This window comes from Dendropsophus ebraccatus, chromosome 11 (genome assembly GCF_027789765.1).
Source record: "Dendropsophus ebraccatus isolate aDenEbr1 chromosome 11, aDenEbr1.pat, whole genome shotgun sequence".
In the NCBI taxonomy this organism is placed as follows: domain Eukaryota; kingdom Metazoa; phylum Chordata; class Amphibia; order Anura; family Hylidae; genus Dendropsophus; species Dendropsophus ebraccatus.
In genome coordinates, this window is record NC_091464.1 from 21,853,285 (window position 1) to 21,925,373 (window position 72,089).

Consider the following 72,089-nt stretch of genomic DNA (forward strand, 5'->3'; position numbering starts at 1 on the left):
TGTGAGTCCCAAAGTAACTTTGACTTTGCTAGTTGAAATGTTTACAAACACTTCACCTCTAAAAAAAACTTCAACTTTTATTTAGTGAAGCCCAAAATTAAGTGCAAAAGGATATGTGAACACATAGCAAAAATGTCCACAACCTAAAAATCTTTTTCATAGTGATAAGTGTTCAAGTGGCAAGGACATATTCAGTACTTCTAAAGGCTCTATTCCATGGGACGGTCAAAGAAATATCTATAAATCTGTTGCCTATCAATGTACCATAGAAGTAAACTCGGTGACCTTTATAGACAATACTGTCAAGAAACAAAGTATATTACAGAGCTGAGAGCTAAAATATATACCGAAACCCAAAACACTGATAAGATTTAATTTAATTTGATTTTATTCCCATTTAAAAATGGGACGGTTTGACATTTTAAAAACTTTTTTATTTCGAAACAAAACAACTTCATTACGATCTCCTTTCCGAGAACTAATGTTGTTATCTTTTTATTCTTTCCCCTCCCTTCTTTCATCAGCTTTACACATATCTGTCTCAATTTGTACACGGTCTGCTATCAGACGTTGTACCGTAATGGATGACTGCTCTCCTAACTGAAGTATAAATGTCACTAAATCGGACCTAATTAAAACATGGTGCCAACACCACCATTTACAGTCGAGGGAAGAAGGAGAGGGAGAAAAAAAAAAACTATTTTAATATGATACTGGGTAACATGTTTTAGCACTGTACCACAGAGGAAGGATCGTAAAGAAGGATCTGGAGTTAATTGATTCAGTGATTTCACAGTCGAAGGAGCAAAACTCACTCTGAAAGCAGATAGAAGATAATGAGGTCTCACTGGTTGATAAGATAATCCCTAGAGCTCAGACTGTGAAGTAGTATCTAATGATAACACGGAAGAAGTAAAAATAAAGAAAGGTTAAAAAATATAAAATAAATTATTGTAGCAGGTAAACGGTGCTACCTTCATCTGAAGGATCATGATTAGAAATGAAGAGCATCAGAGCAAGTAGATGATACTAAGAGAAAGCTAATGAGGAGCAATCCCTGTCGACATTGCTCCACAGATTATATTTTGAAATAGTGCCACAATAATTCTCACCTTGGCAGGGAACTGAGAAGAGGCTTTCTGGATGGAGAACCATGACCTCAGCAACATCTATCTGTGGCTCTCTGGTTATTCTTCTCTGTCATCCTCATCTCTTTAGTTAACATGTAATTGTGTGTTTTGCCATGCATTGCAAGTCGGATTACTTGTCGAGCTAACACTGTCTTAATAAATCTTTAGTTTATTATAGTAGATCTTGGGAATTCTACATTGACTGCATAATATATTACAAAAAAAAAAAAGAATAATTGCTCCTGCTCTCATACTGTTAACTGTTTCATTTCTCAGCTAAGTACTGAGATACACTTACTGTATTTAGTCATAAATAAATAGTTAAAAGAGTTTTCCCACTAGGATAAATAGTTCTAAACTGAGGCATAATGGGAAATTAAATGTTCTTCAAATGTAGAAGCATTTTTGAATATTAACTGTTTGAGAGATATAAACTTAGGGTCCTATTACATGGAGCGATAATCGGCCTAATCAGCATGATTCTGCCAATTATCGCTCTGTGTACTAGAGACAATGATCAGCTGATAAAACGATCATTGGCTGATCGTTTCTTTAGGTCCAGACCAAAAATTATCTGCCACTAACCGTGCATCACTTTGTGTAATAGCGATGCGCGGAATACGGCTGACGATTGAACAAACAATTTATACATTATCTGTCCACATTCCCGATGTTATCCTGCACTCTGAATGCACCCCAGCACCGCGGCTGCAACTTTAGAGTGGCCTGTCCAAGTTGACAGGCTGCTCAGCCAATCACTGGCTGCAGCAGTCCCGGCCAGTGATTGGCTGAGCAGCCTGTCAGCTCGGACAGGCCACTCTAAAGCTGGAGCTGCGGGATCGGGAAGCATGAAGGGTGCAGGAGAAGACAGGGAGAGTGGAGAGGAAATTTATTAACTGTTTGAACAAGAGCTGCACAGACATCGGTAATGATGTCTGTGCAGCCTTGTTGAATCATTATTGGGCTGTTTAATAATCTAGTAGATCGGCGCTCCTTTACAATATTGATTTGCCCTTTATCGGCCCATGTGGTAGTACCCTTACTGGGCGAGATTTATCAAACAGTGTAAAATATAATATAAAGTATATACTGTACGTATATCATACACGGCGCTGTACTAAGTTGGCAATAGTATGCTGCTTGTGATGCACAGTGGGGATACCCGTAGTTCCCCGTGTGGTAGATAATAAGATAAATAAAAAGATTTGCATCTAGCGCATCTACAATAAAACTCATGAGGTAATCATAACTCACTTGATATCTTTTCCGTCTGTTTATTCCTGGTGGTAAGGTGATTGTAGTCCTTCCAATTTGGGATTCCAACGGGGTGAGTATAGTCCACGCTGGGAGTGTGCCCCGGCCGGTGGCGTGTCCTCAACCAGCTAGTTAGTGTTCCGGTATGGGTTTACTGTGACGTCACAGAGTTTGTTACGGAGCAAGGTGAGGACCAAAAACTTTCTCCTAAAAATATAAATTGGTGTAAACTGCCCATAGCAACCAATTACAGCGCAGCTTTCAGCTCTGTTTAAATTAAAGATAAGCTGTGATTGGTTGCTGTGGATATTTTACACCCTTTAACAAATTTGGCCATTGATTCTACATGTGCTAGCTTTTTTAAAAAAACTGGTGCCCTTGGTGCATCCACCTCATATAATCTGGGGTAAATTATAGAATCGGGGTAAAACATGATTTGTCCTCAAAGTATTTGCAGTTTCTGTTATTCACACAAGCAATCGGAATTGTGAGAAAACTTGTCACACAGTTCCCAGAGGTAAACAGGAAAGAGATCAATGGGGAAGGAGGGGGGTATTTTCTAAAATTTTTGCCAAGTAGATTTAGTGGCAAATACCCCTTAAATGGGAATAAGTCATCAAGGTTAGACTGTCCTATCTAAACACAGCACAACTTATTTACAGAGACTGTAATTCTAACAATGTATTACTTACAAAGTTTATGCACCTGATGGTCTGAAACTAGCTGAAATCTCAGAGGATGAATGCACTGCCGCTCTCCTGAGCCTCTTACTACTGATTGACAGCTGTCTTCCTATACACCGCAGCTCATGAATATCCAGGATTACCAGCTACATGCACATCAACAAGCAGGCTGATAAGCTGAGCAGCTCAGTGTCCAGAATAAAACTAACCAACTGCAAGTTATGACCATAGATTCTCTTTAAGTATAAACATTAGAGATGAGCGAAGCTGGGCGACAGTTTAACTTATGCCAAATATAGATAGAAATAGAACGAAAGAAAGAAAGAAAGATAGATAGATAGATAGATAGATAGATAGATAGATAGAGAGCAACAAGAGTCCGCAACACACCAGCAAGTAGTGAAGAGTGGTTTATTCCATCAATAAGGTGCAGGATACAACGTTTCAATTCATTCCAGAATCATTTTCAAGCTTGAAAATGATTCTGGAGTGAATTGATGGAATAAACCACTCTTCACTACTTGCTGGTGTGCTGCGGACTCTTGTTGCTCTGTATTTTGGGATTCTCTGCCAAAGGACTTTCTCTGCTTAGCACCCTCTACTTTAGCCTTGGATGTGCGGCTGCTACCTTGCATAGATAGATAGATAGATAGATAGATAGATAGATAGATAGATACTGTATACAATGTTTGGACGCCTCTTGTCAAAATTACAGTTTTTGTGAACAGTTAAAAAAGTTGATGGCAAAAAGTTAAAGATGAAACATAAATTTTTAACGTTTTAAGTGCTCAGATAACTTCAGATAACTAATAGCATGTTTGTGTTAAGGCTGGTTCACAATCATCATTAGGAGATGCCAGTTGATGTAAATTCCAAATCTTTATACAGTATATTCCATGACTCCTCTAAAAATGTCCCAAAACCAGAAACTATGGGTTCATCTAAGCAGCTGCCTATTTTTTTTTGTATTAAGAGTCCGAGGAGCGTGCTCTCATCCAAGTGCACAAAAAGGTGCAGACGTGCCACACAAAAAAAGCAACAAAGATGCGGTCTATCGCAAGCCCACTCAAAAAAGAGATGGGCCCCCAACCACATTCCCTCCCAGTCAGGGCCAGAAGGGTCTTGCAAGGGTTCGGGATGAATATCTCCTCACTGCCGAAGCAGAGAGAGGACCAATGCTGCTCTCAGCAACCACCGGAGCGGCAGCCCAGGTGTTGGCTCATAAGTAGCCATACCGTCGGTTTTGCTATCTCCCGAGGGAGAGCCAGGGTTGCAGGGGGGCAAAGAGCCTGATGGCCACACATGCCTCCCCTAGATCTCCAGGGGGACATCCAAAAGGGTGACCCCAACCTTAAAATGTATGACCATGACCATGTAAAAGAGCCTGGACATCTGGTCAGATGTATAAAAATTACCCATAGCTCCCAACAGCCGAAGACCGGAAAGCTAGAGGCGAGTGTTCTTAAGGAGGTGAAAGTGAAGCACCGTGCAAAGTGCTTGCACTGAGTGGGCTCCCACCCCAGAAAGTTACGGCACCCTGGGGTCACCACTCCCAGGGCACTTCTAGTGCCTCTGCTCTCAATCTCCTTTAGCCCCTGGCAGAGATCTGGAGAGTTGTGGCATCTTGCACTGACTTACTGCGCCGGCCACCTGCTCAAACCTTATTCCCTCTGGTTGTCTGTTCCTTAAGAACAGATACTACACTTGATTTTGACACTTGAAGGAAGACTCCAGCGAACACAAAAAATATAGTGCAGGCAGGAGGGTTCAGGAACATCATAAAGAATGTATACTTACCTTTCTCCATTACCCACAAAGTTGCATCACAGATCATGAACCCCTGCCAGCCTCCTGAAGCTCCTGTTCCTGCAATGGCTGAAAGGAGTGGCTGCTCAGTTTACAGGCTCATTTCGAGCTCATATTACAAAAAGATTATGGACTACTGCATATTAATCACACACAGAGTGTGGGAGAACCTCATTGAATGTCTGCCTCTTTTTAACCCCTAGACAACCCTGGACGTACCGGTACGTCCTGAGCTATGAAGCAGCAATCAGCAGCCAGCACGTCACCATTAATGACACGCTGCAGCGATCGTGCTGCAGCGTGACATTAACTCCTTAACCCTTTAAGGACGTGGCCCATTTTCGTTTTTACGTTTTCGGTTTTTCCTCCTTGTGTTTAAAAGGTCATAGCACTTGCATTTTTCCACCTAGAAACCCACATGACCCCTTATTTTTTGAGTCACTAATTGTACTTTGCAATTACATGCTGAATTTTTGCATAAAGTACACTGCAAAACCAGAAAAAAATTCAAAGTGTGGTGAAATTGAAAAAAAAAAACGCATTTCTTTTATTTGGGGGAAATGTGTTTTTACGCCATTCACCCTGGGGTAAAACTGACTTGTTATGCATGTTCCTCAAGTTGTTACGATTAAAACGATATATAACATGTATAACTTATATTGTATCTGATGGCCTGTAAAAAATTCAAACCGTTTTTAACCAATATACGTTCCTTAAAATTGCTCCATTCCCAGGCTTATAGCGCTTTTATCCTTTGGTCTATGGGGCTGTGCGAGGTGTCATTTTTTGCGCCATGATGTGTTCTTTCTATCGGTACCTTGATTGCCCATATACGTCTTTTTGATCGCTTTTTATTAAATTTTTTCTGGATTTGATGCGACCAAAAATGCGCAATTTTGCACTTTGGGATTTTTTTTGCGCTGACGCCGTTTACCGTACGAGATCAAGAATGTGATTAATTAATAGTTCGGGCGATTACGCACGCGGCGATACCAAACATGTTTATTTATTTATTTATTTATTTGTTTACTTTTATTTAAAACCTGGGAAAAGGGGGGTGATTCAGACTTTTATTAGGGGAGGGGGCTTTTTACTATTAACAACACTTAAATTTTTTTTTTTTACACATATAAAGTCCCCTGGGGGACTTCTAGTATATACACTGTGATCTCTCATTGAGATCTCTGCAGCATAGATATGCTGCAGAGATCCATGAGATCGGCACTCGTTTGCTTTCGGCTGCTGCAGCCGAAAACGAACGCGTGCCGAGCCGAGGACGGCGCTATCTTGGACGCGTCCCCGTCCGGCATCAGTAACGGAGATCGCTCCTCCGGGACAAGGTCCCGGAGGAGCGATCTCCCCCACTAGACCCCAGGGAAACGTTGCCTCCGGTAATCGGAGGCAGCTGTCAACTTTGACAGCTGCCTCCGATTAGCTAATTAGCGGGCACGGCGATCAGACCGTGCCCGCTAATAGCAGCGGTCCCGGGCTACTCGCGGCACCCGGGATCGCGGCACTTTGAAGTGCAAGTGCGGACATATGACGTACCGGTACGTCATATGTCCTTAAGAGGTTAAACGCCGTGTTTAAGTGTAAGTGACAGGGGATGTCTCCTGTCACTTACCGATCGTGTCCCCCGCAGTGTGACTGCAGGGGTCCCGATCGGTAAAATGGACCGCCGGAGGTCTTTCACCTGCCTCCGTGCGGTCCGATTGGCGCTCTGGTCACTGAGCCTGCACAGGCAGGCTCAATGAGCAGAGCGCCGATAACTGATCAATGCTATGCCTATGGCATAGCAGTGATCATTGTGTAAAATAAAAGTAATCAATGTACAAGTCCCTTAAAGGGACTTAAAATGTATATAAAAAAAGTTAAAAACACCAACACACTACCCCAAAGCTCCTCCCCCAATAAAAGTGTAAATCACCCCCATTTCCCATTATATAAATAAAACATATAAAAATAAATAAATAAACATATAATATAACGTAGCGTGCGTAATTGTCCGATCTATCAAAATATAGCAAGTGTCATTGCGAATGGTGAACGGCGTACACAAAAAGACGGAAAAAAGTGTGCGGATTACATTATATACAAAAAAAAAAAGAATAAAAAGTGATCAATACGTCCGATCTTCACAAATAAGGTATTAATAAAAATTAGAGATCATGGCTGAAAAAATGACACCCCATAAAGCCCCGTAGGTGAAAAAATAAAACTGTTAGAAGCGTCACAATAGGCCCATTTTATTAATATTTTAATTGCCAAAAAAAAAGGGTTTCATTAAAAAAAATATATATAACATTAGAGAATCTGTGTAACCTGCACATTGTTGTGTTCAGACTGACCTATAGAATAATAGTGTCATGTCGCTGTTACCATATAGTGCATTACGTAGACACAGGAACCCCCCAAACGTTACCATATTGCATTCCTTTTCATCAATTTATATCTTCATAAATAATAATTTTGGGGTTCCATCATACATGTTATGGTAAAATGAAAGACGCCATTACAAAGTACAACTATTCATGTAACAAATAAGCCATTACATGGCCTTGTAGATAGAAAACTGAGAGTGCTGGAGCTCTTAGAAGGGGAGGAGGGAAAAACGAAAGCGCAAAGATCAAAATTTGCGCGGTCCACTGGGTCATTTGGGCCTGGTCCTCAAAGGGTTAAAGGTAGGGTACTTTACATTTAATGGAGTTATGCCACTTTGCTCTGTAAACCTCAAACATAGTAGCGTTTCCGGTGTGCATGTCTGCTGAGTGTTGTAATCTCCTGTTGGCACCGTTTCTATGTTTGACCTGGTCCTGATGTTGCTCATGTTTCTAAGGCCTTATTGACGCATCAGTATATTTTTGTGGACCATATTTTGAGTCTCAATTTTCTGTCCACAGTCCACAAGAAATCTTGCATAGTGCATCCATAGAATCAACCACATGATCCATATTTTTTGCACATCTTTAAAGGTGAAAAGTAATAGTAAAAAAAGAAATGGTCAAAATTAGAGATGAGCGAATCGCTTATCTAAACAAAGAAAATCGCTTTGTTTGATCTGCGCTCCGCTCATCAAGCTGACAGGCTTTCAGTGCTGTTCTGCTCCCTGCTGCTCCAGCCGGGGTGCCAGGGAAAAGCTAAATCCCATCAGGGGAGACTGGGCGAAGTTTCCCAGGATTGGATCCAGCTTTTCCCCCACACCCAGGGTGGAGCATCAGGGAGTGGAGCAGCACTGAAAGGCCGGCAACTCATTGAGCAGAGCGCAGACAAATAAAGTGCTTTGCTTCGTTTAGATGAGTGATTCCCTTATCTCTAATCAAAACGATGACACTAGGTAGAACTGCAGATCCACGTTTTTTTGTGAATGTTAACCCCTTAAGGACAGAGTCTGAAATGACCTGAAGGACCGGGCCAATTGTCACTTTAGCATTTTCGTTTTTTCCACCTCACATTCTAAGACCCATAACTCTCTTATTTTTCCATCAACAGGGCCATGTGAGGGCTTGTTTTTTTCAGGAACAGGTGTACTTTGTAATGGCATTTTTCAATCTGCCAATAAATGAATGATGGAATTCCCAAAATATCATTTATGGGGTGAATTTGGGTCACAAAATATGATTCTGCAAATGTTACAGGGTTTCCATGTTCACGTAATGCACTTACAGTAAAACTGAAATTTTTTCTTTATTCTATAGGCCAGTCTGAACACAGCGATATGCATGTTTACTAGGTTTGTTAACATTTTACTATTTTTATTAGCAATAAAACTTTTTTTTTTGCAAATAGGTATATTTAAAATGGCCCTATTGTGACTCTTATAGCGTTTTTATTTATTCACCTACGGGGCCGTATTGGGCATCAATTTTTTGCACCATGATCTCTAGTTTTTATTAATACCATATTTGTGTAGATAAGATGTATTAATCAATTTTTATTCATTTTACTTTAAAATGTAATAAAATAATCAATCCTGGCGTTCTTTTTTACCGCTTTTTGTTTACGCAGTTCACCGTGGGGGAACAATATTGATTTATTTTATTAGATCGGACGATTATGCGCACTACGGCATATGTTTATTTATTTACTAAATATGTTTATTTATTCATTTATTTTATGTTTTATTTATAAAATTGGAAAGGGGGTGATTTAAACTTTTATTGGAGGATGGGCTATGGTGTGTTTTTTTTTTAAACTTTTTTATCCCCCCCTTTTATGTACTCTTAGGGGAATTTAACATTTTTATATTGGATTTCTTACACTGATCATTGCTATGCCATAGCATAGCATTGATCAGTGTAATCTGCGATCATTGCATAGAGCCTGTCTGTGCAAACTCTATACAGTGATCACAGATCTGACTGCTGGGAGGAAGGTAAGAGACCTCCGGCAGTCAGATACAACAATCGGAACCCCCTGCGGTCACGCTGCGGGGGTCCCGATTGGTCAGTGACAGGAGCACAGCTCCTGCCTTTGATGTAAGTGCCACTGCAGGGGTTAATGGCGGGCAGCTGCACGATCGTGGCAGCCCATCATTAACAGTGAGAACCAGGCTGCACATAGCAGCCGGTCCCCACATGCTTTAAAGTGAGCTCAGCTCCTTAGCTCACTTCAAAGCACCAGCGGACTACATGCCGCACGGGTCCTAAAGTGACAAAATTCCATGACGTTCCTGTACAGCATGGGTCCTTAAGAGGTTAAGGAGGTAACACATCTGCAACGTCTATAAAGAATATGGATCCCATAGATATCTAGTGGTGTGTCTGTGTTGCAATTAGCCACACTAGGATATGTCCTTTTTTGTGACCCAAAAAATTTGCAGATGTGTGAATAGGCACAAAAAAAAACAATGTGAAATAAATGCGTCCATCTATGGACAAATTTTGAGGACATGTGAATTAGGCCTAAGTATAAGTGCCTTGACAAATAGGGAGAAACCTGATTGTACGTGCATTGTCTTGTTACCTAAAATTATGCGAAAAATGCTTTTACTGGTACCAGCCTCCAACTTTAATACCAGATAGTCTGTTGATTTACTTGCCTGGTTCCAATATTTTTCTCGAGTTAAGCTCATGATAGGATGTACAGAAATAGAGTAAGATTGTTATCAGCAATACTGTTATTTCTTAAGTACACACAAGACTGCTTACTCTGAAAATTCACCTAGAATGATAGGTCTGCTTTAAAGTCTCTTTTCAACACATTTCCTTCATGGTGATGAAGTCTTATAGTATTTGGAAAAAATTCTGGCACTATCTGAATGCAAGAACCCTCTAAATGATAGTGAGAGATCCTCACAAAAGTGCTGCTATTAAAAATGGAGTGGTGCTATCAATTTGGGAGCTGAAAGCAGAAAGCCTTGCAAAGTAGATTTTAATAATATTGTGCAGATGTCCACGTTCTCTCTATATTACATCTTGAAGTTGATAATAAGATCACCTGAAAACATTTTAGCTATTATCTTTCTTCTTTCTACGGGAAAACATTGCATAAATGTATCAGCTTTTCAGTGATAAATTATAAAGCGGGTGAGGAGTTTTGGAATTGCAGGCCATAGAAGAAATATTTCTCATTGTAATGGTACTTTCATCTTATCTAAAAGTGCACTGGAAGTATTATTTTCCATTTGAGCTGCTATAGATGGATATTGTTATGTGTTAAATAGTCCCACTAATCATTAGGGATCCTGGCTCGCTCTTCATAACCTTCCTTTATGCTACAGTGATTCCATAAACTTATTTTATTTTATAATTGCATGTATTAGCAGTAGTTTATACAAAGTAATCAACAGTTTCTTTCAAGACTTTCAAATTCCTTTGTAGATTTAAAAAAAAAATGATCTGTCTTTGGGTTATTCTGGAGATTAAGCATGGTGCTTAGAATATACTGTAAGGCTATGTTCACACTACATAAAACTATGGCCGTAGTTCTCGCCGCAGAACTACGGCCGTAGTTTTGAGGGGTGGAACATAGCCTTATTTTCAATAGGATCCCGGCCGGAGCGTATACACATCGTATGCGCTCCGGCCGGGATACCATGCTTGCATGGATGGGCTCCGTGTATATGGGATTTATGTAGAGGCAGTGCACCTCTACCTAGATCCTTACAGCTCCGGTGCTGTGGGAGCATTCGTAAGCCCGTCGAAAAAAAATGTTGGACTTAATAAATGTCTCCCCATGTGTTTAAAAGGCCATAGCTATTTCATTTGTTCTTCTACAGATCCATATGAGGTCTAATTCTTTGTGACACCAAATGTAAAATGTACTTCGCATTTCCAAATGATTTTTCCATAAAATATGCTGGAAAGATAGAAAAAAAAATATTTGCAGAGTGCAATTGAAAAAAAAAAAAATCGAAAAAATGGGGGAAGTTCTTTGTCACATTTATCACATTTGTCATGTGGTAAAACTGAGATTTTGTCTATAATTCGCAAGTCAATATGAATGCAATGATACCCAATTTATGCAACTTTTATTTGTTTCCTACTTTTAAAAAATGTTGAAAGGGGACTGATGTGGAGGGGTGATAAATGAAGTATCATCCTTAAGCACTGGTGCTGTTATCCTTAAGCTCAAGTCCCCCAGTCCCAGACGCTTCTGGGTCCTAGTGGGGACGTGTTTGGCCCACTCAATCAGTCAGTAGCCAAGGCAGGACCCTGCTGTGGCCGCTGATAGGTGAGCGGGCCTCGCACGTCATGTCCCAGGTCCCCATGTGCACAGAATCAGACCAGGGGAGCGATGCTGCGGGATATCGGCAATAGTGCTGAAGTAGGGGAAGTGAGAGCAAGTTACTTCTATCCTCCCCAGCACTCTGCCAAAAATCATCCCAGCCCGGAGTTCTCTATTCTGCCTAGCACCTACAGTTATACCTTCAAAGAAGCCAGAGGTTTCCAGATCTAATAACTTAAATGCCATACTAAATATTTAAAATGACAAGATAAAAAGTTCTGCGCTTTTTATGATCTCAAGGAGGTCTACATCACACCCTGTATGCCTAACTATATGTACAGTATTTTTAAAGCCCATTACAAATCCCATGTGGTCGTCACAATCAGAGAGAGAAGTATTTGGCTCATCTTTCTGCCATTATTTTAGAAAATATGTAATAAATAAGTGATCTGGGTCGATGTTACCCAGGATGCAGAGCATCCTTCCCCACCTTGGGTATTAGTTTGATTTCATTTGATTTGTGTTCATTATTTTTGACATAACCTGTTCAGCAATGGCAAAATCTGCTTTTATGACATCCTAGTAAAGCCCTCCTGTGGATCTGGCAGGTCTAGGAGCCTTTGCATTTCCCAGTTTGTTAGTTATCAATATTTCCTCTGTAATGATTTCAGGATTTAGGAGCTCCGATTGTCCTGATGTGGCCGTAGACTACCCCACTCTAGTTTCCCAAATGTTAATAATATCTAATTGGTGTAGAACTCTCTTCCCCGGAGGCTGGATGCTCTGGGACTGCCAGGAAAGATAGATAGATAGATAGATAGATACAGCCTTGTTTTCCAGGAAAAAGACGGGCAACTAAACTAATAAGGGGAATAGAGCATCTTAGTTATGAGGAGAGATTAAAATAATTAAATTTGTTTTGTCTGGAGAAGAGACGTTCAAGGGGAGATATGATTAATTTATATAAATATACAAATGGGCACTACAAGAAATATGGGGAAAAGATAGTTCCAGGTAAAGCCTCCTCAAAGCACAAGGGGGCCTCCACCTGGAGAAAAAAAGGTTCAATCTCTGGAGGCGACAAACCTTCTTTATCATGAGAACAGTGAATCTGTTGAATAGTCTACCCCAGGATCTGGTCACAGCAAAAACAGTAGAGGGCTTCAAACAGGCTTAGACAAGTTCTTAGATCAAAATAACATTGATGCATATGTATAGAACCCACCCATCATCCCTCCCCCTTCCCTGTATCCATCCCCTCCTTGTACTGTATAACCCCTTCCCGCCATCAATCCCCTTCTTGGTTGAACTTGATGGACATGTGTCTTGTTTCAACTGTACTATTTAACTTTGAAGCTATGTAACTTTCTAGGACAGCATGCAACTTCTGCAGCCACGTGGAATCAAGAGTCAGAATGTTCGGGTTCAGATATCGCCGAATTTAAACATTTTGAAGGATCCACTCAACACTAAACTTAATTTGTTCCTGAAATGAAATTTTGACCAATAAAAAGCTTCCTTTCTAGACAACCTGTCTATCCTTCTTACAAGCCCACTTATTAGAGGTTGTTGGATTAAACAAAACAGATGTATTTATCTCTCTGAAGGTCTTATAGACTTAAGACAAAATTCGTTAAAACCCATTGGCTTAGGTGTAAGATGTATGAGGGCCTCCTAAATAAGCATTTTCTGAAATACTCCCCTTCAGTCCCTACATTGGGAATTACATAGAGTATCAGTCTCTCTGTTTTTTTTTTTCCTTTTAAGAAAATATGGGAGCATATCCCAACAAAAGAATAAAATATATTATTGTGAGCAGAATTACATGTAATATATCTTCTATTAGTATTTCCAGAGGTCTATAGATTTCATTAAAAAAACCATTTTAGATCTTGTTTGCAGTCATTGTGTTTTAATAGCACTTTTAACCCATATCACATGGACATGAATTACAATAAACAAAATGACAGAGACATGAAACATATGTTCAATGAATTTAATTAGAAAGCTCAGAAAGCCTGGAACAAGCACTGGGAACTGCATGAGGCATTTGGACAGATTCCTGACTGCTTCACTATTCATCAAAAATTTGGGAAATAATTACCTTTCGAAATCCAGTGCAGTTTCCATTGGCAATCACCAACGAAAATTACGATATAATGAACCCTATGCTACTTGTGTGGTTTTATCTGTCAATTAGAATAAGAATTTCACATCTAAATTCTAAATGAAAGGACTTATTTACCAGAGAATTCATTTGAAAGAACCCCAGAAAAGGTCAGCGCTATTTCATTTTGAGTCTAAGATTTTCAAAAACGTCTCTTTAGGAATCCTTCTATTTTTCTTTAGGTAAAAAAAAAGAGAGAGAGAAAAAAAATCTTATTAGTATAAAAAATCAGTTGCTCTGTCAGCGATGTAGATCCAACTAAATGAATAAAAGACACTGATAAAATTAAGCAGTTAGCTTACCAATGATAATGTAAAAAATGTGTCACTCACTCCAGTCTCTGGTTCATACTGTGTGCTACGAACACCATGCTGTGCTGAAATTCCTCAACTTGGGCAACAACAGAGCAATTTTCTAGTAAAGTAGATCGCTTATTTGTGATGTAGCTTAGATCCTTGAAGTGTAAAATACAGACAACTCCCTGAGATGTCTTTTTAGAATACACGGAAATGGTATTTTAACGCAAGTAAATTATAAGATTACTTAAGGAATTTGACAACCTTAAAATAAGTCAGGCGGTCGAGAAAGATAATTGTATGCTGGGCTATATAGCTAGAGGTATAACCAGCAGGAAAAGGGAGTTTGTGATCCTGCTGTATAGAGCTTTTGTAAGACCACATCTGGAATACTGTGTCCAGTTCTGGAGACCTCACCTAGAAAAAGATATTGATAAAATACAACGTGTCCAAAGACGAGCTACAGAAACGTTGGATGGTCTGAAATATTAAACATAGACCAACATTAACAAAGACATAAATGGGTATTCCGAGAAATTTTACTTTTCCACTATCCACAGGATAGGGAAAAAGTAAGAGATCACGGGGGGTCAAACCCCTGAACTCCCTGGCAATCTCCGGCCCAGACAGCTCTGTTTTGCACAGAGCCACAGGTTGGCAATTGACCCGCGGCTTTATTCATTCCTATGGAGCAACGGAAAGAGCCGAGTACACCGGAAGATCGATGTACTCGTTTCTTTCCATCGCTCCTTAGGAATGGATGGAGCCACAGGTTCAGAGGTTCCTACTTTTCCTCTATCCTGTGGATAGGGGAAAAGTAAATTTTTCCCGGAATACCCCATTAAGGCTCTAAATCTGTATAGGGTTTAGGAAAGAAGGGACAGGGGGACATGATCAAAAACTTTAAATATGCTAAAGGACTTGGGGGGGCACAAGAACAAGGAGACACAATCTGAGGTTAGTTGGTGGAATGATTAGAAACAACACAAGAAAATATTACTTTACTGAAAGAGTAGTAGAGGTTTGGAACAACCTTCCAGCAGACCTGGTAAGTAAATAGACATATCTATCTTAAGATAATAGGAAAGGAAATACCAAAAAAGCAGGCTAGATGGACCAAGTGGTCGTTTGCTGCCGACAATCTTCTTTGTTTCTATGATCTGTTCCTCGTTTAGATGTTAATGGTAGTCTAATGGTGCGTTTACACAGACAGATTTATCTGACAGATCTTAAAAGCCAAAGACAGGAATGGACTATAAACATGGAACAAGGTCAGAAATCTCTCCTTTTCAAATCCATTCCTGGCTTTGGCTTCAAAAATCTGTCAGATAAATCTTTCTGTGTAAACGCACCATAACACGTAAATGTTTTAATATACCCTTTTTGTAATTTAAAGTTATTCATTAAATGGAATCAACTTGAAAAAGTCAGACTGATGTGGCAGAAAGGAAAAATACAAGGTAAAAAAAAGAGAGCTGAAAAAGGAGAACATTTTAGCTTTCGAAATACAGTGGTACCTTGGTTTAAGAGTAACTTGGTTTAAGAGTGTTTTGGTTTAAGAGCTCCCTGTGCTGGGTGGGGGCACGAGTAGGGGAGGGGCATGGTCTGCATAGCGGGGTCTACAGCACTGTACTCTGACCCAGGACCTTTCCCTCACCTTCCAAATCATAGCAGATCCACTTCAGGCTGGGGCTTACATCAGAGGACAGGACTGTGGAGGTAATCTCTCCATAGCTGTAACCCCTCTCTCCCCGGACAGAGAGTGCTGCATGTATGTGCCCACATCTGCCCTGCTCATGCCTTCATGCTCCCTGCAGTCTCTGTCAGCCCTTGTGTTTCCCATCCTCTCCATTACTGTATAGTAACTTATAATATCACATATTCTGCTGTTTCTGAATGTTTGTTTCATCTGTTTTACATGTTATTCAGAATAATAAATCATTATTTTTGGGGTGTGGAACCAATTGTCTGCGTTTCTATGATTTCTTATGGGAAAATTTGCTTTGGTTTAAGAGTGGATTTGGATTACAAGCACGGTCCCGGGACCAATTATGCTCATAATCCAAGGCACCACTGTATATTGTGTGAGATGTAAGTTCTTGGAAAGAATCAATGTGCAGTGCTCCAATACTTGGCGTTCCTCTCCTGTATCTACATTTATTTAATCAGCTGTTTGGTCTGCTCAGCACTGTGGGAGCCACAGCCAATAGACACTCTGAATAGGGTCATAACTTACTAAGCTCTTTCCTAATGTTGTGGCTGGGATTTTCGTTTTCCTTAATTTCCTGAAATTGCAACAAAATTCCAAAAATTGTTTATTCTAGAGCTGCTATATATTTCAAATGATTATTCATTACAAGACATGACTATGTGAATGGGGGCTATAGTCCTGCTCCCAAAACCTTTTATTTACCTAAAACACCAAAACACCAAATTTACTATCAATAAATGGAAGGCTTTGAAAACTACTGACGCTGAGGATGAACATAAGAAAACTACTATGAGAAACCACTGCAGATGCTGACTGACTGGACAGGCCTACTTTTTAAAATTTGATTCAGCAGGGTTCGCCAAAAGTTACGTTTTGTTTGAACTGAGTTAAGTTTTGTTTGAACGAACTACAATAAAACAGCTAAACGATTGTTATAGTGTTTAGCTACAGTATTTTAGTGCTGTTTAGTGCTGTCCAGCAAGTTTGATTACTACCACTTACCTGTCCGCAATCTCCCAATGTCCCCCCACTGATCGCAGATATCTCCACTTCCTCCGGACTGAGATGAGAGTGACAGCCTGCTCAGCCAATCACTGGTCATGGTGCTACCCTGTCTCAGTCAGTAATTGGCTGAGTGAGCTGGAGGCAGCTGTGATTAACAGAGGACACTGGGTACTCATAGGAAGACACTGGGGTAGCGCAGATGAGTGAGCCTACCCTTTTTTTCTGTTTGTATTAAATTGTGCAGTTGCCATCCTGGATTGGGTTAATTGATTTTCAATCACCCCTTTCTGGGCATAAAGTAAAAAAAAAAAAAAAAAAAATGAAACGAATCTGAACCCAATTACTCCCCCCCCCCCCCCCCCAAAAAAAAAACTGATACATTCAGTAGATCAGGTGAAGTCCTTCAAGTCTTTTCCAAAATTCTGCTCGTGCCATCTTTTGGGTGAAATCTTTAATTCCTCTGTATCGGTGTCAGTGAGACGAGGCCTAGAGCCAGTAGTGGATTACAACAGGGGCGTTCCGGGCGGCAGCCCCGGGCCCTGAGCTCCTGGGGGGCCCATGACCACCCAAAAAGACTTATACTTTCAGTGGTGTACTGTCTCCTGGCTACACTTCCGCCAAGATTTGCAAAAAATCACAGTTTTTTTAATGTCAATTTTGCACAAATCAGGACATCATGACAATATCTATACTGTACTATGAACGCCAGGCTAGTGCCGCCATAGTTACAGTGGGGAAGGGGGGCCCAGGCTTGGTGAACAGCCCGGGGCCTATGGTAAAGTTAATACGCCCCTGCCTAGAGCATTTATGTCCTAAGCTTACGTCACCTCTGTGGTGGTATTCTCAGCCCCACTTGGATTCTCCTACTGCCCCCGCACTGGATCTCTGGTTTCCAAGACTAGTTTCTTCCATTGCGCATGTGTAGTGATCCTAGACTGCACATGCACAGTGATGCAGCCGAGCCTCACATTCCATGGTAGGTAATGCATCATTGCGCCTGCCCTATCCTTATTATATTTTATCAATACCTGATTAGTGGGCAGCTCAGTTCTATTCAGTGATGTACTTGCACAGCATAGAATCATATGTAGGAAAAAGTTGCCATGAGAGTCTGAACTGGATAAATACCATGAACATGAACAACCATAGCCAGCTAAGGTGTCACCTGTTACACTAGATTTGTTAATTTCTTGATGATCAGTATTTTATAAATGTGTCCAGTCTATATTTTCATGACACTCTGCAGACCACGTGTGTTGTCCTTGACCCCTATAACTATCACTGTATTTAGTCTCATAATGGTAATATTATTTGCATTCATAAAGTTTTTTTTTATTAGTATCATTATTGTCCTGTTAGTAAAGAGTTTATAATACCCAGCACTCATACTTTTTCTACATTATTGAAAAAAGTCTTGATTTCCTACCTCACATTGTTTTTCCAGCTGTATATTTTGATGCTGCATGTTTTATCTTTCATTATAAGTTTAAAGCAGGGCTGACTCTAGGTCTTTTGCTGCCTGAGGTGAAACCTTAAATGCCCCCGAAGTGCCAACAACAGCCCATCACCCTTGCTTCTCCAAGAACAAAACATTCTGACATATACAAGAGTCAATGCACTATGACTACTCCAGGTGATCTTATCCATGGTCATACTACCATTACACCTTGAGCTCCATATAAAGGGGTAGTGATCACTTGTAGTGTAGTGATGTCTGAAGTATATAACAATACAGAGTGCAGAGTGTTTACAGTCCTTACTTCCTTACATTCTACATCTGTGCCCAGCTATCATTTGCAGGTCATGGGGTCAATGAAGTCAGTGGTGTGTAGCAGACAGTATCATTTATGGCCACTCCAAAAATCTGCCGCCCTTCAGAGCTGCAAAACTCATTCCGCCTCATGACAGAAATGGCCCTGGTTCGAAACACAAAACCAAGCAAAAGGAAATCCAAAAATATGCTGCATCAAACATGCCACAAACACGGTACTGTACATGTGAATGTATCCAAAATATGATTGCATCCAACTCTGAACCTTAATGTGAAGTTGTAGTTTACATCATACAATGAAGTACACAGTTCATTTAAAGTTCAAAATAGAGCAGCCTAGAATTTAAATATTGGTAAAAGCTTAACAACTAGCTGTATGATATTGATTGCCTGACACATAGTCATAGAATGGAAAATGACAAAGAAAGAGGACTTCCAGAGTTTATTAGTCCATATAAGTTCACAAAAGTTCAAGTTTAACTTTTGCACAGTCGTGTCAAAATTTTAGATTTGTGAAACCCATTCTGATCATTAGTTATAGCCAGGTAGCATGATTCCCACCCCCTAAAAGGGGCTTAATTATATTCCATAGAGTTTACCACCTGTGACCAGTCAGAACAAGTGCCAAACTGAGGATTGAAGCGTGCTTCACCTGTGAGGTAAGGGGCAGAAGGGCACAGGAAAGATGAGTGCACTGGCACCCACCCCACTGTCCCTGCCTACTTACCACAACTGGTCTAGGCGGCAGTGGGCACCTGGGTGACGGTCCCTAACCTGATAGCATGTAATACAGAATGCAGACAAGACAGATAAAACACAATAGTTGCGGGGTGAACAAGCCGATTCAGTAACAAACGTTCAGTGCAGTGCAAAATCAGTAGTGAGAAAAAGCATCAAAAAGGGCAGACAAGGGAATTTATTTATGGAGACTGGGGTCTCATTTCTAGATTGTGATTGGGGCTGATACTCCAGCTCCAAACAGCATCAGAGAAGACGCCGCTGCTCCCCTAGCAACCGGCCAAGTCAGTAATCAGGGATGGCGTTGACGCGTTCCCTGCACCTGGCCGAGTCGGTTGCCATGGACACAATCTGAGTCAAAAGGAGGCTGGCCGCATACTCTGGCAGTGCCGGGAGCTGGGCGTGACTGCCGGCTCCTGACATCACCTAGCTATAACTAACCATCAGAGTGGGTCTCTGCATTAGGAATCTGACCCTTTTAATGTTCTGGCTTAGTGCCCGGTGAATATGCAAGCCGGTTTACTTCATCAGGCTTCTCCTGTTTTGCAAGTGCTTGGTTTACTGGTTTTCTTCCGTGCATATTCGGATTTAGATTAATGGACTGTATACCCAGTAAACCTTTTTACCTGATTGTGTCCATATGTGACCTCCTGGCTTTGTCTACTCAAATGTTAACCCAATAATACCGTGCCTACTGATTTTAGCATGTAAGGGACCTCCTGGCTTCTTTCCTATTCACGATCCTTTGTTATTCTGTTTAATGTTTTTGTCCTGCACCCAGGTAGATAACTACCATGTTACTCCCTCCTATATCTGTCATAGTTAGCGGCCGGCTGTCCTGTTCCAATTCTCCATATCAGTGCTTTGCAGATGAACCTGGGCTACCGGCAGTCAATTCTGCTCAGATTTTTCTGTTTAGTCAGTGCAGCTTGTTGTGAGATGTCTGATTAGTCACAAGTGAGAAAGATCTCGTCAGGGACAGAGAGGAGAGAAGGCTGGTGTCAGGACTGTGCCTTGTTGCTCCTCGGTTCAGGTTCTGTGGCCGAGAAGGCGCTGAGTTTTATGTTTCTGTGCAGTTTTCTGAACCCTGTCTGAACACAGGTGTACAGTATATTAGGTTTGTTCAGCCCCACCCATCTTGCTTGCTATGCCTTGGCAGCTTTAGGGTTAGCCTGCTGCTGTGCAGGTAAGCTGTGTGGAGGATCGGGGGCCAGTCCATTCAGCTGCTGGACTGAGTCCCTAATCCTCAATAAATAGTATTCAGCTCCAGCAATCCTTGCTGGTTATTGTAGTTCTATACTCCTGTTCAGCTTTGTATTGATTCTCTTTCTGTGTTTGACCCTTAGCTTTCTCTGCTTTTACTATATTTGTTTGCTGCTTGCCCTGAACCTTGTGCCATGTATCTGGACATTTCTATTGCCTGACGCTTTGTACTTCGCTGCCCGCTGTTGCCGACCCGGACTGTGGACTTTGATTACATTGTGTATGTTTGTCTGTCCTGTTATGTGTTATCCACCTGTTTCAGTGCAGGGACCGGCACCGTGGTTGCCCGCAGTATTCTAGGGCTGTCTTGTGGCAAGTAGGCAGGGACAGTGGGTGGGTTTAGCTTAGGGCTCACTGTTCTTGTTGTGTCTGTCTATCTTGCCAGTGTCCCGATGCTAACAGGTAGATTGTGGGCGGTTTTCTGTGGGAGCAGTGAAGCCATTTTCCAGTATACCAAGTAACTAGGTGACTGTTATTTATTACAACTAGTCACTGGGTGCTGGGTGTGAATTATAGGAAGTCATAGTGAACACAGTGTCCATCTTAATACTTCACTGGGTGCTCATTGATATTACGCCGCTCATCCACCAACATCCATTACTGACCATGGCGGAAATTGAATGACTGGCTGATGGACATTTTTTTTTTAAATAACATTTTCCAATTTTGACACTGTCACAGCAATATATGTTTAAAAAAAATGCTACTCTGTAATAACCCCACAATTGTAGCTACTAAAGTTTCCCTGTTTTAGTAAAAATTTGTTTGTATGAGATTCACAAATATTTGCAAATTCGCGCAACGAATTTCCAAGTGATTCACTCATCTCTCATAAAGATCAAATAGTGAAATCCCAATAACAGAGGGTTTTTGGAAACAACATGAGGGTTTTTGACAACAACAAAATAACAGTGTTAGCATCAGCCCACTATAATCTACAAAAGTATATTACAAACATGTATTATTTATTTATTTTTGGGTCCCAAAGGTGTTAATAGAACCTAAAGAGGACTACAGAAAGGATTGATTGTAGTGACAATTTTTACATCCATAATAGATGATTAAAGTATATTACAACTATTATTTCCATAATTATTGACCACAACTGTTGTATAGCTAATGTATAACTCTTTTCTCATATATTATCTTATAGATAGAAAAGAGCCCTCGCACATACATTATGCAGTAAAAAACTAAATTTAAAAGTGAAAATTGTGTGCAAAATGTGTGCACAGCAACCATCACAATTTTTACAGTAACATTTATGCATTGCTTAGTTTTTATATGTCTTCCTTGGGCTTCTTTTATTCTTGGTACGATGCAAGAAGTAGCATATACTTAGTGATATATTACGCACTGAAAATGGTAATTTGGTTTTGAATGTTGGTATCTTGTGTAACTGCTAATAAAATGTGTATTCCAAAGAGTGTGGATCAGATACCAGATTTTCTTACCCACTGGTCCTAATTAGACTGAATAAGATATGCCTGACTAGTGCAGTAACTGTTAACATTTGGGCTAGTTCTCCCCTTAGATAATACGACGTAAGTGAGGGAATCCAAGAGAAAAATCATGCAAGGCAAAATTATTCTGTGCATGAGAAGCAGACATGGATAAGCTATATTTAAGCCATATAGATTTACTCAAAACAAAGTAATACTGTTTATACAATGTAACTAGTAAATAGTTTAGTCCAAAATGAAAAAGTCACCCGTATTTCTTCCTTTAGTGGTTTCCAAACATTGCCATTATTTCTTAGATTTATATTATTCAAGCTTTGGGTCTTGTCTCTGAAGTGACAGGCCGATCAGTCAATCACTGGCCAAGTAGGTACAGTGCTGCAGCCAGTGAATGTCAATGCAGAGGCACATTTATGAGTGCTGGAGGTTGCTGCAGTGAGCAGGGAACCCTATGAACAAGTCAAAAGGACACTGGCGAACCCGGAGTGGTAAACACACATCTCTATTATTTTCTTTACCCTTGCATCAGGCATCAACTAGCCATCACCATTACATGTAGCGATGTGTGGCTGGTGGCCAATGATTTAAAATCTTGCTGAACGACAACGATCAGTCGATCCTCATCTGATCTTTGTCTTTATTACACAGAAAAATATCTGCCCTGTGTAAAAGGGCCCCAAGGCTGGGGTGGGAAATTTTTCTTATCCCTGGTAAAAGGCATTACCGAGGTGTTCACCAAAGTTGGTTAAAAGTCAGGATGGACTTATAAAATATATAAAATGACTGCATACAAATGTACAGAACCCAAGTGGGCAAGAAAGTCAATTAGTTGAGGTCACGACCAGGAGGGAATGGATCAATGAAATTAGTAGACAAGGGGAAAACCACAATACAGTCCGGAATCAGAAAACCAAGAGAACACCGATAAACCAAATCAGCAGACAAGGAGTTAACCAAAAACAGTTCAGTTTCAGTAAGGCTGGGTTCATACTACGTTTTTGCAATTTGTTTTTTTTTATCTGTTTTTGCAAAAAAACAATGGAAAAAATTAATGCAATTAGGTGCATCCGTTTTGACCCATTCTTCCATTGACTTCCATTATAAAAAAAGGATCAAAACGCATCCATTGTTTTAACGTCCAAAAAAACAGTACTTGACCTTATTTTTGTGCACGTAAAAAAAAAAAAAAAAAAAAAAAGGATGAGTTTTGATCCTTTTTTTTTCTAATGGAAGTCAATGGAATTTTATTTATTTATTTATTTTAAACGGATAAAAAATAGAATTTGCAAAAACGTGATGTAAACCCAGCTTAAGCCAGAAGCCTATCCAATACTAAATGGCAGGGGATCTTATGTAGTTACACAGCCGCTCTGTGCTCCGTAGGTATACTAGAAAGCTCCTCAACAACATATTTATTGGGCAGGTAAAGCCCTGGATGGAGTTTTGGAATGAACTTGCCACCCAGGCTGTGTGGTCATTTCTAAATCTTGGACCAAAATTCCAGTTAAATAAACCATTCAGCCCACTAATACTGTACATACACACCGTCTACTTTTTTTCTCCTGGATTCTTACATTCGGTTGACAAATGTCCTGTTTAGATGTAGAGGGTGATTAGATGCGTGAATTCTCCTACTCCATAAATGCTCAAGAGTTTCTGCCTCAAACCCTGCTGAGGATCAGTGGAAGGCTGTACAGGTAGAAAGATGCAGTAAGGTTATATTAATACAAAGTAAAATCAGGGTAAAGACAGCTAGAAAAGATGTAGGGCAACATGAAGGTAAAGGTTGTTTATTAGCACAGGTTATAGAAGATCTGGTAGTGGCTTGGATGATGAATCTCAGCTATGCAATGTGGGTAGTATATTCTGCCATTCAAATAATAATGAATGTCTGGTGATCAAGAAAAGAGGATCTGGACTTCAGTCTGGGGTGTCACTAGTAACAAATGGGGGGATAAAAAGAAAGAGGGGAGTGCTAGCATTTGGGTAGTGGTCGAACAGAAGGAGGTTGAAGAAAATTAAATGGGGGGGGGGGTTTGATTAGTACGGTTGGTGGGTAAATCAAATGTAGTAAGACTTCTTAGGCTGCGTTTACACAGAGAGATTTATCTGACAGATTTTTGAAGCCAAGCCCAGGAACAGACTATAAACGGAGAACAGGTCATAAAGAGATTTCTCCAAATTTCAAATCCATTCCTGGCTTCAAAAATCTGTCAGATATATCTGTCTGGGTAAAGGCACCTTTAGCCAAGGTTGATGTAATATCTGTCCAATTCCTCCAAGTGGTAAGAAAAAAATATGATCTCAAGTTGGATGTCAGCCCTGAGTTCCTCCATTGTAGGAAATGGAGGATTTTTTCTTTAAACTAGTCTGAATGAAGCAGTGGGCATGGGGGTGGGGGTCATCCTAGCAATGACCCACTGGCCAGAAGCTTTTTTTTTAGAGTTCCGATGGTATAGACTATAATGGATGAAGACAGAATTGAGTGTTTGTTACCAACTACAATCTCTGTGCATATTTTAATCAAATCATCACTTTTTCCCTAAATTCTTGGCCAGACAGACATTTCTACTCTATATGGCATGGTACTTTGTGACCGATCATATCTCTAACAAACATATATGAAGATAATGATATCTCCATTTCATTTAAATAAAAATGGGTTGGAAAAAAAAGAAAAAAAAAGTGTTTACTTTTTCCCTTAAACACGACCACTCTTGATCGTGAGCAATGTCCAGTATTGGAGCTCAGATGCATTTATATAAATTTCATTGATCTGTAATACCAGACACAGCCCATAGACAAGAGTAGAGTTGTTGGTTTTTTTTCCCCCTTTAAGTATATGTGTGTTCCCCCATTTTCTTATCTCATACAACTCTTTAAGTCCGCAGTTTAAATTCAAACTCTGAAGTTTCCATGGTCCAGAAGTAAGTCTTGATTATATTGCTTAGTTATTATGCCCCAAATGTGCTAGACCAAGTCTGCCAAGATGATCCATTAATGTAGTGTAATACAATCTTTTCCAAAGGTTAGGTGTTCTTAAGATAAATTGCAATTCGACTTTTTATTTTTGATTCTGCTTGTTCAAGACAATAGCAATAATGATTGCCTTTCCTCTATTATTGCTTCTTAGGTCATTAGAAAGAACCACCAATCATACCTTAGCTGAAACACGCACCAATTCATCTTAAACATTAGCTTCATTCATCCGGTTCCCACCAGTCACTCTCCTAATCAATTCACTCTAGTTAGTTCCCATAGGAACAACCCAATTTAAATGGCATACTCCTGTAGAACCATAGTAAAAGCCACGAACAAACAAAGGTCATGTAGTGAAAAGAACAAAAAAAATCATACCAAGTGCCTACTAATATTACAAACTGTCTTTGATTTCTATATATATTTAGTTTTTGTCAACATTAATTACTCAGTTCAGAACATTCCCATAAAACTGAAAAATGTATCTGACTGTGCAACCTTTACACATTTAGTTCACAGCTTGTAAAGGGAAAGGTTTAATAGTGGATTTCACTTAATCCTTCATTTTTAACGGTTAGGGACATAATGTTTCCAGAGACCGGTGTATGTAAAATATTCACAGTTTCGTTCTGTGGCTAACTAGTTCTCGGTAGAATTTTTTTAAAGAGTTTAAGAGTGAATGAACTTTACTTACTTAAAGAATTTAATGTTCACTTACAGCAATTGTAAAATGTACTCTACCCTAAAGAAAATGTTGAGCCTGCCCTTCATATCATATCTCCCCAAAACATTGGTGTAACGACTGAAGTGGATCTGCTGTACCGCCACTAGCAATGTCGTAAGCTACGCCAGGGAGTAGAGTCTAATGGGCAGCTGGTCTTCACCAGTGCCCACCGCAAGGTGGGATGGACTTGTTCTAGCAGGCAACCCCCAGGTCGATATCCCTGGCTTGGCTTGCTAGAGATGATGGCCGAGGTGGAGCTAGAGACACGTAGGCAGGTGGGAACACAGAAAGACTCACGGCTGGAACCACAGGCAGCAGGGATGCTTTATTTATAGAGCAGGTGATTGGTGAACTTAACCACTTAGGTATGCACTATCCCTTTAAATCTGTGACAGCCAGCGTAAGCGCCCTGGTATAGCTTAGTCCATTGCTTGTCATGGCTCAGAGGATCCATGTCTTCAACCGTTACAAAAATTCAATTCCATTATTTAAAGTATCCCTGTCATTTGAAAAAAAAAGTTAAGGTTGGAATCTGTGTGTTCAGACCTATACAGATCAATTGAATAAGCTAGGAGAAATGTGCGTCGGGGTGTTTCTCTCCCCATTTCACTAAGCTCCCAGTCTCACTGTAGGAAACAGGCTTGATAAACCTTCTATAGAATCTGTCTCCTGCAGTGAGATAGAGAGCACAGCTAGACAGGGGGGTACACACTCAGTGAATTCAGTTTTGTCAATAACGTCTAACATATTGAATCAGCTGTTAATTGTACTGTGTAATTAAAAACTACATGTCTTTTTAATGCAGTACTGTGCTGTGTAAGAGTGACCATACTCATGTTAAAAAATAGTCACTACACAGCTGCCAGCTTAAAACGTATCAAGAAGAAAGAAGATCTCATTGTTGGAAGGCATTAGTCAAGTGGATGGAACAAAAAAAACTAAAAAAACTAAAAAAAAAAAAAAAAATATATATATATATATATATATATATATATATATATATATATATATATATATATAGCATTAGATATACCATGAAACACAGTGAAGACTGGTGTCAAGAAGTGGATAAAATTTGACATAAGAGTTGCTATCTTCAATGGGACATCGCTAAAAAGAAAAGGAAAAAATTGTTTGGGAGGCTGCCAAGGAGTGTACAGCAAAAATAAATCAATAGACAAAAAGCATAAAATAAATAAATTAGCTGCAGGAAGCAAGTTCTGGTTGTGTACTGCATGTGACAACAAGCTCCCATGTTCTTCTTTTGTCTGGGCTGTAAAGTAGGGGGCAAGAAAAGTACTTGAGCCTGGCTATGCTCTGCCAAAACCTACATCAAGTCTGTTAAATTACAGTATGTAAGAAAAGTGTTATGGTCTAATGAGATCAAGATTAAACTTTTTGGTCATAATTTCAAAAGGTATGTTACGAGCCAAGCCAATACTACACATTGCCAAAAGAACACCATACCCACTGTGCAATATGGGGGAGACAGCATTGTGCCTTGGGGCTGTTTTTTGCAGCTGAAAATGCAGCAAAAATGCTGAAGATTAGAGATAAGCGAGGAAGGCAAAAATTTGTTTCATGATCTTCGCAAATTTAGAGTAAAATTTTTGAATATTTGTAAACCAAATCTTAATGAATTTCAATAAAACTGCTAAACTGAAGTAGCCATAATACTTAGACTATGACAGAAGGACACATTTTTTAACGTATGTTAATGTATTTAAAAAAAAGTCAATCAGCCAATCATTTAATCTAATGAAACCCAACTTGTATAACACAGTAGGTGTGGAGTGCGAGCATTGATTATGTAGGGCGCATGCTTCATTCACTGATCCCAGTAAATTGGTATAACTCAATAGGCATTTACAGTGCCCAGTAAGTAAATAATATGGACTGTGAGGGAAATTTATCAAACATGGTGCAAAGTGAAACTGGCTCAGTTACCACTAGCAACCAATCAGATTCCAACTTTCATTTTCTAAAGAGTCTGTGAGGAATGAAAGGTGGAATCTGATTGGTTGCTAGGAGCAACTGAGCCAGTTTCACTTTACACCATGTTTGATGAATCTCCCCCTATGCCTTTACAGGCACGAGTTACTTGATAAACTGGTAGCTAAAACAAAAAAAAAATCACCCACAATCAGCCCTCCTATCCTCTTTGTCCTTAAATCGCTCTGTTAAGGCCCTATTCCACGGAACGATTATCAGCCGATATCGGCCACTCTGGACGATAATCGTCCCGTGAAATAGAGTGCAACGATCAGCCAATGTCGTAATGTCGGCTGATCGTTGCAGTCGCTTGTTTTTCAACATGATGAAAAACAAGTGACTGATATAGCAGCAATCTGCTGCCGTCGCTCTGTTGAATAGGAGCGTCGGCAGCAGACGCTGCTATATCCTATGGGCTGCCCGGACAATCAGCGATCACCCGGGCAGCCCTCCCGCCCCTCCCGCACTCACCTGCTCTCTGCTGCGTTGAATAGCGGCGTCAGCGAGCAGGGAACAAGGAGCAAACGAGCGCTAACAGCACTCGTTAGCTCCTCTATGACGACCTGTGGAATAGGGCCATTAGTCTCCCCCTGCCCTGCTCTGCTGCTCTAACTGCCTGGTGCCATCCTGCTCTCTTATCCACACACAGCCGACTGGCCACTTTCGTTAATGAACTGCCTTATATAGAGGGCAAGGGGTAGGTGCTGACATTACAGAGAAGCCTGCAGCTGATTGAACGGGCACTAGGAATTATGGTTAATCTCTTTCTCCCACTCCACAATGCTCCAGACAGCATTTGCGGCCATCATTTTGTTTTTTGGCTAATTTTCTTAACAAATTGGTGGGAATTAACTTCGCAGAATGAAGCAAATTGACGGCCCGATTCGCAGGAAATTTTGATTTGCCTGATTCACTTCGCTCATCTCTACTGAAGAGGGAAAGAAATTTCTCCTTTTATCACAAGAAACACTCAAAGCATATCTCTGCATCAAAAAAATATCCTTGGCTAAGGAAAAATCAAGGTTGGCTCAGCCATAGTCTACACACAAATCTGATTCCTTTCTTAAGTATTAGTTTAAGTGTAGCATTATTTTGGTTCATTATATTTTTTCAATTGATTATAGTTTCTTTTTTTTTTTTATGTGTGTATGTTGTTTTTGACATAACAAAAACCTGGCATTTTAGCAGGGGGGTATAAACTTTTTCCAGAATCAATCAATCTATCTATCTATCTATCTATCTGTCTTTATTTATTATTATTATTATTATTATGATTTTTTTTTTTATGCACTGGAAGAAAAGACAAACCAAAACTGTAGAATGTCTTAATTACATAACCAAAAGGACCAGGGCTTTCTTACAGACAGTAATATGATGCAGGAAAGGAGACTTCCATTTCAGGTCTTATTTACCTGTGAGTTACTTGACTGTGCTGGGAACAAACTGCTATTTTCTCCACAGTGCTTATTCATGCGTAGTGTATTTTGGTCTTGGCATCTGGAGAAGGTATTGCATTATCACAGCCGATGCAGAGGATTTCTCAGCAGCCTATCCCAGCATGATCAGTAGTCATTCTTATCAGGAACGATGAACACAACAGCCAGGCCAGTATTATTTTACAGCTGAAAAAACTGCAGCTAATATTTAATTAGCACAAAGTTTCTGTGAGAAAATGGAGTATTCCCTTTTGTCTCTGAGATAGCTTTCTGTTTTCTTGAAAGTGCAAACACCAGCAGCAAGTGATGATGGCTACGATAAGGTGAAGGGATGACTTTTTCATCGTGTTAACAAATACCATCAAACATCATAAACTTCTTGTACATTTGCTGGATTATATTACCTGCTGTAAATTATTTTCCTATTAAATCAGTTTCTATACAACTCATATTATGGCTGATGAATCGTCTTTCTCTAGACTTAGAGAATACTATCTTTTTTTTCTGCCACATTTGTAAAATATTCTTTGTTTTTTATGGGTATATTATGACCACATTTTACAATCCATAATGTGATCACAACATCTAGACCCCTCAAAGTACTATGTAATCAAGCAGATCACCCAAAATACAATGTATTACTAACAATTTGCATTACCTACAAGTATATCTGTGTCTTAAAGAGTTTATTTTGTTATGCAAGAAAATATATGTTGATTCATCCCCTTCCTGAAGACTAACAATTCATTCCCTACATGTAATTATATTTTTTGTCTTCTTCCAGTTATGAGTTGCTGCTTTCTACTTACCCTCCCCCCTTCCAAAAAGGCTAATGTAAACAAGTCCCTGACATGTTGTTTCTGCAAATTTGTCGCTCCTTTGCAATGCTGAGAGGGTTAAAGGAGAAGTCCATCCTCCAAGGGGAGGTTAACTAACCTATCCCCATGCCTCTTCAGCCCTGGGATCTCCGGCAGTGCACATTTCACAACCCAGCTGATGGACTGGCCACTCAGCCAGTCAGTGACTGGGGTGGGAAGCTGCTCCAGTCACTGATTGGCTAAGCGTGCTGTCCATCAGCTGGCAAAGGCATTTTCTCCTAAGTCGTGACATCATTAAAACTGGGGGGAAAGTGCCTTCTAGCAGGAAGAGGTAAGTTAGAATCAAGTTGCTAATGAACTCACTGTGATAAATCCTCCCACATTACAAAGTTGCAACAAAGTTTCAGATAGGAACTTTTTTACATAAGCCATCTCAGAAGGGAAGGGGAAGGAGGGGGTCGAGAGCAGAGACGGACTTAACAAGTTAGATACAGTTTTCTATGTCTTAAGTAGAAATGTAAAAAGCAACAGGCTCAAAACTGAGAGAAGGAAAGAGAAAAGATAATGAGATTTATGGAATGAATTGTTGGTGACCAGTGTCTTCTCTTAAACTTTGTCCACCAACTGCAGCTGAGCTCTGGTACCATGTGCTGGGTGGATATCGCATGCCACACAACACATATTTCTTGCTGTAAGTTCCTGGTAAAGTTTGCAGATGTGGCTTTGGTAGGTCTCAAGTTACACCAAGATTTATCAACTCTTGGAGGTTGTCTGCTCCCAGAATACAAAATGGTAACATAACTTTACATTGTAGCATTGTACTGCATATATTTCATATGCACATTTTTCCACTTCCCTAAAGAGACAGAATTGTTGGGAGCACAGACTTACATTTAGCCTGTTCTTCACTCTACTTGGCTAGTTATAGCTAGTAGAGATCAGCACTTATGTAAGGCTTGGACTTCCTCATTTCATAGACTAAGGTTAAGTTAACACAGATAAGTTAAGCTAAACACGGACGTTATTTTGCAGTATAAAAACAGCTGTATTTTTACAGTCACAGAAAGGCCGGTCTCAGAAGAGATTATCCCAACCAGCACTGCAGTACCGGCCAGATGATCTTTGGCGCCGCTGAGTTCTGATGCAGACGCATCCGTGCGCTCCCACATCAGAATTCCCCACTGCACACTATGAAGCGTGATCTTGGTATCCAGACACCTATTAATCAGAATTTATCAACCATGTTACAAGTTTTAGAACCTTTTACAACCCAATATAAGGGATTCCAGGGCATGGATAGAAAGACAGGGCGAGACAGACAAAGTAAACCCTATTGTTAGACCTGCCAAAACTGTCCCTGCCTATTTGTAAGCCTTACCCTAGGTGGTCAGCGACAACTGGACGATGTTCCCTTTACTAGGCAAGTGAAACACAGAACAAGACAAGATAATACAGTAAGGATAAAGGGAATTCTCACTGGATGTCAGACTCCTGTTCCAGTTGTGATTGGACCTGCCCTCTGACATCCAGACCACACAGAACACAGACTAGCAGGGATGGGTGGCAAAGGCAACTCTCCATCACTACTCAGCCTAAACCATCTGCAGTGCAGCTAGGGCTACCAGAAGAAACAAGACGGGTGTGGTGGAGAACCTGTCAATCATCACACAGCAAGGACTAGAATCAGAGTTCAGACTCTAACAATAAAAACATATAATTCAGACACGGAATCATGGCCCAAAGCATACTTTATAGGCAGATGACGATGGTGCTGAGGCCTGAGTTAATCTTCTCATATTGACTGTGCATATAAAACTTGACAAATTAAGTCTGCTCATCTGTAATCTATATCATAAAAATCAAAGTCTGTCTGTCTGTCTGTCCAAAATAGACTTCCAAACGCCTTAACCTTTTGACCCCAAATTTGGCACACAGATACATTGGGTGCCCGGGAAGGTTTTAGCGAAGGTCCCGTCCTCGCCAGATGTACAGGAGGGGAGGGGGAAGAGCGGCACCCCATAGAGATGAATGGGAAAATCTCCTCACTGCAAACACAGGTGATATAATTAGCTGCATGTCTCCAGAAGACACGGCATTTGGAGCCATAGTAACCAATAGGATTACTGCTTTCATTTTCACAGGGAGCAATGGTTGCTAGGGCAGCTGCCTCACAACATCCACAGTAATAACTGGTAGACCCCTACTCCATCTATACAGTACATGTATATACAGGACCCCCTACTGCATCTATACAGTACATGTATATACAGGACCCCCTACTGCATCTATACAGTACATGTATATACAGGACCCCCTACTCCATCTATACAGTACATGTATATACAGGACCCCCTACTGCATCTATACAGTACATGTATATACAGGACCCCCTACTCCAACTATACAGTACATGTATATACAGGACCCCCTACTCTATCTATACAGTACATGTATATACAGGACCCCCTACTCCATCTATACAGTACATGTATATACAGGACCCCCTACTACATCTATACAGTACATGTATATACAGGACCCCCTACTCCATCTATACAGTACATGTATATACAGGACCCCCTACTCCATCTATACAGTACATGTATATACAGGACCCCTACTCCATCCATACAGTACATGTATATACAGGGCCCCCTACTCCATCTATACAGTACATATATATACAGGACCCCCTACTCCATCCATACAGTACATGTATATACAGGGCCCCCTACTCCATCTATACAGTACATGTATATACAGGACCCCCTACTCTATCTATACAGTACATGTATATACAGGACCCCCTACTCCATCTATACAGTACATGTATATACAGGACCCCCTACTCCATCTATACAGTACAAGTATATACAGGGCCCCCTACTCCATCCATACAGTACATGTATATACAGGACCCCCTACTCCATCTATACAGTACATGTATATACAGGACCCCCTACTCCATCTATACAGTACATGTATATACAGGGCACTACAGGTATACCAAACTGTGACTGGGTAACACTGCCACGCAAGACCTGACCAATACCGCCATACTGTGACTGGATAACACTGCCATACCACACCTGACCAATACCGACATACTGTGACTGGATAACACTGCCATACCAGACCTGACCAATACCGCCATACTGTGACTGGATAACACTGCCATACCAGACCTGATCAATACTGCCATATACTGTGACTGGATAACACTGCCATACCAGACCTGATCAATACTGCCATATACTGTGACTGGATAACACTGCCACACCAGACCTGACCAATATCGCCATACTGTGCTGGATAACACTGCCATACCAGACCTGACCAATACCGCCATACTGTGACTGGATAACACTGCCATACCAGACCTGACCAATACCACCAAACTGTGACTGGGTAACACTGCCATACCAGACCTGACCAATACCGCCATACTGTGACTGGAGAACACCGCCACACCAGAGCTGACCAATACCGCCATACTGTGACTGGATAACACTGCCATACCAGACATGACCAATACTGACACACTGTGACTGAATAACACTGCCATACCAGACCTGACCAATACCGCCATACTGTGACTGGATAACACCGCCATACCAGACATGACCAATACCGACACACTGTGACTGAATAACACTGCCATACCAGACCTGACCAATACCGCCATACTGTGACTGGATAACACCGCTATACAAGATCTGACCAAAGATTTTCTGGCAAGTCTGAACGGGAGGGTACTGCCCCTCTGCAAGGTGCTACCCTACGCACCAGACCATGGGTGCCTAATGGTAAATACGACCCTGCAGGTATACAGGACACTACAGGTATACAGGACCCCAAAACTATACACTACAGGTAAACAGGACCCCAAAACTATACACTACAGGTATACAGGACCTCCACCAACTATATACTACAGGTATACAGGACCCCAAACTTTACACTACAGGTAAACAGGACCCCAAAACTATACACTACAGGTATACAGGACCTCCACCAACTATATACTTCAGGTATACAGGACCTCCACCAACTATTTACTACAGGTATACAGGATCCCAAACTATACACTACAGGTATACAGGACCCCAAAACTATACACTACAGGTATACAGGAACTCCACCAACTATATACTACAGGTATATAGGACCCCAAACTATACACTACAGGTATACAGGACCTCAAAACTATACACTACAGGTATACAGGACCTACACCAACTCTATACTACAGGTATACAGCACCTTCACCAACTCTTTACTACAGGTATACAGGACCCCCGAACTATATACTACAAGTATACAGGACCTCCACCAATTATACACTACAGGTATCCAGGACCCTCAAACTATAAACTACAGGCATACAAGACCTCCACCAACTATACATTACAGGTATACAGGACCAACTATATACTACAGGTATACAGGACCCCCGAACTATACAGTACAGGTATACAGGACCTTCACCAACGGTACACTGCAGGTATGCAGGACCTCCCTCAACTATACACTACAGGTATACAGCCCCCCCAACTAAACACTACAGGTATACAGGACCCCCCCAACTATACACTATAGGTATACAGCCCCCCCCAACTATGCACTACAGATATGCGAGACCTAAAAACTATACATTGTGGGTGTACAGAACCCCTCCAACTATGCAGGTGTACACTAATTCCACTGATTAACTCAGATGAAACAATACCTTTAGCTTAGCCTCCTGGGCACCTTAGAACAAATCTAATTAACACACTGACACTTTATACCCGGGCAGCGCCGGGTACATTTTCCAGTTGTATATAATATACTGTAAGTACAGAGGTTTTTTTATTATTATTTTTATAATTAGCACAATTGTATAGGTAGAAACACACATTACATTACTCAAAATGTAACATATGTATGTACTTTTTAACAAAGCAGTTAACTAGGTGATACATAGTAATATTAACCCCTGTAATTATCACTCAAGAATGGATGTCAAAACACAATTTGTTGTGAGAAGTATAATTACATAATAGAATAAATATTTTGTGATTTCAGTTTCTATGGTTGGTGATTTCTCTACATATGCTCTGCCAATCATTTTTATTGTTCATTGTATTAAACCTTGTACATGTTAGTGCATTATAAGGCTTGAAATTATGGTAATATGCCCATTATACTTAAATACTTGAAAATGATAAGATATTGTACAACTGTTTTTGCTTTTGTGTGACACACCCGCTTGCTTCTTAGGTTCCAGCAATGCAGGAGTTACACTGAACTCTGCTAGACTTGATTGCTGCAGCTGAGCAAGGCTTTTGATTGACTTTTTCCTCTGCCTGTCCTGGGGATCCGGACTGGGCTCTTGATCCTCATAAAAGAAAGCTGAGCCAGTCTCTCATTGCTGGCTATTAAGGTTCATATCCTGATCCCGGCTCCCTCTGTCTATTCCTGCGATCCCCGTACCTAATTCATTTACTTGATTTACCTGTTATTTGACGATCTGCCTGACCTCTGACTATGCAATAGTTTACAGATTTTTTACTGTGTTGCCCATTTGGTTTTGACTTGTGGCTTGTTGACTCTCCTTTTTGTTTATTTGTCTGTCTCGTTCTGTGTTACACTAACACCAGAGCAGAGACCGCCTTTGTGGTTGTCCACGGCTGCCTAAGGCTGTTTAAGACAAGTAGGTAGGGACAGTGGGTGGTTTCAGGCCTAGGCCTCGTGTATTATCCCTACCTCCCTGTCCTCACAGCTATGTTCGGACTTCTTCCGGTTCATTCTCTTGATCAGTCGTGGTCTGAAAACTCAGACCACAACTGATCAAAACTTTTGATATGAGTACAAAAATGCTCGAATGTTTGGTTCTTGGGTACTCAGTGCTATTTGGAAGAGGGAAGGGTGTCTGGTGCACCTGAAAACCTCAGAAAATGAGAGAAACACCACTGAAATGGAAAGGGAACAGCAGGGGGAGTGTGCATGGATGCATCTAAGACTACCAGGCTGCTGTATTAAGAGGACTTTTGGATAAGAGGGGGCAATATTGTAGGCCAGCCTATGCTGCAGGACTATGTAAGAGCTGTGCCCAGAACAAATCAGAATTTTAGTGCCAGAGGCCATAAAGCTATTGTTACAACACCTACTAGAATTAGTCCTGTAACACCTCCTGGAATTAGTCCTGTAACACCTCCTGGAATTAGTCCTGTAACACCTCCTGGCATTACCCTTACAACACCTCCTAACATTACATGTACAATACCTCCTGGAATTACTCCTGCAACATCTCCTGGCATTAGTCCTTTAACACCCTCTGGTATTAACATTATAACACTTCCTAACATTGCTCCTACTACACCTCCTGGTACAACTCCTGAACACCACCTGGTATTACTCCTGCACCACCTCTTGGTGTTACTCATGCAAAAAATACTGGTATTACTTCTACAACACCTTCTGTTATATACTGAAGACATGGCACATACTATATGTTGTAATACCTTTTATACTGACGTATATCCGCCATTATGGCTGTGGCATAGCATGGTGTGCCAGCCCCTTCCCCACATTTTTAAGGGCTAACTAAAGCCACCAAACATGTGGGTAGAACACCATTTTTACTGAAGCGCCACGTGGTACTCAGTTGAGTATGGAGTACTTTCAAGTACCCTGATGTCGAGCAAATAATGAGCTCAAACAAATATGGTGCTCATCTCTAGTAATGAAGTTTAATTTGTTTTTTAATAGTAGAGGCGATTTTAGGAAATGTTGTAATTGGGTTTATTAGGCAAATATGTCATTATCTGCATTCAAAAAGACTTTCCCTAGGTCACCCCCCCCCCTCCTCTCCCATTCACTGCTCATTAACAGGAAATCTCGACTCTTTTACATCAGTCGAGCCCTGTGTAACCTATGGAGAGGGGAGGGGGGAAGAGGGAGATTAGTCGCCAGCAGAGAACAAAGGATTACACAGCGGGACCTGTGTGAAAACCGGTTTTCAGAGGTCAGAAAGGTCAGTGCTGACTTCAGAGGAGATAGCCGGTGGTGTAGCTGTAAATTAACTCTTTGTTGTCCTGTTTTGGTGCCTCATCTCCCTCAACACCTCCCCTCTCCATAAGAGAACCATGAAGACCGGGGGAGAGCTGTTGGCTAATAAACCCAATTACAAAGTTTCTTAAAATCGCCTGTACTATTGATTTCTGCAAAAAATAAATAAATAAATAAACGACAGTGGCACTTTAAGTAAGTTATCTAGTTAATTAGTCCACTGGAATACCTTTTTTTTGTTTGTTTGTTTGTTTGTTTTTTGTTTTCTTTTGTCAATAGAAATCTCTGAAGTTATATTTTTGAGGGCATATGTTCAGCAGAAAGGTTCAAACTCTGCTACTCAACACGTTGAAAAACTAGGTGAAATGCTATGATAGAATCCTTTTTCACCATGGTTCCTTTATACGGCAAATATCTGCTAATGTTAAAGTTACATCAACTAAGGCTGGGATCACACTATGTTTTTTTTTGATCTGTTAAAAAAAAACAAAAAAACAAACCAATGAAAAAAATTGGATGCATTTGTGCGCATCTGTTTTGAACTGTTTTTCTATTGACTCAAAACTCATCTTTTTTTATTATTATTATAATACACAAAAATGTAATCAACCACATTTATTTTCCAGATTTTTAGTAAAACTTACCATTGTGTGTCCTTGAGGTATTTTCATAATCACCTGGCATAATTCATTTACCTTTAAAGCAGCATAAAGTAGCAGAGGGAATACATATCATCTGGAAACTACAGTATGCTCCATAGTAGGTTGAATGACAACAGTTGCTTATGTGTTGTTCCTCATTATCTACATCTCACTTCATAATTAGCCACTTTATACAACAGACGTAACCCAAAGCGTCAGGCGCATATGAGCTGTCATTTTCTTATCCTACATCTGTAAGAAAGCTCGAAGAGCCATTCCCAATGGTTCTACTGTTGTGGGTGCCTGTGAAAGCTGTTTCTACACTGCTTAAACTGAAATTCAAACAGCTGCTTATTTCTTAACTGAGGCGACATAAATCTGCCACGTTCTGTTACTTAATAAACATAAGTATTGCTTCCCCAGAAAAAAAAAAAAATGTAAATATTCTAAACAAATAAATCAACCCTATGATGAACTACTAAAGACCGGTTTTAGAAATGTGACTTACTATAAATTGGTGTTGGTCTATTATGAATGGTTGAAAAGTTTCATATAACCTTTTCTGTAATTATAAATAAGAAGTCAGAACTGTTGCCAGAAACAAATTTTCTTAGTGTTTTTTTTTTGTTAGTAAAAAAAATATTCAAGACTACAACCTCCACATACTATGCTACCATGGCCGCTTTTGCCAAGAGGCAGAATGAGGATTCCGCCTCAGGAACCCTGAGAGGGCGACATCTTCAGCCCTGATATTTTAGTATGTCAGTCTGACATACCTAAAATGACAGAGCCCGGCTGACCGTGAACCGTAACGGTGCGCGTCTGCAGCGAGGTGGACGCCTCCTTACGCATTCTCCTCTATCCTCTCTCCCTGACTGCTGCTGTGGGAGACATGTGGAAGGGCATAACAGGGATAGAGGAGAGAACATAAAGAGGCATCCCCCCATTGCAGGCACGCACCATAACAGAGCTTGTGGTTGACCTAGCAGGTGCAGTGTAGCTTCCTGGGTCTGTTTTCCTGGCTCCTCCTCCAACTCTCAATATATTTGTGCTCTGGCGGGCATATCCATTTGTGGCAGAGAGGTGAGAATATGTCTCCCCCCCCCCCCATAAGGGGGCAACTCTATTTACTGGGGGAAAATGGGGACAAATATATCAACTGGAGGCAGCCCTGGCTACACTAACTAGGGGCAAGAAGACCTTATGGGGGTAACTTCACTTTGGGGGGTGTATACCTACTGGGGGCAACTATATCTCTTATAGGCAACTACTGGGAGAAGTTCTAGCTATTAGGGGCAACTATATCTACTGTTTATTAGCTCTACCTACTGGGGTCAGCACTACACTTCCTGGGATATAACTCTTTACTAACTAAGAGGGGGGGGGGTTCCACTTACCAGGGACACCTCCGTACTAAGAGTGGCTTTATTACTATTTAGGACACTATGAGTGGAGAAAAGGAGAGGATGGTGTAGGAAAAGTACAGAACTTAACCTCTTAAGGACATAGGACGTACCGGTACGTCCTATGTCCTCACTTGCACTTCAAAGCGGGGCCGCGCGGCGGCCCCGCTTTGAAGTGCCGCGATCCCGGGTGCCGCGTGTAGCCCGGGACCGCCGCTATTAGCGGGCACGGTCTGATCGCCGTGCCCGCTAATTAGCTAATCGGAGGCAGCTGTCAAAGTTGACAGCTGCCTCCGATTACCGGAGGCAACGTTTCCCTGGTGTCTAGTGGGGGAGATCGCTCCTCCGGGACCTTGTCCCGGAGGAGCGATCTCCGTTACTGATGCCGGCCGGGGACGCGTCCAAGATGGCGCCGTCCTCGGCTCGGCACTCGTTTACTTCCGGCTGCAGCAGCCGAAAGCAAACGAGTGCCGATCTCATGGATCTCTGCAGCATATCTATGCTGCAGAGATCTCAATGAGAGATCCAAGTGTATATACTAGAAGTCCCCTAGGGGGGCTTCTAGTATATGTGTAAAAAAAAAAAAAAAAGTGTTGTTAATAGTAAAAAGCCCCCGCCCCTAATAAAAGTCTGAATCACCCCCCTTTTCCCAGGTTTTAAATAAAAGTAAACAAATAAATAAATAAATAAACATGTTTGCTATCGCCGCGTGCGTAATCGCCCGAACTATTAATTAATCACATTCCTGATCTCGTACGGTAAACGGCGTCAGCGCAAAAAAAATCCCAAAGTGCAAAATTGCGCATTTTTGGTCGCATCAAATCCAGAAAAAATGTAATAAAAAGCGATCAAAAAGACGTATATGGGCAATCAAGGTACCGATAGAAAGATCACATCATGGCGCAAAAAATGACACCTCGCACAGCCCCATAGACCAAAGGATAAAAGCGCTATAAGCCTGGGAATGGAGCGATTTTAAGGAACGTATATTGGTTAACAACGGTTTGAATTTTTTACAGGCCATCCGATACAATATAAGTTATAAATGTTATATATCGTTTTAATCGTAACGACTTGAGGAACATGCATAACAAGTCAGTTTTACCCCAGGGTGAATGGCGTAAAAACACATTTCCCCCAAATAAAAGAAATGCGTTTTTTTTTTCAATTTCACCACACTTTGAATTTTTTTCTGGTTTCGCAGTGTACTTTATGCAAAAATTCAGCCTGTAATTGCAAAGTACAATTAGTGACGCAAAAAATAAGGGGTCATGTGGGTTTCTAGGTGGAAAAATGCAAGTGCTATGACCTTTGATGCACAAGGAGGAAAAACCGAAAACGTAAAAACGAAAATGGGCCATGTCCTTAAAGGGTTAAAATGTTTGTCCAACAGATCCTGTGGACATAAGTCGTGTTTGGAAGAAATCATCATGGCGGCCTGGGCAAAAGAATAAAGAATATGATGCGACACTCACCAATAGAAGCAACTTTTTCCAAAAAAATTAAGTGCTAAAGCAAAATAAAACGATCAGCCATGAGGCCACAGCCATTTTGCAGGCAAATAACCTGCTTTCTCTGGTCTCTGCCATACAGAATTCCAATTGTCATTTAAATCACTGACACTGGTGGGCGTGACACCTCTGGGCAACAGACAATGTAACATATAACTTGAAAGTAAGCAAAGCTTGGAAATAAAGTGTTAAATAAATACATAATAGCAAGCAACAAACAGTTCATGAATAAAGTTAATTGAAAAAACTGACCAAAGTCCACAAGGACCTCGCTTTCATAGTAATTGATTTCATTTACTAATTTACTTATTAGTAGTAGTGGCTGCCAATAAAAAAAAGTATATAAATAGTTCTCTGCTGGGTCGGCTGTAATGGGTTAATTAACTTATCAGCAACAGTAAAGCCTGCATCCCTCCTGCCCACGTTGCCCCAGCACATTCCCCCTTTCTTCTCCAGGTCCCTGTTCACCAACAGCCGGCTCAGCCACTGGCTAAGTGAGCTGTCAGTGAGCTGGGATCCGGAGACTCGAGCGGAAGTGCACCAGGGGAGTGTGGGCAGGTAATCATTGGCTGTTAAATTATTTTAATGCTGCGGCAGTGAAATGAATCTCCCAGTGGAATGAATCTGCTGCGAAATTAAGGGCCATAGACCATAATGGCATTGCAGCAAAAATTTGCAGCAGATTTGACTCTGTACATGTGAATTCACCCTTTAGAGATTTTCAAGTGTCTCTAAAATTACAGGTAATTTTATAAGTTGTTCAAATGAACACAAAAAGGAAATATTTACCAGAAATATAACTATCTTGGTGTCAACCAATTTGTGGTCACTCCTCTTTAAGAGGTTTTTACTTTTATGTTTTTGGTTTTGCGTCAGGTTTTCCCTCTATGGATCAGGGAAATTGTCCCTTGACGGAGAAACTAGACACTAGACGCCGTGCTCAGTAACCGGGCCGCGGTTAAAAAAATTACATTAGCACCGGTATCCCCTGTGTCGGCATCGGTCTATTCATATAAAAAAACACAAAGATATGTACTCCTGGTACATTTGCTTTAACAATATTTCTTAGCAATAGCTGAAACTTGATATGGTTATAATAATATAAAAATATTAAGAGTATAACATTAATGTCAAACACATTACAGTAAGCAAAAATTGCATCAACAAATGCATGCCTACTGAGATCTGACATATAGCAACAATGTAGCATAATATATCAAATGTTCCATGTGCAATGTATGCCTGCTATGAGCTATGTATACCCTAAATGTCTCATAGATGGAGAGTTGTCACTTGTTCTGTTTCCATGAAGCTGGATAGAGATACTGCAGCCACACATATGGGCCTTTCTCCATTTAGGCTTCACCTTGATACATTCTATCTGGTAACTTTATTACCATGGGAAACAGGGATCATGGCTTGCTGATTTTCCTTATGGACTGGAGTCATATCTATAAAATGGTTCATGCATATATTATGGATATTATGGCTCTGAGATATGTTTGATAAGTAAAAATACATTCATCCAGTCTAAATTTTAGTCACCATTTTTCTACATGAGCAATGTCTTGTAAGTTCTTGGACCATAAATAAGCCTAAAGTTAATCATTGTACCAAATCTGAATCCAGTCAGTAGTGTAGACTAACGTTCCACTGAAACAGTGTCTGGAGTTTTTCCATGTTTACTACATCTGTCATCGCTCCATAAATACTAATTCCGTTTCATCTTAAATTGCCATCATGATCTTTATTTCTTCATTGAAATGTGTATACGGCACCAAGAGATTATCTTTGCCATCTGTTAAATATAAAATGACGTTCACAGTGTTCAAGATCAAACTTCTTTCCTTGGAATGGAAGAAGTTTATCCAGATCCAACAACACAAAACTCTGAGTGCACTGATTGGCTTTTTCGGTATTAATTTTCTCTGTTCGATGTAAGATATGCTTAAGACAAATCTCCCATAAGCTTTTTTTGTCCTTTTTTATTTTAAGCAGGACAAGTCTAGAAATTTGGCATTTGCAAGAAAATCTTTTTTCACATAATTATCTTATGCCGATTTACGTTGCAAAAAACACACAATAACTCATAATGGGAGCAAATCTTGGGAGCAGATATTGTCACCATACATACAGTATTACCACCATATTATTGCTGACCAAATACAGTATACTGAGATCAATATTACTACTTGTATCAGTTTACAAGGGACAAATAATTCCATCACATAATGACTTATTCAAAATCCATGACCCTAAAACCAATATTTCTCCCAATACAGTGCCCATGTAACAGTAGTGCCGCTATGTCCAGTGTCTTTCACGGGAAGCTTTAGTATAGTATAAGATTCCTCTGTGCCCCTATATAATATTAGACACACATCTGTGCCCCCAAATAGTAATAGGCATACCACTGTGTGCCTTTGTTGTAGTTAGGCACCCTCTGTGGCCCCATAAATGACTTAGGCCCCCCTGTGCCTTCTTTCATATAGTAGTGAGGCCCCCCTCTGTGTAGCCCCCACTCTGCAGCCGCCAATATAGTATTAGGCCTCTCTGTGCAGACCCAATATAGTAGTTAGGCTCCCACTGTCCCCTATATAGTTTAAAGCCCCTTTTTGCAGCCCCTGTATAGCATTAATACCCTCTATGCATCCCTCATATAGTATTAGGCCCCTCTGTACATTACCAATATAGAATTAGGCTGTGCAGCTCCTATATAGTATTAGGCCCCTCTCTGACCTAGAAATCAGGGGAAGTTGTCCTGGTTTACCAAGAGGGTCCTACAGCAGAGCGTTCTATACAGTTGTTGGGGCCTACCAGATCAGAGGATCCTCTGGTGCTTGTGTGTGTGTGTGTGGGGGGGGGCGCTATCAGATGCTTGTATCAAGTATAAGAATAATACTAATAATGCTGCTACTACTACTGCCTACTACTACTACTACTAATAATAATAATAATAATAATAATAATAATAATAATAATATTTATTACATTATTCATTTCTTTAATTATAATCAGGGGTATAACTTAAAGTAGTATTGTTGTTACTTTGTTATAATGTTATAAAGTTCAAGGGCTTCCAAAATACTTCTTTGTCTAATATGAGAAAATCAGTAGACCCTGCGGCCCTGTGAGGTTCAGGAGATCAGACATACCCCTCTGCTAATAAATCCGAATTAGTGATCAGTGCTTAATAGTCATGAGCGAACATGCTTGTCCGAGCTTAGTACTCGTTCGAGTATTAGGGTACTCGATGGTACTCATTACTCGGAAGAGCATCTCGCAATACTCGAGAAGATCTCATCATCCTTTTCCTGTAAGTTTGGGCGCTATTTTTCAGCCAATAAACATGCAGGAGACTCTTTGGTACATCCTGCGATCACATGGGACCCATACATGTCGATAGAACGATTGGCTGACCAGATCAGATGACCCTGCCATATAGAGCGTTAGGTAGAGAGCAATAGGGAGGGAATTAGCATTCCAGTAGGCAGGGAATACTAGCAAAACAACCAAATAGCCCTTGTAGGGGCTTCAAATAGTTTTTAAATTGTATTACTACAGACTGCTGGCTGGGACTTGCAGTGCTGCTACCACAATTTCAGCAGCACACTGTGGTGATTGGCTGCTGGCAGAAAGGGGGCATTAGGTGTTGCATACAGACCCCTAAGAACTGCTCAGTAGTCAGTACTCTTTTATGATTTTGTGGCTGATGGTGCTGCTGAAGTACATTGTATTGCTGGGATTTGTAGTACACCTGCATAGAACTTTACTGCTCATTGTAAGGGGGTGTCACAGAGTGTATTGGTGCAGCCACCACCAGATTGTATCTCACAGCCCCCAAAAAATTATTCGGACCACTAGTATATTTCCAGATTTCTGTCTTTCTTACTCAAGCCATATTTAAAGCGACTCTGTACCCACAATCTGCCCCCCCCCCAAAACCGCTTGTACCTTCAGATAGCTGCTTTTAATCCAAGATCTGTACTGCGGTCCGTTCGACAGGTGATGCAGTTATTGTGCTAAAAAAACAACTTTTAAACTGGCAGCCCTGTGCCCTATGGGAGTATCTGTGTCCTAACTTTGCACCATCCCTCTGTTCCACCTCCCCGCCCTCTTCATCATTAGGAATGCCAATGGAACATTTTCTCCATGAAGAACATTTGCACAGGTGTCTTAACAATCCAGCCCATGTGCTGTCCTCTCACAGCTGATGAATAGGAGGCAATCTGCCTAGAGTATTCCTAATGATGAGGAGGGCGGGGAGGAGGGACAGAGAGGGTGTGCCAGCCTAATGCATACACAATCTAGGCCACTCCCGTAGGGCACAGGGCTGCCAGTTTAAAAGATGTTTTTTTAGCACAATAACTGCATCACCTGCCAAACGGACCGCAGGACAGATCTTGGATTAAAAGCAGCTATCCGAAGGTACAAGCAGTTTGGGGGGGACAGATTGTGGGTACAGAGTCGCTTTAAGTTCACTACTGCTTGCAGAGTTTAAAGGGGGTGTCACAGAGTGTATTGGTGCAGCCACCACCAGATTGTATCTCACAAAAACAAGTGGGACCACTAGTATATTTCCAGATTTCTGTCTTTCTTACTTTCTGACTTGGAGATGCTGGGCTGCCCTCCCCCTAGTGTGTTGTCAGAGCATGTCTTCAGTGCAGCTGGTGGCATCATCAGTCACTAATAAGCGCACCCGCCTGTTAACTGACAGCTCTGACAGGCTAACGGTAATTTTGTTTTAAATTTATTTATGTCTTATTGAAGCCATATCCAAGCTCACTGCTAATTACCCTGTGTAATTAGCAGTGAGCTTGGTTGCGTGTGACAAGGGGCAGAACCTGGTGGCTCTGCAACTCGCCAGCCTCACTCCTATACCATGCCTGGTTCACTTCTTCAATCTAGTTTTGCTGCCGTTCCTTAAAACCTACCCCAATTTGGCTAACTTGCTCACTAAGGGGCACCGCATCTGTGCGCATTTCCGCAAGTCAACCAGGGAAAGTCACCCCAAGTGCTACAGTCAAATTCAAAGTTGAAACAGTGGTGGGGGAAGAAATCGGGAGTGATATTATGCAGGGAATATTACACCAACTGCTACAGTCAAATTTAAAGTCGAAACAGCGGTGGGGGAAGTGGGGAGTCACATTATGCAGAGAATGTTGCCCAACTGCTACAGTCAAATTCAAAGTCGAAACAGCGGTGGGGGGAGAAGTGGGGAGTCACATTATGCAAGAAATGTTACCCCAACTGCTACAGTCAAATTCAAAGTCGAAACAGCGGTGGGGGAGAAGTGGGGAGTCACATTATGCAGGGATTGTTACCCCAACTGCTTCAGTCAAATTCATAGTCAAATTCAATTTAACATCCTTGTCTTGTCCATTTTGAACCATATTATGTGTGGATGTCATCTTACGGGTGTCCTCTGCCGTCCTTTCACCAGTACCTTCTACCTTTTTTCGATGTTGTAGCTGTTTTGAAGGCAGGATTGCCCAGGTCTTTTTAATAGACAGGCAACCGCACTTGTATTCATTCGATCAAATCAAACTCCGGAGCCTCTTAAGAAGACTGTATTGTTATTCTTCATCCCTACCTCCAAAGATATGCCTCTCACGCACAACTGCATGAGGGGGTGAGGCTAAATGTAGCCAAATTCCGGCTATTTTTATTGGATGATTGTATTGTCCATCTTGGTCTGGGTCTGTGGTGTCAGGCTAAGTTGTTGGGTGGTTCATATGCTACCTCTGTTTTTAATGGTTCTCTGTGTCCTCACTGCCATGCTGTGTCTGGCCTAATTTTTGGGAGGCTCACTTGCTACCTCACTCACTTTTAATGGTTCTCTATGTCCTTACTGCCATGCTCTGATGTCACTACGTCTGCGGAGGTGTGGGACTGGTTGCTGGGGGCCCGCCGATCGCGTCCCCGGCAACCAGCCAGCTGTGTTATCTTGGCCAGGGCCTCACCACCCCCGGTCATTTTCTGAGGTTGACAGGTTTTCACATGACCTTACCTCTTCCGAACTTCTGTCCCCTGCAAAAATGCTTGAGTTTCCTATTGACATCAATGGGGTTCGTTACTTGAAACGAGCACTCGAGTATCGGGAGATATTTGTCTCGAGTAACGAGCACCCAAGCATTTTAGTACTCGCTCATCACTAGTGCTTAATAGATACATACATAGCTAGTCCACTTAAAATGTCATCTAAAAATATAACTAATTTATATGGCATGGGTCCAGACTTAATAGGCACATTATAAAAAAGTCACTTTGTAACAGCAATGGATAACTTTAAAAAACAGCACAACAAACTATAATTGTAATATATTTCTACTTGTGATTGTAATCTCTTCATTGTCTGTGTTCTCTCAAAGTCAAATGTTTTTGAGGAAGAAAAGCAACTTAGAAAAAGGTGTCCTTTGCCTTTTCGCTTGTTATCTTTCCTTTGTGTCCAGCCGGGTCAGAACTAATTAGAGTGCCGGTATAGAGTTGGTGGAGACAGCTATATAATTAGGTCCAACCCTTCTGGTGAAAATACAGCGTTGTTCTAAGAAATAATGTACAAAAATATCATTACTTATAGTCAAAGTCACTTCAGATATAATTCTAATGAAGCAACCTCAGGCACCTCTCTGTCCTAAACACAGGATATTTATCTTGTGGGTGATAATGGTTATACATTATTATTGAGTAAGCACTTAAAATGTGTGGGTGCTCGTTAATTAAGTCAAGCATTTTTCAATGCTTGACCATTCGAGTAATGAACCCCATTGAAATCAATGGGGGGCCAGCACAATCATGCTGATTGGTTCCCCTTTAAAAAGGTGCCCCCTGCTCAACAGGATGGAGAGTGCCTGGTTTACCTTCAAGTAACGTACTGCATTTATTCATTCTAACTTGTGTGTATTTTGTCCCTTTAAGGGGTTGTGTAAATGAGATATACAACAATTAGAACAAAAAAAATGCAAAACATTATTGCAAGCCACATTATAATACAGTTGAATGCCGAGTTCTGATGTGTATTGCAGTAACGTATGGCATGTTTTCATTCAAATTTTTGTATATTTTGTTTACACATCCCACCCAGGGACGAAACATACAAAAACTAGAATGGAATTTTTTTTTTAAATATGTTACTGTGCTCGCTTAACCCTATTAAACATAAAATATGTACAGTAGGTTACTAATCATATGAGAATAACACCATTCCTGTTGCAATATAATATTTTCTCCAAAAGTATATGGCATCTAAAAATGTGTACTTTTCATGCATCTTCTGCACTGTCTGTGAACTGTAAAACTTTATGTGTGTGTGTGTGTGAGGGGGGGGGGGGGGGGGGGGGGGGGGGGGCACGCTATGGCTTGACTTGCTGGCTTGGCTGTGGCTTTGGTTATTGTTGTCGTTCATCCCAATGGTGTTGTATGAAGTTGAAGTCAGGGATCTCTAGAGAGACAGAAAGCTGATGTCATGAAGTTGTCTTACAGGGATTGTGTCAATTAGATTTTATTTTTAGATATGCTTTACAGCAATCCCCATGAACATATGCACAATAGTCTAGAGCAGAATCCATTGACTTCTATGGCAGGTTTTTGTAGGCATGTTCTATGACCTGTGAAGAGGTCATTGTACAGGGAGGGGAGAGTTTATTGCAAATATTGCAAATAGCTTGATTTGACCTTATCTAGTTGGTCAATCCTTTTTGTGATGATGATGAGGAGGAGGAGGAGGAGAAGGAGGATGAAGAGGCTGCTTGCTTATTATTAGGCTTAGTGGCCAAAATGCTAGATTTTTGCATTATTTTATAATATAAATACTATTTTTTTTTACATAACAAAGAATTTAAAGAATACCCAATTTTCAACAATGCACTACCCTAAAGATATTTCTTTTATGCACATAATAGTCTAGATCCAAGAGATGAAATTACATCAGACCATTATTCTTCTTACACTAAACATTAGGAATAATACTTTTGATTGTGGCAGTTATAAACCCAGATCCATCCGTATGACTACAAGGAATAGTAGAGTGAGCCCAGGAGAAGGTGTTTCTCTTTCTTCACCGGCCAATACCAGCTTTGTACTTCTTCATCTTACAATTATACATGTTGATCTGAGGTTTCTTTGCTGCTGCTTGCTCAAAGAAATTAAGACATAAATCTCCTGACAAGCTGTTCTTATGCTGACATGTTATTGTGTCTGGAGATCCCATTCCGAGGGCTTGAGTGGCCTACTTCTTACTGATTTAGATTATGGAACCACTTCACAATATAACAACTTACAACAATCAGCAGAGAAGGTAAAGAATAGAGATGAGCGAGTACTAAAAAGCTTGAATATTTTCAAATGCACGACAGCTTGATTCGAGAAAGAAACCCCATTAAAGTTAACGGGAGACGAGTATTTTTTCAGGGGCCTCCTATTTGCAGAGGAGAGGGTGTCTGGTGCACTTGAAAACCTCAGAAAGTGATGGAAACACCATGGAAATAGAATGGGAACGGCAGGGAGAGCAAGCAAGGATGCTTCTAAGACTCCCAGATTGTATTAATAGGACTTTTGGATCGGGGGGGGGGGGGGGGGGGAGGATATTGTAGACCAGCCTGTCCTGCATGAGTACATAAAAGCTGTGCCAAGAACCAATAAACTATTAGTGACAGGTAAGGGGCCACAAAGCTACTCCCACAGCACCTCCTGGCATTACTCCCACAGCACCTCCTGGCATTACTCCCACAGCACTTCCTGGAATTACTCATGCAACACCTCCTTGCATTATCCTTATAAAACCTACTAACATTACTCCTGAAACACCTCCTAGTCATACTCTTGAACACCTTCTGGTATTACTCCTACAACATTAGCCAGAAAAGACTCCAAGACCGGGGGTACCCGGCATGGATGATAAATAGGGCAAGAGCAAGAGCGGATAATAGGATCAGAATGGATCTAATTGACAGAAAGAAAACAGGGACTTATAATACAATGTATAACAAACCAACTTTTAGTCCCCAATTTAAACACATCAAACAAATCATACAAAAGAACCTATGTATCTTACAGGGAGACCCCACACTCAATGAGATACTAAAAGAAGGTTGCAATATAGTGTCAAGACGTGCACAAACACTGTAGCACCTTCGGTACCTAGAACCACCACGCCACCTAGAACATGGCTATCATGCCAGGGATTTTATAGGTGCGGTAGATGTAGTATATGTCGCTATGTAAACCAATGTAAATATTTCAGTGATAATAGAGATAACACCAGACATGAAATAAAAAACTTTCTCAATTGTAGGAGTTCCTTCGTGGTATATATCATTTGTTGCACAGCATGCCATTAACAATATGTGGGTTGCACCACTAGACAATTGCGCACACGAATTCTAGAACATATTTATGATGCTGGGCATAGTAGTTCCCGCAATCTCTCAGGTGCCTTGCGGCATTTCACTGAGGCACATGGCGGGAAAGTGGACTTGATGAAAGTCATGGCCATAGAGCAAGTACTGCCACAATGGAGGGGAGGAGACAGAAGGGTTAAACTCCAGGAGAGGGAGGCCTTCTGGATCTTCCGACTGGAAACTTATGCTCCAAATGGGTTAAAGCAGCGTCAAGAATTACAACTATATTATTAGTTCCTAAATGTATTCGTGCCCTATATTATTATGTCTATCTACCATTAGTACGAAATGTATTGTATGTATTGTCATATCTGATTACTGATACAGCATTTTTTTATAGAAGTTTTGTAATGCTTTGTATCCACAAATGTATTAGCACACATGTGTAGCCACCTCCCTGATACTTTGATGGGGAAGGGGCTAGTTGTTTAAATGGAAGCATTGTCCTGCTACTCTCTATGTCGTGATCAAGGGACCAGAAACGCGTAGACATACCTTTATGAGAAGTGGTTGATGTGTCCATGAACTTATGGGTCCACAATAAAAGATTCATGATTCACCTGCACATGCTGGTCCTAGTGCGAACACCTCCGGAATGTGGGACATTAGGGGGAGCATGCCTGGGTGCACCCAACACCCCAAAATCGCAATATAATGCCACTCTCTGCAGTTGCGAAGGAAAAATATTTGCAAACGCTTTACGGCAATGTTCACACATTTCGTTCGTATTTCTTGTGCAGCGTTACATACATGATTCCAATGTACGTCTGTAGAGCGCCATGTTATTTGCGCAAATCACGCATCATTCTCTACGAACGTTACTGGAAAAGTATGTATGACGTGCCTTTTTGTGGGCTACTGGAACAATATGTATGACGTGCCTTTTTGTGGGCTACTGGAACAATAGGTATCACTTTCCTTTTACTGGGCAACAGGCACAGTAGGTATCACTTGCCTTTTACTGGGCAACTGGCACAATAAGTATCACATGCCTTTTACTGGGCTACTGGCACAATAGGTATCATGTGCCTTTTACTGGGCTACTGGCACAATAGGTATAAGGTTAACATGCCCTTAGTGGGCTAAACCAGGGACACTATAAGTCACTTGTACACACAGGGTATTGGAATGAATACAGCTGCTGCTGCTGTTATATCATCTATTTCTTAGCACTGAGAAGTGTTTTGGATGCAGACTCCAGAGATGACTTTTTTGCTGGATATTAGCCCTGAAAAGGACTTTTGGGTTCAGTAGTAAGCCTACCTAACCAAAACGCTATTAAATCCTATCTCTCCCTGCTCAAAGAACTCTCCCTGACTAGGTTGAAAGCGCATCTGCGCATCAGTCTTAAATATTTGAGGTCATGTGGTTCAGCCATCCAATGTGGGTAGACGCCGTTTTAGTGCTGCGTGCTTACCCCCAGGGTCCCTCGAACATCAGCTGACCTGGGTCTTTATACACCCAGGTAACCTGATGCAGCGGCCAATCCCTGCTATGCTTGCAGCCAACATGACTGTTGCATTGCAGGACTTCCTAGTACTCCAATACTGGAGCTCACAGCGATCTCAAACGAGCATGTTCACTCCTTTCTAGTAAAGAGGCAAAAGGCTAGTGGTTTTTCTGAAATATTTTGTATTACATACAAAAATGAATGATCCGTGCAGCGATCCGCACTAGGACATGTCCACCCTAGGACATGGGGATCCGTGACCACAGACAATTTTACGGGACTTGTGAATGCAGCCTTAGGCTATGTTCACACAAAGTATATTTTTGTAGCATCAGAACTCTGCGGCCATAAAGATCATCCGTCCGGTACTGCAGTACCAGCCGGATTGATCTGGTCAGAAACCGTCCGTTCCATTCCGTCTCCTACATTGTGTGAACATAGCCTTAGTGTAGATAAGTAGGATACATACAGTATTGCAGGTAGTTCCTACTCCCTGTCAGTGGTATGCAAAGACAGGAAAGTCCAACTTTGTCCAGTGTAAATCAGGGTACTGAAAAATTTGTTTAAATGACAGTAACTATAGAATGACAGCTGCAATCCACAAGATTGAACAGATCTCTGTGTATTGTGTAAACTACAGTTATAGGCAATTAGTAGCTCTATGAAAGTTGCGGTGTAGCCCTATAAGTTAAATTTTCTTTATATTAAAAATCTTTCTGTGGGTTATAACTTGTTTGAGTGCACCGATTTTATTACAGCGCTATAGAGTGGACTACATTTCAAGCCAGATTTAATATAAATTTTGGGGTCACGTCCTGCTGTCCCGGTACAGCCCCCTGTGTGTTCCGCCGCCCCCCGCACACTGGCAGAGCAGGAAACATCAGCTTCCTGTTCTGCTAAAACTCTTGTGGCCGAAGGCGTCATTCTGCCTCCGTCCACAAGAGGCCGCTCTCTTCCCAATAGCTCACAGGGCCGGATTATCACAGGTCTATGGTGCGCCCCCTATACACCATCAGTACCTGGCAGAGAGAGCTGGGGCCGGAGGAGGAGGCTGCTGGGATCCAGAGCACATGACCTGCATCAGCCTGGAGTGAGGGAGAGCAGAGCAGTGGTGAGTGCTCCGGGGAGGGGGGGTCTGTCAGGTGTCCCTCAGCTGTGCATGGTGCTTATCCCCCCTCCTTCCCCAGCTCTCAGTGTCCCCTGTGCTTATCTCCCCCAGCTCTGTGTCCCCTGTGCTCATCTCCCCCAGCTCTCAGTGCCCCCTGTGCTTATCTCCCCCAGCTCAGTGCCCCCTGTGCTTATCTCCACCAGCTCTGTGCCCCCTGTGCTTATCTCTACCAGCTCTGTGACCCTGTGCTTATCTCCACCAGCTCTGTGCCCCCTGTGCTTATCTCCACCAGCTCTGTGCCCCTGTGCTTATCTCCACCAGCTCTGTGCCCCTGTGCTTATCTCCACCAGCTCTGTGCCCCCTGTGCTTATCTCCACCAGCTCTCAGTGCCCCCTGTGCTTATCTCCACCAGCTTTGTGCCCCTGTGCTTATCTCCACCAGCTCTGTGCCCCTGTGCTTATCTCCTTATGGGGGGCACAGAGGTGGGGTATCTACTATATGAGGGCACAAAGGTGGCTTATTTACTATATGAGGGCACAGAGGTGGCTTATCTACTATATGAAGGCACAGAGGTGGCTTATCTACTATATGAGGGCACAGAGGTGGCTTATTTACTATATGAGGGTACAGAGGTGGGGTATCTACTATATGAGGGCACAGAGGTGGCTTATCTACTATATGAGGGCACAGAGGTGGCTTATCTACTATATGAGGGCACAGAGGTGGTGTATCTACTATATGAGGGCACAGAGGTGGTGTTTCTACTATATGAGGGCACAGAGGTGGCTTATCTACTATATGAGGGCACAGAGGTGGGGTATCTACTATATGAGGGCACAGAGGTGGTGTATCTACTATATGAGGGCACAGAGGGGGTGTATCTACTATATGAGGGCACAGAGGTGGTGTTTCTACTATATGAGGGCACAGAGGTGGCTTATCTACTATATGAGGGCACAGAGGTGGTGTATCTACTATATGAGGGCACAGAGGTGGTGTTTCTACTATATGAGGGCACAGAGGTGGCTTATCTACTATATGAGGGTACAGAGGTGGGGTATCTACTATATGAGGGCACAGAGGTGGCTTATCTACTATATGAGGGCACAGAGGTGGTGTATCTACTATATGAGGGCACAGAGGTTGTGTTTTTACTATATGAGGGCACAGAGGTGGCTTATCTACTATATGAGGGCACAGAGATGGTGTATCTACTATATGAGGGCACAGAGGTGGCTTATCTACTATATGAGGGTACAGAGGTGGGGTATCTACTATATGAGGGCACAGAGGTGGTGTATCTACTATATGAGGGCACAGAGGTGGTGTATATACTATATGAAGGCACAGAGGTGGGATTTCTACTATATGAGGGCACAGAGGGGTCTTACTACTATAAGAGGGCACAGAGGTGGGGTATCTACTATATGAGGGCACAGAGGGCCCTAAGTACTATTTGAGGGTCCACAGTAGGCCTAAACACTACAGGGTGGCATAAAGTGAGCACTGTTACAGTGCAGAGCAATAAAGATGGGGACTTTGTATAGATGGTGAGGATGGTGCAAAAGCAAAAAGCCTAAAATATTTGTCTGCCAGATTCTTCAGGGACGAGGTATTGTCAGAAGTGGTTTTCATGATGGACTGTACCAGATGGAGAAGGGAAAAAGTGAGCAATTCCGATCAGAGAAGACGCCCCCTGTGAGTCACTGACTGTAGCTGTACTTTAATCATGTATGTGGTATAAGGAGCCTGTGCAGCATTTGTATCTACCTTCATATGGGTCAGTGTAGTGGAGATACTGGTCTTTATATAGTGGATGTTATGTAGTAATGGTATGGGGGGTATAAGTCATGATGTGGTGATATTTGTTTTTTATATAATGGTAATAGGTAACGTGTATATGCGGGTGTGGCTATGGGGGCGTGGTTATGGGGAGGGCGTGGCTATAGGGGGCGCGGTGCATTGCGGTGACTGTCCCTCTTTCCTCTCAGCAAAAGTTGGGAGGTATGTATTAAGCTATTGCTGAGTTAAACTTGCAGCAGAATCCTGCCTCATTGAGACCCCGCCCACCAGTAGGATGGCTACTGTAATGTATATGTAATCCAGGACTACAACTCCTTTCATGTACATGTGTGCTGGGGTTTGTAGTCCTACAACAGATAAAAGTGTGAAAAAACTAATTTATTTGATAACATAACTAATTGGCAGACACTGAGCCACCATGCTGCTCAAAGGACACTTGTAGTAATACAGACATTACCTGCCTATGGGTAGAGTGGGTGGAGCTACAGGCTTGCAGAGCTGTGATGTCACTGCTGACCCATGTGACCTGGAAGTTCTTTATGTAAACAAACACAAATCCAAAAAGCAGCAACAGAGGAGGAGGCCCAGGGGCACAGAGGAGAAAAAAGGTGAGAGAAAACCACTAAGAGAAAGGGACAGATTACAAATTATTCACATTTCCAATAAGAAAAAAATGTTGGACAACCTCTTTAAATCCATGCAAGTAAGTTTTATTCCAAGGTACTGGTACAAAAGTTAGCTCACAGGCTGCTACATTCACCCTAGCGTCCCCCTGGAGTCCTGCGGACGTTTTGGAGGATAGGCTCATGCGCGAGAATGTCGTTTGGGGTCTGGAAGCTGGGACGCAGCAATGTGGGGCTGAAGGGACCGGTAAGTATACATCCTTTATTATGTAACCCCCACCCCTCTGCTTGCACTGTTTTCTTTTTTTTTTTTTTTTTTTACGGACATCTCCCTTCATCATAGCGATGCTGAAACTCTCCCTAAATAAAGGTCGAAATTGTCAGGCCCTAACAACCCTAGGAAAAGACCACATGGCTAACAAAGACCTGCGTATGCTTATTAACCCACATTGGGCCTAATTTGTATTATATTGTCAGAGAGAACAGGAACAGGTTGCTTAGTCAGCTATATCATGCCAAATCCTTTGTAGAAGAGACTTCTGACATTGTATGGTTGCCTAAAATAGCTGACAGCTCTCTGCCCAGCCAATCCTCTCACTGAACATCATTTTAGTTAGCCCTTAAAGGAGAACGCTGGAAGAAAAAAAATGATTTTAAATCAAATTTTGTCAGAAAGTTATATAGATTCCTAAATAGTTTTTTTTTTTACCAAATTAAAGTCTTCCAGTACTCATCTGCTGTTGTATGTCCTGCGGAAGGTGGTTTATTCTTTCCAGTCTAACACAGCGCTCTCTGCTGCCACCTCTGGCATCCTAGTGTCAGAAGTGCCTCCACTTTGGATGACTGGAACAGCTTATTGAGAAAAGTGTGTGTGGAAAACAAGGGACACTAACATCACCACTCTGCCACCTAACATAGGCTGTGTACTACTGCACCCAGCTAGCTCTGCACTACACTATTTGTTGCAACTTCTAATGTTCCCCACGGTTTAGACCCCCACTAAGCATTAGAACAGAAGAACCAGGGGCGGAACTACCGCCGTAGCAACCGTAGCGGCTGCTACGGGGCCCCTAACATCAGGGGGCCCGTGGCCTCGGCAGCCCGAAGATGACCGCTTGCAACACCCGGCGGCCGAGCGGGCCTCCCGGGTGTTCAGTGTTCTGACTGACAGCGCGAGAAGCCATAGGCTTCCCGCCCTGTCAATCATTCTTGTGACCGCAAGCAAGCATTCTGCTTGCGATCACAAGAGTGTCCCACCCAATGAGCAGCTCTTTGGTGAAGTCCTGGCAGCGTCATCGCTGAGCACTCAGTGTGCGCCGCCGTGGCTGGGACTTCCGGTACTAAGAACACAAACCGGAAGTCCCAGCCGCCGCGGCGCATACACTGAGTGCTCAGCGATGACGCTGCCAGGACTTCACCAGAGGGCTGCTCATCGGGCGGAGGCAGAGAGAAGAGGAGACCGGCGACCGACGGGGGAGCGTGGGGTTAGGTGAGTTATGTGTTTGTTTGTTTGTTTGTTTGTTTTTTTAATCAGAGGAGCAACACTGCGGGCTATGTGGGGAAGGGGATGCACAATACTGGGGGCTATGTGAGGAAGGGGATGCACAATACTGGGGGCTATGTAGGGAAGGGGATGCACAATACTGGGGGCTATGTGGGGAAGGGGATGCACAATACTGGGGGCTATGTGGGGGAGGTGATGCACAATACTGGGGGCTATGTGGGGAAGGGGATGCACAATACTGGGGGCTATGTGGGGAAGGTGATGCACAATACTGGGGGCTATGTGGGGAAGGGGATGCACAATACTGGGGGCTATGTGGGGAAGGGGATGCACAATACTGGGGGCTATGTGGGGAAGGGGATGCACAATACTGGGGGCTATGTGTGGACTAGGGGTGCACAATACTGGGGGCTATGTGGGGAAGGGGATGCACAATACTGGGGGCTATGTGGGGAAGGGGATGCACAATACTGGGGGCTATGTGGGGAAGGGGATGCACAATACTGGGGGCTATGTGTGGACTAGGGGTGCACAATACTGGGGGCTATGTGAGGAAGGGGATGCACAATACTGGGGGCTATGTGGGGAAGGGGATGCACAATACTGGGGGCTATGTGGGGAAGGGGATGCACAATACTGGGGGCTATGTGGGGAAGGGGATGCACAATACTGGGGGCTATGTGGGGAAGGGGATGCACAATACTGGGGGCTATGTGGGGAAGGGGATGCACAATACTGGGGGCTATGTGGGGAAGGGGATGCACAATACTGGGGGCTATGTGGGGAAGGGGATGCACAATACTGGGGGCTATGTGGGGATGGGGATGCACAATACTGGGGGCTAAGGATGGACAACACTGGGGCTATATGGGGGATGCACAATACTGGGGGCTATATGGGGATGCACAATACTGGGGGCTATATGGGGGATGCACAATACTGGGGGCTATATGGGGGGATGCACAATACTGGGGGCTATATGGGGGATGCACAATACTGGGGGCTATATGGGGGGATGCACAATACTGGGGGCTATATGGGGGGATGCACAATACTGGGGGCTATATGGGGGATACACAATACTGGGGGCTATATGGGGGATGCACAATACTGGGGGCTATATGGGGGATGGGAATGCACAACACTGGGGGCTACCTATATGGGGGATGGACAACACTGGCGGCTACCTATATGCGGGACGGGGATGGAAAACACTGGGGGCTACCTATATGCGGGACCGGGATGGACAACACTGGGGGCTACCTATATGCGGGACGGGGATGGACAACACTGGGGGCTACCTTTATGGGGAATGTGGGCCATCTAAAAGGGGAACTACACAGAGGGGCCATTTATGAAGGGGACTAGGGGGCATCTATAAGGGGAACTACACTGGGGGGGGTTGACACAGAGGGGTCATCTAAGAGGACTACACAGAGGGGACCATATACTGTAGGGCAGGGATAGGGAACCTTGGCTCTCCAGCTATTGCAAAACTACAGCTTTATTTTTGACTGTCCATACATGATGGGAGTTGTAGTTTTGCAGAAGCTGGAGAGCAGAGATTCCCTACCTCTGATATAGGTGATGCACAGAGGGTGTCATCTACTATAAATCTATTACACAGAGCGGGATCTCTAATATAGTAGATGCACATGGGGCCATCTATATGGAGGACTGAACAAGGGGCAATCTATAAGCTGTCTACACAGAGCCTAATTTGTCTGTCTGGCAGATTCTGTGGATTCGTGGCTCGGAGTTCTTATAATGGCCCAGGACAGAGAAGAAAAGAAAAGAAAGAAGAAAATGAAAAGGAAACAACTCTAATGAGAGAAGGCGTCCCCTGTGAGTCACTTAATATAACTGCAGTGTAATTTATATGGTGTATAGAACCTGTGTAGAGCTGGGTGTGTTGATGGCATAGTGGTTGGTCGAGGAGGGGGGGGCCCCAATCAAAAGTTTGCTATGGGGCCCAGCCATTTCTAGTTACGCCCCTGAGAAGAACAGTGTATACTTGATTCCCAGGCTTGCTGCAAGCTCCACCTCTCTCCAGGAGACAGTCTTCTTAGATTTACAATTGCATAGCAAGATGGAGAAGGTAGCAAGCCTAGCTGAGTGCTTCTCCTAGCTCCCATCTAATGATCGGTGGAGGTCTAACCATATGTCAGAAATGTTTTTAACGTTTAAGGCTATGTTCACATACAATAAGAGACCGGCCGTTCCGCGACCCCGGCCGGGTGACAGAACGGCTGGTCTCTGCCCGGATCATCCTGGCCGGTACCTAAGTACCGGCCAGATGATCTTTCCGGCCGCAGAGCTCTGGTGCGGGCGAATCAACTTGCGCCCGCACCAGAGCTTCCCATAGCATACAGTGAAGCAAGTGTCCGGAGCCACTCGCTTCTCTGTGTGAACTGACAGGGTTTCCTACGGCAGCAATTCATTGAATTCCGGCCGCAGAAAACTGACATGTCAGTTATTTGGGGCACCGCACAGATCCCGGCCGGAGCGTATACGATGTGTATACGCTCCGGCCGGGATCCCATTAAGATACAGGCAATGTTCACAGGCGCACATACTTATACGTAGTGTGAACATAGCCTAAACATATAAGGTAATCCAAAGGCTGTATTAGACAGCCAAAGCCACAGCATTGATCATATTGATAGATGTTTGTTTCCTGAGCCTATTGCAAGTACAGCCCTTTACTTTAACCCCTTAATGACCAAAAACATACATTTACGCTCTGGGCACCTTTAACGCAATTGGGAATAATTGTATGGCAACAGGGCGAATCTTCATAAAAGACTAAAGTCAGTAGGTATGTGGATTGCTCCCTGTATGAAGGATCCCCTGCTGTACCTCTATATAGTATCGTGCCCCCTGCTATGCCACATATGGTAATAATGCCCCCTGCTGTGTCCTCATATAGTACTAATGTCTCCTGGTTTGCCTCCATATAGTAATAATGTCCCCCTGCTATGCCCCCATATAGTAAAAATGTCCCATGCTATGCCCACATATAGTAATAATACCCCCTAGTGTGCCCCATATAGTAATAATACCCCCTGCTGTGCCTCCATATAGTAATAATGTCTACTGCTGTGCCTCCATATAGTTATAATGCATGCACAAGCCAAAAAGACAGAAATGGCTGCACATCGTACCCATGGCTGACACGAAAGCTTATTCAGCTACATTTAAAACCAACATCAGAAGTTAGTATATAATTTGGGCAAACCATATTGCCTCATGTACCACGTGCAGGTCTTCTGATACACATGAGTCCCTAACCAAAAAACATCACTGTGCCGGTCAGTGACCACAATCCCCGCAAAGCGTGCACAAGCAGAGAAGGGGGCCACAGAATGGCACTGCAACCCCATTGTCACAGGACCAGACCCTAAAGGGCCCCCCCAGACCCCGCAGGGCATAAGGGGAGGATCTCCTAGTATTCTCCCATGCTACCTGCAGTGGAATGGAGAGAGGTAAAAGCTTGTTCACACTTGTGTTGCTTGGCGTCCACTTTTTCCACCGGTGGCACCTGTGTGGTCTGGGGGGGCCCTTTAGGGTCTGGTCCTGTGACAATGGGGCTGCAGGGCCATTCCGTGGCCCCCCTTCTCTGCTTGCGCACGCTTTGCGGGGATTGTGGTCGTGACCGGCACAGTGATGTTTTTTGGTTAGGGACTCCTGTGTATCAGAAGACCTGCACGTGGTACATGAGGCAATATGGTTTGCCCAAATTATATACTAACTTCTGATGTTGGTTTTAAATGTAGCTGAATAAGTTTTCGAATAAGTCCCCCTGCATTGCCCCATATACTTATAATGTCCCCCTGCATTGCTCCATATACTTATAATGTCCCCCTGCATTGCTCCATATACTTATAATGTCCCCCTGCATTGCCTCATATACTTATAATGTGCCCCTGCATTGCTCCCATATACTTATAATGTCCCCCTGCATTTCCCCATATACATTTAATAGTGTTCCCCTGCATTGCCCCATATACTTATAATAATGTCCCCCAGCATTGCCTTATATACTTATAATGTCCCCTTGCATTGCCTCATATACTTATAATGCCCCCCTGCAATGCCCCATATACTTATAATGCCCCCCTGCATTGCCCCATATATTTATAATGCCCCCCTGCATTGCCCCCATATACTTATTATAATGTCCAACTGCATTGCCCCATATAGTAATCGTGCTGCCTGCATTGTCCTTTATATAGTAATAATGTGCCCCCTGTATTGCCCCCCCCCCAAAAAAAAAAAAGAAAAAAAGAAAAACAAACAAAAATTACTCACCTAATATTGTCATGGAGTCGGTCATCCTCTCTTCTGGCCTCTTTTCTCCTCTTCAGCCTGTCAGTTGCCATAGGAATCCACCAGCAGGCGCAATGACTACATCACTGCACCTGCTGGAGGATCCCTCAGAGATGTGAATGGGTAATCAGCGCTGCGTCGAGGAGGGAGGGTGGCGCAGAAATGTGAGTGAGACAGCTCTGGGGTCCATTACACCGCCCTCCTCCGGGGGGGGGGGGGGGGGGGCGGCAAGGGGGGTAACCCCATACAACCCCATTGGCGTGTTATAAGAGTCAGAATATTTGCAAAAAAAAAAAAAGAAAAACATTAGAATCGCTGTATTCAGACTGACTTATAGAAAAAAGATCACATGTCAATTTTACTGTAAAGTGCATTACGTAAGTATAGACCCCCCCCCCCCAAAAAAAAAAAAAATAATAATAATAAAAAAAAATAAAAAAAATAGCTGAATTGCATTCCTTCCCAATTGCACTGCATAAATAATATTTTGGGGGTTTCGTCATACATTTTATGGTAGATTGAAAGGTGCAAAGTACCTTTGTTCCTGAAAGAATTAAACCCTTACATGGTTATATAGATTGAGAAATAAGAGTTATGGCTCTGAAAAGGAGAGGAAGAAAAAAACCAAAAAATGCAAAAATTTCTCTCTCCAGCGGCCTTATAGGAATGTAAGAGTACGTACTTCGTTCTCTCCGGCACCTCCATAGGAATGAATAGAGCTGTGGGGCCGAGGGCCGAAACAGAGATCGGGAGATCACTGGGGGGACTCCCTGTGACCTCTACTTGAAAGTTCAGTTTTCTTTGAATTCCTCTTTAGGTTGCAGCAGATTTGATGACGCAGATTTGATTTGTTTTGAATCTTCAACTTCAAATCAGCGCCATCAAATCTGTTGCGGATTCTGTACATGTGAACGCACCCTTGAGGTCATTTTAGTGCATTAGTGCTAGTTTGTCATCTAATCACTGGCCCTATTAAATGTGGCATTGATTTGTGTAATATAGAGAAGTGACCAAACTATATATCAGGGGCGTAACTACCACTGTAGCAGCCATAGCAGCTGCTATGGGGCCCACCGCATGTTGGGGCCCCATGGCCTGCACCTGCAATATACTGGGCTGTCATGATTTGCCTCCCAAGTTCTGCAAATGCCCTTTTAACTGAAAGCCCTCCTGACCAGCACTTGCAGTTATGGGGCTCAGCCATTTCTTGTTATGCCCCTGCTCTCTCTCTCTCTCTCTCTCTAATATATATATATATATATATATATATATATATAATCATGAGGATATTTACTGTATATAGACAGGTGTACTAAGAAATTCTTCAATAAACTACCGCAAAATCAGTTGTTCCTCTAGGACTCTAATGTGACATTGAAAAGCATTGTTGTGTCTCCTTGGCTCTACGAGTTTTTATTGCTTAGGCCAGCAGTATCTATTTGCCCTAGCTAACATTAAATGCTCCTGTCAGCAATAATTGTAAATGTGGTGGGAGATCAGAATTTTAGATATTTAAAAAAAATATTTGGTGAGAATTTAAAACCTGCGGTGTCTATCATATTATAATAGCTGTTACTGGTTTCAATTTGGATGACATAATACGTCTCCTGTATCGTGGATCCAACGTGTTTCATCTTTTATTGATCAAGAATTTTCTTTATTACATCAGCTGTTCTGTGAGCCTCTACGATTTGCTCTATAATACCCTGTGAGTCAAAGTGTGAGTCTCTATAGGACTTATCCAGAAGGCTAAGCTCATTTGTTCTGTGCATTGTTCTGACAGGGGTAGAACAGGGTTAGCGAGCATCCTTATCTATATTGTCTGTAGGTTCTGTGTATTAGCAGCCACAAATCAATTTCTATTCTAAATCCCTTTTCACATGAATCTTCATCTTTGAGCAGTTTGGCAACAGACCGATGTGAACTTTTCTGCTGATGTAAAAAGAAAGCAGCAAGTAAGATGATTTTTATATCAAAGTCTTATAAATGTAGGTATTGCAGGACTGTTAGAGTGTTTAGATGAGCCTATACATTACCCAGTAGCTGTGACTTTAAAGCAAATGTACCACCAGTGCATTGCGTTTTTGTTTTTACAAAAGTAGTAGATCGGTGCCGCTGTGGGGATGACAGTGCCACAGTCCTGTCCACAGTCCACAGTTCCCTCACACTGCATCGGTCTATTGTTGAGCACTGGCCGGGAATAAAGCACTGGAGGTGAGCCCACAGGCCCCCAGTGTAACAATCTGCTCTCCCCTCTGTGAGGCGGCTCCAATAATTCTAATGGACCCACGTCACAGAGAGAAGGGCAGATCGTCACACTGGGTCCAGTCGGCCAGACTCCGGTGCTTCATACCCGGCGCAGCGCACGAGAACCAGGTGACAGTTCAAAAGTGGGACCGCAACACTCAAATCCCCACAGCGGCACTGGTCTACTTATGTAAAAAACAAACAAGCAATGTACTGGTGGTGCATCCGCTTTAAGACTGACCATGACTTTGTGTAAAAATTAGGCATACAATATTTTTAACAAATGAGCTGTCATTTGAAAAGGGACTTTTCTCTGTTAAAGTAGCAGTCTGTTTTTTTTAAATCACCCCACCCTCCCAGCTGCAGTCTGGAATGTATACTTACCAGTAATGGTGGTTTCGTGTGATATGGCTGCATTTTGGGGCTATGGCGCCATTTGGGCTGATGAAAAGATTCTCCTGTCAAAAGAAAAGGCGAAAAGGCTCAAACATACATGAACTTGGTAAAAAAAAACCTTATAAACCCCCTCCCAATAAAAGTTTAAAATACCCCCTTGCCCATTATAAAAAAAAAAATATAAATAAATAAACATATTACACATGGTATCGTGCGGATTCATCTGATCTATTAAAATATAACATTATTGTTCCCGCATAGTGAACGGCGTAAACGGAAAAAAAAACACACCAGGATTGCTGATTTTATTAAATTATATATCACAAATAAATTCATAAAGAGCAGTTAAAAATTTTCTGCTACACCAATATGATATTAATAAAAACTAGAGATCATGGCGCAAAAAATGGCACCCCAACCAGCCCTGTAGGTTGAAAAAAAAAAAAAGCGCTATGGCTCTTAGAAGGCGAGGAGGAACATTGCATTAATTTGACCCGGGCTTTTGTGCATCAAAGGAAGGGGTTAAATAGAAAAGCTGACACCTTTTTTCTTTTTTTTTTTTTTTTTTTGACATTGTGTGAACATAGCCTCATGCTGCAACCCTAAGATTCTTTTGCAATCTGTGATGGGTTTCATATTACACGTCTGTAGTACATTGCCGAGCATAAGGCCTATGACATTTATCACAGGCTATAAAATATTTACTGGTGTAAACTGCCCACAGCAACCAATCACAGCTCAGCTTACAGCTTTGGTTTAAAAAAAAAAAAAAAAAAAAAAAGGAGCTGTGATTGCTGTGGGCAGTTTACACCAGTGTTTTTTTTTTACGCCCTTTAAAAAATCTAGGCCATTGTGTTGTTTATTTATTTCATAAAACCATTGGGAAATTCTTATTCATGCCTCTGACATTACTTACACTAACAGTCCACAACAAGAAGTAACACACTGTGTCATGCTTAGAGTATGGGCAACAGGAGCAGAATCTCTAGTTGGAGGGGGACATGTATTAGTTAAAAAAAAATTTTTATGTAATTTTAATTTTTTTAGGGAAAAGAAAAATCCTGTTCACGTGAGTCAAAAACGTGCCAAGCAAACTAAAAAAGAGGACGGAATGTCAAATAATATTTAATTTGAAAAAAAAAAGGGGGGGGGGCGTGTGTATAATATTAGCTGTGGGGATTTTTAGTTAACATTGCTCATTATTCTAGGATAATTTGAAGTGCCATTTTTATTCCCAGCTTGAAGACAGTCTTTTTGTTACTTATTAAATTGGTTCAATGGCTTTAATATTATATAATTAATGATGCTCTCCTGTAGCTTCAATTAGACGCATTGAAACTGACTCTCGCAATTAACTCACTGGTTCAGGACTTAAGATTTATAAATAGCAATGGCTGCTGAATTCATGGTTTTCCTTACGGTAGAACGGTTTGCTTATTGCAAGTGGGTGAATCCATTTTAAATCTTACTTAATCAACTTAGTCCTTCAGACAAATTACTGTATGATCATAAAAAAACAACAGTTTATTAATATTAGGTAATGTAATTTATTTTATTATGTCTGCAGTGGTGTGTATCAGTAATTTCTTTGTCTAACAACCTCTAGGTATCTGATTATGCAAAGTTGATTAATTAAACATGCTTTACTGGTTTCCTCCCCAAACATTAATTTATGTTTGATTTAAAGCAAAGCAGTTGTATAACTAAAAGGAGATGTATGTAAATGAATGGAAAAGAGGGGAGGTACAATGGTCCAACGTTATAATTAATAGAAAGGAAGGATGCTGTTGATAGGTATAAACAATGATATGTTATTATGAAAATAATTCCTAATCAATCATTAAACGCCTAGACGACCTAGGGCATACAGGTACGCCATGGCTGCCTGTCACCAGACGACCCAATACGCCTCGGGTGTATAATGTGCTATGAAGCATGCTCAGGAGCAGGCAGCTTGCCTTTTTCACCTACAAACCCACATGAGCCCTTATTTTTTGTGCCACTAATTGTACGTTGCAAGGGCAGACTTAATTTTTCCATGAAATATGCTGAAAAACAAAAAATATTTGTGCTGTGATCTATGTGTTTATGTTGTTTGCCCTATGTTAGAACTAACATGTTATCTATGTTCCTAAAGTCGGTACAGTTACAAAGATAGGGGAGGGGATTTTTTATTAATGAAAAAACTTTTTTTTTTCACACAGTAATTAAAAGTCCCTCTGGGGGACTTCTTATACAACTACACTAATCTATTATATAGATTAGTTTAATACACATTATACAGCACTGATCCATTAGATCTGTGCTGTATTAGGCTATGTTCACACAGTGTAAAAGTACGGCCGTTGTTGCCGATTGCAACAACGGCCGTACTTTGTACGCATAGCCACACTGCATGTTCTTCTATGGGATCCCGGCCAGAGCGTATACACATAGTATACACTCCGGCCGGGATCCCAAGCGGTGCCGCAAAGAACTGACATGTCAGTTTTCTGTGGCCGCTATTCATTGAATAGTGGCCGTAATTAACCATGTCATTGCACACTATGGAGTGAAAAGCATGGCCTTACTCTGATCTGCTGCAGACCAGATCTATCGATTACTGAGCCTTATAGATTTTATATATTTTTACAGTAAATAATATATTTTTCAACAATTTTTTTTGTTTCATTGTGTTTTTAATTTTGCAATAATGTTATTCATTCAAAATAAGACAAAATCTGAAAAATAGATAGCTTTGAGCCATATAGCATGACAATAATAAAATCATGTAAATAGACCATTGAAATAACAGCCTTGGGATTAAAATATATATTTTATTATTTTATTTCCCAAACAGATTATTTTATGGTGTTATTATGAACTATGATACAATTACAGAGAATATATGGTTGCATTCTGCAATATATTCTCATGGTAGTATTGCAAATTGATCAACTTGACCGTGGATAAGATTGAATTACATTTATGAATCAATATGTATTATGTGCAGGGATTTATAAGAAGAATTGTTTCAATTCATTTTCTACTTTAGTTTGAAACTTTAATATATATATATATATATATATATATATTTAATTAGAGATGAGCGAACCGGGTTCGGGTTTGAGTCCATCCGAACCCGAGCGTTCGGTAGTTGATTAGCTGGGGTTGCTGACCTTGGATGAAGCTCTGAGGTTGTCTGGAAAACATGGATACAGCCAATGACTATATACATGTTTTCCACATAGCCTTAGAGCTTTATCCAAGTTCAGCAGCCACCGTATTCCAAAAGTAAATACTAAAGATTAGTGAGCATGGTGCCCGATCAAGCATCCAGGTCCTTGATTGATCAAGTTGTATGCTCGACTGAGAGCCTCGTGCTACTCGGGTTACAAAAAGCTTGTTGAAAGACATAATGCATTTCCACAGCCCTAAACCCAAGGGGGACATCACTGCAGCTGCTGATTGGCTGAGGGGCTTGGGGGAAAGACTTTCACTTGTAAGTTTTCAGGTTAATCAGGTACCCTTTGCTCTGCTGAGCAGGGGGCACCTGGTTAAATGCTCCAGTCTCCTATTGGTTTCAATTGGGTTCATTACTCGAGCATTGGGCACTCAAGCACTGAAAAACGCACGACATGAGTAACGAGCACTCAAGCATTTCTGAGCTAACTTAACACTACTAACCATGGAAAATGTAATTTCAGATTTACGGCTTGAAAAATAAAACCTAAAAGTAATCTGTCAGCACCTGGAGCCGACCCGAGGTGCTGACAGTGTTCATTAAGTTACAGTTTACCAGTTAAAAGGGTATCTTTGTCTTAAGCCCCTATTACACGGGGCGACTGAAGGAGCAAACGAGTGTGACGCAGCGGTAGAAAGTGGGTAAGTGCAGGGTAGGCCACTGGGAGGTTGCCCGGGTGATGGCTAGATCGTCCGGGCAGCCCATAGGGGATAGCGGCGGTCTGCTGCTACTGCTCCTATTCCACAGAGCGACGGCAGCAGATCGCTGTTAACACAGTCATTTTTCTTTCAACATGTTGAAAGACAAACGACTGCAATGATCAGCCGAACATCGTTCATGTCAGCTGATCTTTGCCTTCTATTACAAGGGACAATTATCGGCCAAATATGGCCAATTATCGTTTTGTGTAATAGGGCCTTTAGCTCTCGGGGGAGGCGATGCTGCACAATTTCATATCTTCCACTGTAATCAGGTGTCAAAGAGAAGTTGTGGTGAGGTGCTCTTGCTGCATTCTGGCACGCCTCACCGCTTTCCTCCATGAATATTCTGCACCAGATGGCCTCCTGCATGCTCGCGCTAGCCTCCATGTTTGTGCATGTGCCAATGCTGTCAAAGGCTAACAGTTTAACAGCCAATAATATCACAGGCTGCATACCTCTTCTCTTCATTGTTTGCACAGGCACCATAGACCGGGGAAGCAGGGGCTAAGGCCAATTCCTACAGTCTGGACACCCAGCACAGGTGTGCCGCTCCCCCGGTCTACAGCATGCTTACCTTTCCTGCTCCACCACCTTGCACAGAGGGGGTCAGGTAAGTATACCTCACTGACATGTCCCCAGCAGGATCACAGAATACCATTCCTGGACAACCCCTATAATTCATATTACTATTTATATTTTATATCGCTCAAGGGGGGAAATCATGCAGTATTAAATTGTACACAAATTCAGCTGTGGCCTATAAGCTGTGTGATCTGGAATACATAGTGTTAAAAATTCTAATAGGGTCAAGAAGCCCAATAACAAATCTACACGTCTGCAGGATAAAGTTTGTTCAACACTGAGCAAACTGAATTGCGGAAACAGCATTATCCATTTTTCATCTTACCTTGTAGGTTGATATATGTCATAGATTTGCTGGTTCTCTCATCATTATTGACAATATATAATTTCAATTTATACAATATTAGTTTCCACAGTTAAGCTGTTTTTCATATCTTTCAGAAAAGTGAAGGGCAAAGCACCTCAATGCAGCATATATTGACAGACGCTGCCGATGCTTTTCTCTCTTTTTTAGAGGTGCCTAACAATTGTAAAGATCCTCTATTCTTTTTAAACGATGCAGTTTTTTTTTTTTTTTTTTTTCCTATAGCCTCTTGTAAAGCAAGGAAAATGTTGCCGCAAGTTACTTCTTTTTGATTAGACCAAAGTAGGGCCCCAAGGTGAATGTCCAAGGTTACTCTTCCAGGACAGATGAGGTGGTGTCGGCCTTTGATGTTTATTCCTGTCTCTCTGCATTACTTGTCCTTCCCATCGGCTTGCGAGCAATTATTTCGAATGTTATTTACTACAGGGGATGAAAAACAATTGCAAGTGCATAACACAGTTGAAGAGCTGAGAAATAAATCCAGATTCTGGGGGACTCTGAATATATATATATATATATATATATATATATATATATATATATATATATATTTCTATTTTAAGTAAATTACACAGAAAATGAAGAAGATAAGGATAGAACAAGGATGCTTGATAGACCCGACATAATGACAATGCATTGTTACAAATTGTAAAGCGTGATTGAATAACAGAAAATTCAAAAACAGCAGTAACAACCTAAAAGTATTTCTCAGTGGGTGGTAGTTGTGACTGGCAGGACAGACAGAAGCAGGACACATTTTTTGTTCCAGAACAATGAAGATTACCATTGATTGGCTCTAGACACTAAGGGCCCTATTCCACGGGACGATTATCGCTCGCATAATCGTCAACGATAAACAATTTCAAACGACTGCTATTGCGAACAGCCTGAAATCGTCCCCCCATTTACATGGAACGATAATCATTACTTATGATCGTTCTTGTGGTCGTCTTGTCGACACTATTGTGTTCGTTGCTACTGCGAACGACGTCTTATTTAATGCGAACGATTTGTGAACGAGCAATGATAAAAATAGGTCCAGGTCTTATTAAACGACCAATGATTTCTCGTTCGTCGCTTAATCGTTAACTGCTATTCAACCGAACCAATTATCGTTTAGATCCAAACGATGTAACGATAATTTGAACGATAATCGGCCCATGGAATAGGGCCCTACGGGTTCTTTTTGACCAGACGATTATTGGTCCTTAATCATGCAGTGTAATATTTCATGTTTAAAGGCAACGATTAGCCATGCATGATGTTGGCTGATCTTTGTTTTAAAGCATGAACCAAAATCATGATTCTGATAGCGATGGTCTGCTAGCCTACGTTCTATGTAACGTGAGTGGCAGGAGCAGACCTCGCTATCTTCTATGGGCCACCTGGACAGTCTAGGCAGCTCCTCCTGCAGCCCCCATGGCCCCCTGGATATGCACAGACAGCAAGCGGGGAACGAGGAGCAAGGAAGCGCTGACCTGCAGGTCAAAACCCCACCCAAACTGGAGACAATAGTAGGGGGAAAGTGGCCCTGTTTTTGTATGTGTTGAGGTGTGGGATTTATTGAGGTCACAAAAATAAAAAGCACAAGCCAAAAAGACAGAAATGGCTGCACATCGCACCCATGGCTGACACGAAAGCTTATTCAGCTACATTTAAAACCAACATCAGAAGTTAGTATATAATTTGGGCAAACCATATTGCCTCATGTACCACGTGCAGGTCTTCTGATACACATGAGTCCCTAACCAAAAAACATCACTGTGCCGGTCAGCGACCACAACCCCCGCAAAATGTGCGCAAGCAGAGAAAGGGGGCCACGGAATGGCCCTGCAACCCCATTGTCACAGGACCAGACCCTAAAGGGCCCCCCCGGACCCCGCAGGCGCCACCGGCGGAAAAAGTGGATGCCAAGCAACACAAGTGTGAACAAGCTCTTACCTCTCTCTCCATTCCTCTGCAGGTAGAATGGGGGAATATTAGGAGATCCTCCCCTTATGTACACAGGTAACCGGCATGAGGTACATGGGGCAGTATGGCTTGATCAATTCATACACAAAATTCCGATGTGTTTTTTATTTAGCCTAGGGGCACTAGTATCAGCCATAGGTGTGAGGTGCAGCACTCTTTTTCTTCCCTGAACCGCATTTTGTTTCTCTCTTTTCTCCATGTTTTGCACTCCTCCTGGTGAGACCCACATGACCGTAATTAGCAGGAGACACCTGAGTGCACATGGTTTTAATCCCTCCTGTTTTTTCCCATTCTGTCTGCAGCAGCTATGGTGAGTGCAATACCTCATCCAGACTTGTGCTGTTTGGGGGCGACCTTCTCCGCCAGCGGTGCTGGCTGGGTTCTGGTGTGGTGTTTTTGGGTCTGGTCCTGTGGCATGGGGGTCACAGGGCCGTCCCATGGCCCCCGTTCCCTGACTGTGCGTGCCTGCGGGGTTGGTGGCCACTGACTGGCACGGTGTGGACTTAGTGTAGGGACCCATGTGTATCAGATACCGGCACGAGGTACATGGGGCAGTATGGCTTGATCAATTCATACACAAAATTCTGATGTGTTTTTTATTTAGCCTAGGGGCACTAGTATCAGCCATAGGTGTGAGGTGCAGCACTCTTTTTCTTCCCTGAACCGAAAAATAAAAAGCAATGTCACTCAGTGATAGCAAAAAAAAAAATGCTTTTTCTTTATTTTAAGCAAAATAACAAAACAAATAATATTCAGCAGATCAGGGTTTGTTGCAGCTGCCTTAGTATCAAGCAGCACCCTTTCCCAGTTCACATACTCTGAGCCAGACTCACTCCAAACCTAGGGCTTCCAGGTGTCTTTATATACAAATTTACCCAAAATGCAACACTCTTAAAGCAATATACACATCGGTTTAGATTTAAACATAAAAGCGTTAAATACTTATCCTTTTCTTACACAGCATAAAATCATAATACATATTGTGAAAATAAATAGCATAGAAATACACAAAACAACTAGGAATACAAAACCCAGTATAGCTGCATAGCTCCAGCTCAGCCTCACCTGGCAGTAATCAGGTCAGTGCTCCGTATAAACCCAGCACCCCCTCCCCTCTTGTTCCTCCTGGTAAGCTGTGATTATTTTTGTATACTGGTGGATGTATGTGTTGGTAATATATATACAGACACGAACAGACAAACTTATACATCAATCCCCCCCCCCCCAACACTATGCATCCCATTTAACCCCTAGAGACCAAACTATGCCCTATATGCTTTTCTGAGCTAACTGCACCCACACTAGCAAGGAGGGGGTTAATTTACCTAACACTTTTCCTTGCTAGGCCAGACACAGTGAGTTTAGCACAGTTTATAGGGCACTGTCCGGATCCATGGGTTTAATGCTGCGTTTACACGAAGCGATAATTGGCCCGATCGTACGATTAATGATGTCGGAGTAACGATTTTTTTTTTCATAACGTTCAGCGTTTAGACGGTACGATATATCGTACGGAAATTTGTTTTGCGATCGCTTAAGCCTATTTCACATATTGGTTAAATTGGCGAACGACTGTTTACACGGAACAATCTGCGAATTTTTTGTGAACGACGATTTTGGAACATGTTGTAAGATCAAAATGAATGATTTCTTGTTCGTCGTTTGATCGTTCGCAGCATTTACAAGTACAATTATCGTTCGAATTCGATCGCTATCGTGCGAATTCGCACAATAATCGTTTCGTGTAAACGCAGCATAAGTGGAGATGTTATGGAATCACAAAGCTCAGCTCGCCTGCTATATACCACAGTAGCATTACTAGGCCTAGCCAGCCTACATATTAGTCCCTATAATGGCATTAGACAAAAATGGAAACTTTTTGC